This window comes from Lissotriton vulgaris, chromosome 2_1, assembly GCF_964263255.1.
Source record: "Lissotriton vulgaris chromosome 2_1, aLisVul1.2, whole genome shotgun sequence".
NCBI classification, from domain to species: domain Eukaryota; kingdom Metazoa; phylum Chordata; class Amphibia; order Caudata; family Salamandridae; genus Lissotriton; species Lissotriton vulgaris.
The window spans coordinates 1,185,644,514-1,185,716,602 of record NC_141687.1 but is presented as its reverse complement, the minus strand read 5'-3'; positions in this window follow the sequence as shown (position 1 = coordinate 1,185,716,602).

The window sequence follows — 72,089 nt, the reverse complement described above, 5'->3', positions numbered from 1 at the left end:
GAGAGCAGCCCAGCTGATGGTAATAGGGCGCGCAGGGACTCCTGGTCCACGGAGTCCCTGCCTGGTGCTCGCAGCCCTGCCGGTCGGAAAGCAGCAGCCCCTTAAACAGCAGCGGCTCCCTCTGTCACAGCCGCGCTGCGGGACCCGCGAAGCGGGTCCGGCGAGTTGCTGGCGCAGCCTCTGATGATCTCCAACAAGGAATTCCCGCAACTGATGTCCGGTCAGGAAGAATCGCTAAGTGAACAAACCCAAAGTCTTTTACATGGACACTATACACACCAACTCCAAATAGATGTGAGTGAAGGTAAACACACCGCACATCACGGAGCACTGCCTGAAGTACCTGCCCCTGAGACACTGGTAGCACCAGAAACTGGAGTGTGAGACACAGCCACAGCTCTAGTGACTGACACATGAGTCGCAGACCCAGACACACTACCAGCACCAGAACCGGGAGTGTGACACACAGCCACAGATGTAGTGACTGACACATGAGCCATAGACCCAGACACACTGCCAGCACCAGACATAGGAGTGTGCGACACAGCCACAGCTCTAGTGACTGACACATGAGCCATCGACCCAGACAGACTGCCAGCACCAGAACCAGGAGTGTGACACACAGCCACAGCTCTAGTGACTGACACATGTGCCATAGACCAAGACACACTGCCAGCACCAGAAACAGGAGAGAGCACAACTGAGACAGTGCCACAACATGATGCATGACAGCAGACAACAGACACTGTGCCACTATCTGACAACTGAGAATGAACCTCTGATGCGCCACTGAGAACACCGGATTGATGAGCCACAGGGCTGTATGGGCCAGGTGGCAGGGTGGCTCGGGGAGCTGGGGATAGCTGGACTTGAGCCACATCGGTGTGGTCATGTGTCAATGGTGTGTGTCTACGTTTCTTTGGGATATGCGAGGGCACCCTGGACATGACAGGACTGGCAAGTGGAGCAGACTCCAATGAAACATCACCCACCAAAGGTGGAGCATCTGCTGCTGGGGCTCTGCTCTCTGGGGACGTGCTGGACCCTGCATGTGGTTTGCTGTGTGCCTGCCGCCTGGTCTCAGCATCATGTGTAATGGGGGATGCATCAACAGGTGACTCCTTCCTCAGCTTTTGACGGGCCAGGATGGGAGTGGAGGTATGGGGGTACTCCGCCGCGGAGACATCTGCTTTCCGTTCCATCAACAACATCAGCCTCAGTGCAGCCAGGGGTGATGTATGCCTGTCCTTGATTGCGCCAGTGTCCATGTGAGAAGCCTTGTCCCCTGGATGTGCCTTGTCCGTAGGAGGAGTGTTGTCTCTGTACTTTCCCTGTTCCCTGGACGGTGCCCTGTTCTTGGCAGCAGACTTGTCGTCTGTAGTGTACCTGTCTCCAGAACACAGCTTCTCCCTGTGTGTGTCCCTGTCCTTGGGAATGGCCCCTTCCTTAGCACTGTCCCTGCCCTTGGGAGTGGCCCCTACCTTACTAGTGTCCCTGTCCTTGGGAGTGTCCCTGCTCTTTTGCTGTGCCTTTGTCTTAGGACTGTCCTTGTCCCTGCCCTTGGGAGTGGCCCCTTCCTTAGTGCCGTCCCTGCCCTTGGGAGTGGCCCCTTCCTTAGTACTGTCCCTGCCCTTGGGAGTGGCCCCTTCCTTAGTAGTGTCCCTGTCCTTGGGAGTGTCTCTGCTCTTTTGCTGTGCCTTTGTCTTTGGACTGTCCTTGTCCCTGCCCTTGGGAGTGGCCCCTTCCTTAGTAGTGTCCCTGTCCTTGGGAGTGTCCCTGCTCTTTTGCTGTGCCTTTGTCTTTGGACTGTCCTTGCCCCTGCCTTGGGATTGGCCCCTTCCTTAGTACTGTCCCTGTCCTTGGGAGTGTCCCTGCTCTTCAGAGGTGTCTTCGTGTTTGGACTGACCTTGTCCAAGGGAGTGTCCATGGACTTGTGAGTATCACTTGCCTTGGGAGTACCTTTAGTGTTGGATGCCTGGGTAGCATGTGAATGCATTTCCCCGACCACCACTTGTGGATCCTGTGTGTGAACTCCAGTGTATGTGACATTGTCTTTGTGAACAGATTTTGCTGACGTAGGGGATGGTGTCTGTGCCCTCCGTGCCCTGACGTGCTGTCTGTGGCTGCTTCTAGTGTAATAACCTGTATTAGAGTCCTGGTCCGAATATTCACTCCCCCCTGAGACATCCAGTGGTGTAGATGTGGGAACAGAAGTAGCACCCTGTCCATGCGACTGTACAATGGCAGACGACACACTACTTGCCAATGACTGAACTGTCCTGTGTAGACCAGCAACATCGCCATGCATCCCTTCCATGAATGCCACCACCTGCCCCAACTTCCTATCGTGGTCTTGGAAAGCATTGATCATATTGGTCTGACCCACACACAGCTGTCTCAGCAGATCAACAGCCTCAGCACAAAGTGCATTTTGGATCACCGGGGCAGGGGCAGCGGTGCCTGCACCGAAGGCCACTCTGCTCCCCCTACTTCTGCGTGCACGAGCAGTACTTGGTACAGGTGGCGGCAGTGTGGGCCCTGTGTGCTGTGTCCCGACCGAAGGTGTTGATTGCCCACTCCCAGTCTGTGACAACAGTGCTGACTCACCAACACTGTCGGAAGATGAGGACGATGGTGTCTTGACATGCGAGTCGTCAGGGACGGTCCTGTCCCCCTCTCCGGGGCTGCCCTCTTCTGTGTCAGTCTGCGTGTGCGTGTAGTCAGATCCGGATGCATTGCCACCACTTATCTCCGCCGTCTGTGGCTGAGCGCCCTCTGCCAAAGCTGAAATGCACAGAAAAGAGGAGTAAGTCATGGCCACACTCACGTTCAGAAGGACATGAAATCCCTAATTCCATTGGTGACATAGCACATCTATCCATCATCCTGCACACGGCCCACCCCTACCAGTCATCCTTACATGATTTTACCGGTAATGGCCGTGAAACACGCACAGCATGCGGACAGAGCAGGAGCATGTAGTTATGCACACATGTCATCCCATGGGGCCACCGACCTCTACGGCATGTGGTTCAACACTCCACTACTAAGCAAGTGGCGTGTCAACATGCCGGACCTGGATGTCAAATTACACTCCGCCAATGGCACCAACATGCCATTGCTGCGATACATACACACCACGGAAGTCACTACAGTGTCTGAGCACCAATACATGCATTGCACTCCCATGCAACATACACAGACAGTCTGCTTACCGCTAGTTTGCTGTTGATCCACACTCAGCCGGTCGGACAGGTCAGGATGCGTCACAGCAATGATACGGTGCATGAGAGGGGTCATGGAGCGTCGGGCCAGACGTGGCGTCCTTGGAATCATCCCCAGTGTCATCTCCGCTACATTCTTGCTCAGCCTGGAAATGTCGTCCCAGCATTTGTGGCAGTGTGTGTGTCGTCTATTGCACACCCCCACTGCCCGTACATCACGTGCTATGCTCCTCCACACGGCCTTGCGAAGGTGCAGCTTCACCTACCATGATGGGAGACAAGAGGATAACGTTAGTGGACAGTATGACATGCACATACTACATAGATAGACGTATCTACATCCAGCCATGCCCAGCACAACACATGTTAAGGTCCCACAGCACACTGGCAGCCCGACATAAGACAGGAGCCACTGACCACCTCAGGGCCAACGACATGTACACCACTGCACTTACCACCTGTCCGGGTGCACCGTACAGCTGTTCGTAGTGGCTGTGCACACCGCTCACGAGAACATCTAGTTCCGCGGTGGTAAAGGGACGGGACCGCATCTCTCGCACTCTCTGCATGGCAAGGTCCTAGACTGTGGCACTACAGCAGCAGTCGGTGGTCAGCTCAGCAGCGGGAGGACGAGGAGATGGTCACAGGCAGCAGTCGGTTGTCAGCTCAGCAGCAGAAGGTCGAGGAGATGGTCACAGGCAGCAGTCGGTGGTCAGCTCAGCAGCAGAAGGTCGAGGAGATGGTCACAGGCAGCAGTCGGTGGTCAGCTCAGCAGCAGGAGGTCGAGGAGATGGTCACAGGCAGCAGTCGGTGGTCAGCTCAGCAGCAGGAGGTCAAGGAGATGGTCACAGGCAGCAGTCGCTGGTCAGCTCAGCAGCAGGAGGTCGAGGTGATGGTGACAGGCAGCACTGGTTCACAGCGTAGAATTTGTGCTTCTGGTAATCACACATATATAGGGGCCTGTGCCCATGTCAGTGGCATACGTTGGCAGCATTTGGTCACCCCTGGATGCGTGTTTGTAAAAGGGCCAATAACTGGCCCTGGTGTTGCGGTGCACTGCTTCCGCTACTTTCGATTGGGCATACGCAGTCCGCGTTCCCCCTTCCCATTGGTTGCATGTGCACGGGCCGTCACGGTCACACGTCGGCAACCGCATGTGCAAGCTTCCGGGACGGATGCTTCTTTTGCAACAATGTTCAATCACGTATTCCGCGGGGGAGGTGCAGTCCAACACATCCTTCAGATGATGTCAATGGACATGGCAGTTCATGACCCCCCTTACAGTCACATTGCATCATCCACCGTACACCGGCCGGCCAAGCCCGGCCCAGAACCACCGTGCCAGGCCCCGTCCACTACCCCCGGTCCTGGACCGCCGTGCCAGGCCCGGTCCAGGACCGCGGTGCCAAGCATGTCACCCACGGCCTGCACAGCCCCGTCCACAACTGCCGGTCCTGGACGGCCGTGCCAGACCTGTTCCAGGACCGCGGTGCCAAGCATGTCACCCACGGCCTGCACAGCCCCGTCCACAACCGCCGGTCCTGGACCGCCGTGCCAGGCCCGGTCCAGGACCGCGGTGCCAAGCATGTCACCCACGGCCTGCACAGCCCCGTCCACAGCCGCCGGTCCTGGACCGCCGTGCCAGGCCCGGTCCAGGACCAATGTGCCGGCCATGGCAACCACCGCCGTGCCAGGCGAGTTAACACCCGTTGGTGGGTGACATGCTTGGCACCGCGGTCCTGGACCGGGCTTGGCCAGCCGGTGTACGGTGGATGATGCAATGTGACTGTAAGGGGGGTCATGAACTGCCATGTCCATTGACATCATCTGAAGGATGTGTTCGACTGCACCTCCCCCGCGGAATACGTACACCGCCATGGTGGCGCCAGTGATTGAACATTGTTGCAAAAGGAGCATCCGTCCCGGAAGCTTGCACATGCGGTTGCCGATGTCTGACCGTGACGGCCCGTGCACATGCAGACAATGGGAAGAGGGAACGCGGCCCGCGTATGCCCATTCGAAAATAGCAGAAGCAGTGCACCGCCATGGCGGCGCCGATGATTGTATATTTTCAGACGTTGCACCATGGTGTGTAGTCTGCAGTTGCGTCATGAGGGTTGTGAGCGTGATAGCGGTCCTTCATATGTCATGCTCTATTTCATGTGTGTTCATACTATGCCTATCGGTGTGCACACAATGTGCAGCACATGTGCATGTCGCCGTGTTGACGTTGGGTATTTCCATGCAGACGTTTATACTTCGTCACATCTAAACAGTACATCACGGCTGTCTACCCACATTGTGCATCTGTTGTCAGTGTGTGGTTAATGTGTAGTAATAACAATGGTGGGGGTACACATGCATTCCGTGTATGTGTGTAGCCTGTAGTGTCACCATGCATGTAATGTCCGTATACTCACCATTTTTGGTGTTGTCATTGGTGCATGATGACATGGTGTGTGTGTATCATTGTCGTTTGTGTGCTTTCACGTGCATGTGTGTCTGTTATGATGCTTCTACACATGTGGGTCATGACACATGTCTTGTTGGCAGTCATGTTGGCATTAGACTAAGTTTCATTGCACATGTTGACACACATCATGTTGTTAGTGGCTCCACATTGTTCATATGGCACTCCGTGTTGTTGTGACAATCAGAGATGTCACACATATGACAATTGACTGCAACAATTTTCAAGTTGGTAGAGTTGGATGACATGTGATTGAGTTGCTATGCCATGTGTTGTTTGTGAATTGACTTCCATTTCATGTACTCCCACACAGGAGGGCTCCAAATGTCCATAGCCCATACACTGTGCTGGAGGATATGGTTGACGAGGAGGTGATCAGGAAATTCCGGCTGGATCGACGTGGACTGATGGAGCTTGTAGACCAATTGTCTCCTCATCTGCAGCCACGAAGAACCTATCCAGGATCCATTACACCAACAGCAAAGGTGATGGCGGCACTACACTTCTTTGCAACTGGCACCTTTCAGTACACACAGTTGGACATGCCGGGGGGATGTCACAGTCCATGTTCAGCATGGTACTTCGGAATGTTCTAAAAGCCATGATGCTGGACAAGGATGACTACATCCATTTTCCACGGGCGGCAGAGTTGGCAGCTGTCAAAGCAGACTTCTACGCACTGGGCCAGATACCACACGTAGTGGGTTCCATTGATGGCACACATATCGCTCTAATTCCACCACGGGCACGTGAGCAGGTGTATAGGAATCGGAAGCACTTCCATTCCCTCAAAGTGCAGGTGGTGTGCCTGGCCGACAGCATCATATCCCATGTGTGTGCAAGATTTCCAGGCTCTGCACATGACTCCCACATCATGCGGAGCAGCATTGTCCCCCAACTGATGGCAAATCTGCGTCCAGAATGTGCGTGGCTTGTTGGTGAGTATGCTGTGGGGACAGTTGTGATATCTGTGTGGCATAGGGTACCCACCAATTCTGGTTGTGATATTTCTGTCTCTCATCCCCCTACATAGGCGACTCGGCGTACCCAAACAGGCCTTGGCTGCTGAGTCCCATACGTAATCCAACTACAGCGGGTGAAATGCGATACAATGATGCCCATGGAAGGACACGTAGAGTGGTTGAACGTACCTTTGGACTGCTGAAGTCTAGGTTTCAGTGCCTGAATAAGACCGGAGGGGCCCTGCCTTACTCACCAGGCAAAGTATGCAGGATCGTGATTGCCTGCTGCATGCTCCACAACCTGGCCTTGCGCAATAACATTGAACTGCTCTTGGACCCTGAAGACCAACAAGTTCCTCGGCCTCCCATCCCACCCATGTCGACTGATGAGGATAGTGGTGAGGAGGAAGGTATGGACCAGAGGCGCCAGCTCATTGATCGCTACTTCCCTTGAATGTGAGTGACTACCTCTTGTGCCGGGTGACAATGCCTTATGTATGTTTGCTGGTGTTGTGTGGATGTGGTGTGCATCAGCTGGGTGTTGTGCTATGTGATGTTTGCATGTGTGTGTGTTTATTTCTGTACACATGCACGTCTACATGATGTGTGTCCTCTCATCCAATTATTTAGTGATGAGTGTGGTTTGTGTAATGTTGCACTGCAGTGTGTTGTGATGGGTGTGATTCAGTTTGCTGACGTGTATTTGCTGTCTCTGATGTATCCTAGGTCACTCCCACAGCGGCATGATTATGTACGACTTGGATCCATGCACCTGGTAACGTCTGTTTCGGAGACAATCATGTGAATAAACATGGAGGCAACACATCATTGAGTGTGTAAGTGCTATTTATTTACAGGTTGTGCATTGGTGCTGGTGAATATTTACAGGTAAGTGTGGGGTGTGGGAGTGTGAGTTGAAGGTAAAGGCAGATTAAATGTCCGTGCTGACACCACATTGGATGATGTCCGGCTAGTCCAGCAGACCTGTGCCAATGATTGGCTATGTGGGACAGGATAGTTGGCAGGGTGAATGGCTGGCTCAGGCAGTTTCAGAGTCATTGTGGGCCCCTCTTGGAGCGTGTGGGCGGAGCATCCCCACTGCTATCGCCCACTTCCAGCCTCGGACGGCCCCTCCGTCTTGGAGCCGGAACGGAGTCAGCTTGTGGGGCAGGTTGCTCAGGGGCCACATCCGTCGCCAGGGGCACAGGTGGCGGTGGCGGTGGTGTTGCTGCCCATGGCGTCTGGACACTTGGTTGAGGGGGTGTGGGGGTGTTGCGGGCTATCCATTCCCTCCACATTGTTGTCTGCTGGCCCATGATCTCCACTATTTGGGCAAGGCGGCTGTCAATGGCCCGCAACATGTTCGTGTTGTCCACCGAGTCCAGGTGGGCATGATCTGCCTGTTCCTGGCCACGCTCGTAGGAAGTTTGGACCCTGGCTAGGGCTTCCAGCGACTCAGCAACCAGATGGGGTGGGTGTCCTTCACCAGCCCGACGGTGTGTCGAACTCCTGCTTGGCAGATGTGGCCTCGGCACACTCCTGTCACGCCCACTCTCCCTGGTTGGCTGTGATGTCGATGGCCCTGCGTCGCGCGGTGGGTTAGGCAGGGTGGCACAGACAGGAGTGGTGGTACTGGTGGTGGTGGAGGTGGTGGTGGTGGTGGCTCTGCAGCTCACTGTGGCCGGTGTTGCAGGAGTTACACAGGCGACGGTTCTCGGGCCTGGGATTTCCTGTGAGCCAGATGGCCCTGGCTGACTGCTTGGGCCGTCTCCATCCTCCGCACCGGAGCTGGCTGTGGCATCGTCCCCAGAGCGTCCTGGAAGTGTGTGAGGCGAGTCTTGCGGCCGGTTGCTGGTTTCACCAGTCAGATTGCGATCACCTGAGGGACAAGATTGTGCAGATCAGTTCTGTGGACATTACATGTTTATTTCGCACTGATAACATTTCACTGTCCTGTCGCACACACCCCACCCACCTCTCGACACACACCAACACCACCGCCCTCCCTGTGGACATGGGGGCCTGTTGGGAGTTGTAGTAGTGTCCTCCCACCCACCACCACCGCCCTCCCTGTGGACATGGGGGCCTGTTGGGAGTTGTAGTAGTGTCTTCCCACCCACCACCACCGCCCTTCCTGTGAACATGGTGGCCTGTTGGGAGTTGTAGTAGTGTCCTCCCACCCACCACCACTGCCCTCCCTCTGGACATGGGGGCCTGTTGGGAGTTGTAGTAGTGTCCTCCCACCCACCACCACCGCCCTCCCTGTGGACATGGGGGCCTGTTGGGAGTTGTAGTAGTGACCTCCCACCCACCACCACCACCCTCCCTGTGGACATGGGGGCCTGTTGGGAGTTGTAGTAGTGACCTCTCACACACCCCGCCCACCACCACTGCCCTCCCTGTGGACATGGGGGCCTGTTGGGAGTTGTAGTAGTGACCTCCCACACACCCCACACACCACCACTGCCCTCCCTGTGGACATGGGGGCCTGTTGGGAGTTGTAGTAGTGACCTCCCGCCCACCACCACCGCCCTCCCTGTGGACATGGGGGCCTTTTGGGAGTTGTAGTAGTGACCTCCCACCCACCACCTCCGCCCTCCCTGTGGACATGGGGGCCTGTTGGGAGTTGTAGTAGTGACCTCTCACACACCCCACCCACCACCACCGCCCTCCCTGTGGACATGGGGGCCTGTTGGGAGTTGTAATAGTGACCTCTCACACTCCCCACCCACCACCACCACCCTCGGGCCTGCTATGAGTTGTAGTAGTGACCTCCCACCCACCACCACCGCCCTCCCTGTGGACATGGGGGCCTGTTGGGAGTTGTAGTAGTGACCTCTTACACACCCCACCCACCACCACCACCCTCCCTGTGGACATGGGGGCCTGTTGGGAGTTGTAGTAGTGACCTCTCACACACCCCACCCACCACCACCGCCCTCCCTGTGGACATGGGGGCCTGTTTGGAGTTGTAGTAGTGACCTCCCACCCACCACCACCGCCCTCCCTGTGGACATGGGGGCCTGTTGGGAGTTGTAGTAGTGACCTTCCACCCACCACCACTGCCCTCCCTGTGGACATGGGGGCCTGTTGGGAGTTGTAGTAGTGTCCTCCCACCCACCACCACCGCCCTCCCTGTGGACATGGGGGCCTGTTCGGAGTTGTAGTAGTGACCTCTCACACACCCCACCCACCACCACCCTTCCTGTGGACATGGGGGCCTGTTGGGAGTCGTTTACATTTTGGTGAGTATGTGGACCACATGCATGGGTTGGGGCCTGGGAGATGTGTCTTCAGAGTTGTGTGAGGCAGACCATGTCGTTGTGCTGGTGGTGCTTGGTTTGTACTTACCAGCCTCTTCTCCGTCCTCAATTCCTTCCAGGCTCTCTGGGTGCAGTATGCCCAACACCTTTTCCTCCCAATCAGTGTAGAGTATGGGCTCCGGGGGTGTGCCGCCGCAAGTGTGCTGTGCTCGTGGATGGTTTTTTGCACGGATCCCTTTGACACGTGTTTTCAGGTCATGCCACCGCCTCTGTATCTCGTGCTTTGTCCTTGGCACGGTCCCTGACGCATTCACCCTACTTACGATCCTGTCTCACATGTGATTTTTGTGAGCCACGGTGGTCTGCTGGACTAGTGCCCCGAATATGTGGGGTTCAACACGGATGATTTCATCTACCATTACCTTCAACTCAGTCTCCGTGAATTTTGGGTTTTTCTTGGGTGCCATGGTGTGTGGTGCTCAGGGTGTGGGTTGAGTGAGTTGTGAGGTGCAGGAGTGTGGTGTTTAGGAATGGTGTGGTGGGTGTTAGTGTGGTGGGTGTGTTTGGGTGGTGGTTGTATGTCTTCAATTGGTGTGTGCTGTCGGTCGTCTTGGGCCTCTTGCTAGCAGCTATACTGTGATGTAAAGGATTGTGGTAGTGGGTAGGAGTCATTTTATAGTGTGTGTCGTGGTTGTGTCCCAATGGTTGTTGGCAGTCAGGTGCTAGGTGGGTGTGTTGACTAGTGTGCATTGGTAGGTACATGGGGGGGTGTCATTGTGGCTTGTGATTGGTGTTGGTGTTTCAGGTGGGTGGTAGTCCTGTTTCATGTGTTTGCTATTTCCTTCTGCGACACTTTTTGTCATTGGTTTGACGGTAGGGATGTTGTTCGTGTTGGCCTTCCGCTGAGATGCACCGTTTCTCGTTGCATTGTTTCCGCTGCGGCCGTGGATTGCGGTGCGTACCGGGGTACAGGCGGCGTTATCCTAATCGCGGACACGGAGCCTTTGCAGGTATTGCGGTAGATGTGGCTATTCCCGCGGTCAAGTGCGTCCGCGGCGGGCGGTGTTTCATCGGTTCCGTCCGCGTGCGGCGGTCTCAGGTGTACTCCATTCGCCGCGGACGGTGTTTGATGAGGTCCGTCCGCTGCGGTCGTACTTTCGTCCCATTCGTATCCTAATTGCAACAGAGGTTTCTCCGCGGTGCGGTCTGGAGTAACTTGGCCGATTCCTTGGCGGACCGAACACGTTTCCGCCCGCGATCCTAATCGGCTCCTAAATCTGTGAATATGGTATACATTCTATTTCTAATTACATAGCAGGAGGTTTTTGGGAAAAAACTCCTAGTAATTAAAGTTTAAAACACTACGGTTCTGTATTTAGGCTATAAGAAAAAGGACCCTTAGAAAAGAACAGAAAGACTAACGTTGGCCTACAACAAGGAATATTACATTTCAGGAGGCAGGCACAGTGGAAAATGTAAAGAGCCCCTTGCAGTTACGGTACCACTTTCAGAAAGGGCCGATGAGACTACAAGTGAAATAATAGAGTTTGTGCTTTGCCTTGTTTCTCCAATTATAAAAGTTGGTAATCGATTCTGGGAATCTAAATTGACCCCTGCAGTTAAGTGCCACTGCCAGCACTGTCACCGAGGAATGGTAATTAATGGGTACATGAGTGTGCAGCAGAAGAGGAGCCACTCAAGTGTTGACGGTTGCCGAGTGCTGCATATTACCCTTTCATTTTCACTAAGATGTCTATCAGCCTGATTCATGTACAATCCGTTTTGCGTGTCCCTAATAGCGAATCATAGCGACTCGCTATTGAGGACACGCAAAACGGCATTCATGTAGGAATTGCTAATAAAATAGCGATTCCTACATGTTCTTTATTTGCGAGTAGCAATTTGCTACTCGCAAATACTCCCCATTCATTCCTATGGGCCAAGAGGCCCATAGGAATGAATGGGGAGTATCCCTTATTTGCGAGTAGCAATTTGCTACTCGCAAATGAGATAGCGACTGAAAGGGTGCCAGGGGTGTCCAAAGGACGCCCTGTAGCACCCCTAAAATGCACATTTGGACAGGTGTTGCGCACACACATGTCCAAAGGACATGTGTGTGTGCAACATGCAACTTAGAAAAATGCTTTTAAAAGCATTTTTCTGAGTTTCTGCTATTTACCGACAGGTCTGACCTCTCGGTAAATAGCGGCCCCAAAAGTGCTAAATCGCAATTTCAGGATGTGTCATGAATAGCATTTGAGGAATCTCTAATAGAGATTCCTTAAATGCTATTCCTCGCATATTTGCGACTTCTTAAATAGCGATTTTTGCATTTGGTGTCATGAATACCAAATGCAAAAATCGCACTCGCAAAGGGCCAGATTCTCAGAATCTGGCCCTTTTGCGAGCGCTATTGCCTACATGAATCAGGCTGTATGATTTTAGAAAATTGTTACATGAATCACTCATTCAAGACGTGCAATTAATACAATAGCCAAGAGCCTGATGCAAGTTAGTAAAAACACACTACTGCTTAATGGAGAGAACTGGAAATAAATAGCAAGGCACTTTCAACCCCGAGTGGGGGTTATGGGGAAACTTCGCCCACTTGAGGAACTCCGAGGAATCTTTCAGAATTTTCGGGCACTCCGCAGAATTCCAAGGAGTGAAACTTTGCGAGCTCTGCCCAGGCTTACGAAGTTGTCAGACACAAGTCCAGCACAAGTAGCAGAGTTGATTACCATGACTGTTGTTTGGCTGTAGAATTTAGTGTAACAATCTACACAAAAAATGAGTGAGGTTTTGGAGTGGTGCGTGATTTTGGGCAGTTATAGACACAAGGGAACTCCATGACATCTTCTGATAGTACTATCTGAAATGGGTCATATATTCTGGACCTGATGGAGGCTATTCAGCAACCTAGAGAGATACCGGTTATCCAATGCTTTGCTCATCAGCCTGGTGATGAAATGTGTAATAATTTCGCTCACCAAATTGAGAAATACTGTGCTCTTGAAATAGAACCATCAAATAAAATGAGCAGAAGCACACAAAAGAATCAGAACAATGTGACATTGGTGTGAAGACTGAGATGTCAATAATGTGAAATGCTGTTTGTTTAATCCAATAGAGACCACACTAAATGAGCTCTGAGTATTGAAGGAGAAAGTAAAAAAATGGGAATTATCTAGTTGTACAAAATATATTATTGATATATAAATAATTCTAGATAATCACTATCTTTCTCTTGACTCTATGCTTCAGAGTACGGTAGATACCTGCATCGTCAGACTCATTTAGGGACCTATGGAATAGTTAGGTTGTTCAAGAAGTGCTGGCACAACACATAGTTCACAAATGTAGCCAAAGGTGTATGTCAAAGTTGCATTACCTGCCAGAGAGTTCATCAGGTTAGGTGCAGGAAATAGGGTTTTTGTTTGAAATGAATGCTAGCCCTCCTCAAGCAACAACCATAATCACTGTCAGGGTGAACCACAAAAAGCCACTAAATTATCCTGTACTTCACCTTCTAGTAGCCCAGCACAAAATCAGTCAGGTTTACCTTAGAGGCAATTTGTAAAGTATTTATGCAGCACACAAACATTAATATTATGAAACACAAGGCAAGTCCCATATCTATTTACAAAAGCAAAGTTGTCTCTGGTGGTAGCTGTAGCATGAAAAGTCAGGTTCACCACAGCTTTGCATTGGCGGTCGTTGTGGGCAGTGAGATTTTGCAGCGAATGGGTACGTTCACGGTTGTAAAGAGCCCAAAATATGATGATTTCTCCCTATCTCCACAGGAGGAGCTCAACTGATTCTAGTCAAGGATCTAAGACCTCGCGAGACACCTCAGGGGATGGATGACGGAACCCTGCAAGCCATTACCATGCATGGCTTTCCAACATGGACATAACGACTGTGACAGTACCACGCATATCTTTACCAGGCAAGTCTTTACCATGCATTTGCCTTTACAACAACATTTGCGTTCTTAAGGCATGAATGGTAAAGGCATATGTGTGTTAAAAAGTTACCAGGTAAATATAAGCCCCAAATATATATATGTTTGTTAATATATATTTTTACATAGACACGCACAAATGCAAACATCTTTACCACTTAAAAACCCACTACCACTCTAACCCCTAAAAAACTCTTTCCAACCAAAAACCCATACCCACCCTATACCCTAAAATTTCCCTTGTCACCCAAAAACCCATGTCCACCCTAAACCCTAAGCATTGCCTTGCCACCCCAAAACGCATACCCACCCTAAAACCTAAAAACCATACCTATCCTAATCCCTAAAAATACCCTTACAACACAAAAACCCCAAACCACACAAAACCCTAACAATCCTCCAGCCACACAAAACCCATACCCACCCTAAATCCAAACAGTTCCCTTGCCACACAAAAACCCATACCCACCCTCAACCTTGAAAAATACCTTACAACTCAAAAACCCATATCCACCCTAAACATAAAAATCACCTTTGCCACCAAAAACCCATACCCACACTAAACCCTAAAATTTCCCCTGTCACCCAAAAACCCACACCACCCTAACCTTAAGAAATCCCTTACCACTCAAAAACTCATTACGACCCCAATTCCTAAAAATCTTTTTGCCACCCAGAAATTCATACCCACCCTAAACCCTAAGCATTGCCTTGCCACCCAAACATGCATACCCACCCTAAAACCTAAAATAACCCTGCAAACCCATACCTATCCTATTGCCTAAAAATACCCTTGCAACATAAAAACCCATAACCACACTAAACCCAACAATCCTCCAGCCACACAAAAACCCATACCCACCCTAAACCCCAACAATTTCCTTGCCACACAAAAACCCATACTCACCCTCAACCTTGAAAAATCCCTGACAACTCAAAAACCCATATCCACCCTAAACATAAAAATCACCTTTGCCACCAAAAACCCATACCCACACTAAACCCCAAAATTTCCCCTGCCACCCAAAAACCCACACCCACCCTAAACCTGAAAAAATCCCTTACCACTCAAAAACCCATATCGACCCCAATTCCTAAAAAACATCTTGCCACCCAGAAATGCACTCACCCTAAACCCTAATATTTCCCTTTACACCCAAAAACCCATACCCACCCTAACCCTCAAAATCACCCCACCAACCAAAAACCCATACCCACCCTAAACCCTTAACATGTCCTTGTCACCCAAAAACCCATACCCACCCTAAACCCTAAAATTACCCTGGCAACCCAAAAAAACATTACCTACCCTAAACCCTAAAAACTACCCTACCACACAAAAGCCTATACACAACCTAAACCCTAAAAGAGGCTCACCGGCAGTCCCCAATCAAAGCAACTGGGTGCCTTGGGTTGGTACCAGTGAACCCAAAAGAGAGGTCTGGCACTGGGGGATGGTGTCCCCAGGGCAGAAATTGGTCAGGGAGGGGAGCCACCCTGCCCCTTCCCCATATTATTATTATTTTTTTACAAAATAAAACACAAAGGGCGGGCCCTGGGGAAAAAGGGCCCTAAGGCTGAAATCAGTCTGGGAGGGTGTCTGATTGGCCATTAACACTTTAATCCTAAAAATGTAATTTAAAAAAGAAGACAAGACCCCAGGGATGTGGTCTCTGGGTCCGAAATCAACCTGTTGAGGGCGGCCACGTGGCCCCCTCCCCATTTAAAAAAAAGCAAGCCCTGGGAGAGGGGGTCCCTGGGGGGAAAAGGGGGCCACACCAAATATTTCCATACTACATTCCCAAAAAGTCTATAAAAATGCAGGACTGGCAAATCACCAGAGACCTCGCCCCATTCCTCCACCACTCTAAAAATGCGTCTCCTGGCACTCTGTTGGTTGGGGATGAAGTCTCCTTGGCTGCAAAGGGTCCTTGGGGACCAACAAGCCATCCTGTTACCTCCAGTAAGTCCCACACAGAGGGATTGTTGAAAGGTCTTCAGAGGCAACACCCCCTTTCTCCACCACTCTGCAAACATGCCTCCTGGTGCACTGCTGGTTAGGGGATGAAGCCACCTTGGATGCAGAGGGTCCTTGGTGGCCAACAAGCCCTCCTGTTCTCTCCAGTAAGTCCCACAGAGGACAATTTATGAAAGGACTTCAGAGGCCATGCCCGTTTCTCCACCACTCTGCAAACACCCCTCCTGGCACAATGCTGGTTGTGGGATGATGTGCCCTTGGTTCGAGAGGGTCCTTGGGGGCAAACAAGCCCTCCTGTTACCTTCAATAAGTCCCACATAGCAAGATTACTGGGAGGTCTTCAGAGGCCATGCCTACTTTTTCCACCACTCTGCAAACATGCCTCCTGGTGCACTGCTGGTTAGGGGATGAAGCCACCTTGGATGCAGAGGGTCCTTGGTGGCCAACAAGCCCTCCTGTTCTCTCCAGTAAGTCCCACAGAGGACAATTTATGAAAGGACTTCAGAGGCCATGCCCGTTTCTCCACCACTCTGCAAACACCCCTCCTGGCGCAATGCTGGTTGTGGGATGATGTGCCCTTGGTTCGAGAGGGTCCTTGGGGGCAAACAAGCCCTCCTGTTACCTTCAATAAGTCCCACATAGCAAGATTACTGGGAGGTCTTCAGAGGCCATGCCTCCTTTTTCCACCACTCTGCAAACACGCCTCCTGGTGCACTGCTGGTTGGGGATAAATTCCCCTTGACGAGAGTGTCCCTGGGGCCAACAAGCCCTCCTGTTTTCTCCAGTAGGTCCTACACAGTGAAATTGCTTAGAAGTCTTTGGAGGCGAGGGTTATTGGGGACCCAGAAGCCCTTCTGTTAATACCAGTAAGTCCGACACAGCAGGATTCCTAAGAGCTCATCGGAGGCCCGCCCCCTTTCTCCAAAACTCTGTAAATGTGACTGCTAGTTAAAAATCAATAGATATTCACTTATAAAACCTAAGGTTACAGGGACGTTATAGTTAGGAAATAGATTTTTAAAAACCTTTGAAATTCACTTAAAAAACCAAAGGTCACAGTGAGGTTCCGTGAACCCTGAACCCGTTTGATAAAGGTTATCGTATCATGACGATTTTGGTATCAACGAACTGCAAATGACGAGTGCGGTATGTACGAGTGTTTTCGTCATGTTACACCGATGGATTCACTATGCATTTGACGATTTCGTCTCGAACCCTTGGGTTCCATTTTGTGTACGGCATCCATTTTGTGGGTTGCCCTCACATTAGACTGATGACTACAGGATGACTGTGGCCATGCAAGTCTCTAAGGACACGTACACCTTTGCTGACTCCCCTGTGACCTGGGCACGCTGACTCCACTGCCTGAAGCCAAACTTGTTCGGCCAGTTCCTTTCCCAGTGGCCGAATGAGATTAGCATCCAGGTGCACATGTTGTAAACCTTTCATCGCACACAAACTATGCCTAATCTTACACACACCTGTCTCTGTTTCTTTCTTTATGACTTGCTTTACGATGAGGAGGTACCCGCTTTTATTGGGGGTCTGTCGATATCTGATGGAAATACTGGACCTTGCCAGGTAATTGATTATGGGCTGGACAAACTGAAATATGGGCTTGTCATCATGACTCTGCTTTTTCTTTGTAGCGAAAATATGTGAATGATCAACTGTAAAATAAGGAATATTTGCCTGGAGCATGATATTTTGTATAAAAAGGAAAGGCTGGCTTTGTAAGATTGAGCAGTCTCCTGAGAACCTACATGCTGTTGTACTTCTTGGACCTCTGTTACTGGTTGCAGCCAATAAATTTGATCTTTGAAGTCACCAAGAAGTATCCCGTGTCTCTGTACTCTAAGACAGGTGAATCCGGAAGACTAAGGGCGTTTTCCCTGGCGCTGCTGGGTTTAAATACCCGGTTCTTCAACAGGGTCATTACTGCTAGCTAATATAATAATTTTTTTAACTTAGAAATTCACTGAAAAAACCAAAGGTTACAAGGATGTTTTGTTAGGCTCAGATTTCACTCATACAAAACTAATGAAATTCAGCAGTTATAGTTACCTGAGCTATAACTATAACTTACACCATCACAATGTACTGCTCATGACCTCACATACTACAACACTCATGACATGGTCAGTGAGATCACTCGTGACATCTCAATTGACATCACTCATGACATCATCTACAGAACCACTCGCACACTTACTCATACCCCATATAACCTCTTGTATACCCACTCACACCAACACAGCCACTCACATACCATTTCACAGAACCATAGCAGTACTCACACACCCACTAAATCTTCCATAGAGCCACTCACACACCCAGTCACTCACTCATATAGCTGCTCACACAAACATTCATTCACCCATTCATCCTCTCAACACAGCCACTCTCTCCCATGCAAGCACTCATATACTCACTCGCACACCCACAATCACTTTCATACCCATTCACACATCCATATAATCATTCACACATCTGCTCATTCAACCCTATAACCATCTACACAGATACTCACTCTCCAATAGAGTCACTCACACACCAACTTACTTAACCAAACACCCAGTCATACAGCCACTCACTCGCCCATACAGCCCCTTACACACAGTCACTGACTCATACAGCCATTTAGATACTCACTCAACCAGCCATAGTCACTACACACCCAGTTAGCCACCCATAGAGCCACTCATACTGCCACTCACTCACCCATACAGCCACTGACACACACCATCTCACTCATCCACACAGCTACTAACATACCCACTTATATACCCATATAACAACTCACACACCCACACACACATAGATACATACAGTCACACAGCCACTCGCATAATATATATGTTATAAGTAGTATCACTCAGTAGTAGTGCACCTAGTGTACTAATTTATCTTATAGTAGGTTAGCATATATGTTTAACACCCTTAAACTCTTAAAACACTTACACTCACTTGATGATGTCATCATAGATACCATCTGAGATATGATCAGTGATGACACTGGCCATGTCATGAGTGATGTAAATGTACATTCATAAGCAGTGCATTGTGGGGGCATAAGTTTATTTTTTTATTTTATGTAGTTTATAAAGCGCACAGCTACCCCCGAAGGGGTGTCCCGGCGCTAGAACCTGAGTCTCAGAGGAGAGGAAAGGAGCAAGAAGGGGAAGTAGCGCAGTAGATCAGAGTCCAGAGAAGAGCCAAGTTTTGAGTTTGGCCCGGAAGATGGATTCGGAGGGACAGAATCTAAGATCGACTGGCAGCGCGTTCCATAGTTTTGCCGCAATGACACTGAACCCTCTGCCACCCATTCTGGATAGTCTAAAACGGGGAGAGATCAGAAGGCATAGGTCATTGGATCTCAGAGATCTGGTGGAGCGGGATATGGAAACACGTTTTTTCAAGTAGTTTGGTCCGCGATCATTGATGGCTCGATAGGTTAGAGTGAGGATCTTAAACTGGATACGGCTGGCCACAGGTAGCCAGTGCAGTTCCCTACGATATGCGGCAACTGATTGACGATAGGGGATATTGCCAATCAGCCTCGCCGCCGCATTCTGAACAATCTGCAGCCGATCAATCAAGTATTGGGGAGCTCCAGCATAGAGGCTATTAGCATAGTCCAGGTGGGACGTGATGAGGGCATGGGTAACTGTACGGCGGGAGTCCAGAGGGAGATAGGGGAGGATTTTTCTAATCATACGCAACTTCAGGAAGCAGGCAGAGGTCACTTTTTTAATCTGAGTCTTGCATGAGAGGGAGTCGTCAAACTGGAAGCCCAAGTTACGGGCCGAGTGGACGGGAGAGGGAGCGGGATCGAGTGCCGTGGGCCACCACCAGGAGGAAGGGATGGGGTTTTTCTGGTTAAAAAACAGCACCTCTGTTTTGTCTGCATTGAGTCTTAGATGGTTTTCGGACATCCAACCACTGATGTTATTGAGGCACAAGCGGAAGTTGGAGAACGCGGAGTCAGAGTGGTCTCTGAAGGAAAACACTAGCTGGGTATCATCAGCATAGGAGACCACCCTGACTCCGTAGGACTCCACCACGCCGGCCAGTGGGGCAAGATAGATGTTAAAAAACAGAGGGCTGAGGGCCGAGCCCTGAGGCACACCGCAAAACAGGGGTTTTTCCTCCGATTTGAAAGGCCACAACAATACCCTCTGACTTCTTCCTGAGAGGAAGGACTCGATCCAGCTAAAGGCAGTGCCGCCAATGCCAGTCTGTTTTAGCCGGTCAAGGAGGATGGGGTGAGATACCGTATCGAATGCAGCGGACAGGTCGAGGAGGACTAACATGGCCTCCTCGCCCCTGTCCACGCACTCCCGGATAGTCTCCGAGACTTCCAGCAGAGCCGTCTCCGTACTGTATCCCGCCCGAAATCCAGATTGTGAGTCGTGCAGTAGTGAGTTGCTTTCCAAGTACTCCGTGAGCTGCAACTGCACGGCTTTTTCCAGAACCTTTGCAGGTTTGGGGAGAAGGGAAATGGGGCGGTAGTTGGAGAAAACCGTGGGATCGGCATCTGCCTTTTTTAGAATGGGGATCACCAAGGCTTCCTTCCAAGTGGTAGGGAAGAAGCCATGGTGCAGGGAGGCATTCCAGATGGAGAGGAAAGAGTCGGCTAACGAGGGGGCCAGTTCACCCATAATTTTGGCAGGAACAGGGTCAGAGGGTGCACCAGACTTGCAATGGATAAGTAGTCTGATAGCATCCTCCTGATTGAGTTTATTAAAGGCGAGAAGGGACGGTAAGACAGAGGGACTTGTTGACGGAGGCCTGGGAATTGGCCCTTTAGGGAAGGAAATGCAGAGCTTATTGATTTTTTCGAGGAAGAAGTCCGAAAGTCCCTCGCACAGGGTCTGGCTAGCTGAGTTCTGAGTGGTCCTGGCCGGGGGATTAATGAAATCTTTAACGATGGAAAAAAGGGTTTTTGAGGAGTTTTTGGCTTTGGCAATTTGGAGCGAGAAGTGATCTTTCATGGCTATTTTTTTATGTTTGAGAAATATTTTCAGGGCAGCCTTGTAGGCAAGCTTAGCTTCAGGGTCGTAATTTAGTCTCCACTTCCGTTCGAGTGCTTTACAGCTGCTTTTTTCCTCACGGAGAGAAGTGGAGAACCAAGGAGCGGAGGGGCGAGATCTAGTGGAGGCAATGATTTTCTGGGGAGCAATGTGGTCAATAGCATTGATGAGGGCGGTATTAAGCCTGGCGATATTTGCGTCGATATCCGGGGATAAATGATCCGTCTGGAAGTGGAATACCGGGTCCAGGGTTGCGCATGTAACTTTGTGCCACTTCCTTCCCAGCTCTTTCCTGGGCGCCGGAGGGACAGATTTCCGGTCTAAGGCCAAAAAAAAGGGGATGAGGTAGTGGTCGGACCACGTAAGGGGAAGGGAGGGGGAGACGGTGATGGTGGAAAAATTAGCGAAAATAAGATCTAAGGTGTGACCCGCCACATGAGTAGGACCGGTAACTAGTTGAGTGAAGTTAAGACTGTCCATGATTTCCAGCAAATTATTCGCTTTTGCGCAGAGGGGGTTGTCAACGTGAAGGTTAAAATCACCTAAAACTAGAAAGTGTTGATGTTTAAGGGATAGATCTGCCAACTGGTGGGTGAGAGCGGTAAGAGAAAGGGAAGCAGCAGTGGGGGGGTTATAGATTAGTGAACCAGCCAGTATAACAGCCGCAGAATCGGATACGGAGAAGTATAGGGCTTCAATGATACCAATGTTGGTAAGTTTGGTGGTGGTCAGCTGAAGATGAGATTTAAAGATGACTGCTAGTCCGCCTCCCGATTTACCCCCAGCCCGGTTAACACATTTTATGTCATAGCCTGAAGGGATGGCTAGATAAATGTCCGGAGCGGAGGAGTCAGTTATCCAAGACTCGGTGAGAAATAAAATATCCCACTCCTCGGAGGAAATCGACATCCAGATGTCGTTGGCATGACGGGGGAGAGACCGGCAGTTGACCAGGCCTGCTTTCAGCATCCGGTGGTTGGACGCTGGGGGCTGCGGCGTGGGATAAGAAAGCAAATGGGAAGGGTAGGGCGGGAGAGTAAGTTCTAGTTATAACTCAGGTGTAGGTATATATATATATATATATATATATATATATATATATATATATATATATATATATATATATATATATATATATATATTACCTACTGGCGGTCGCCAGTAGGTATATATAGTTAGGATTTTTTCCCTATGGCATTTCTGAAAATTCTATGTCTAATAACTTTAGCGTTTGTGGACGGAATCGGCTGAAATTTTCAGGAAAATGGCACATTTTGTTTCTGAGCAGCCCCTGAAAATTTGGGGGGGGTCGTCAAGGGGGGGCCGAGAAAAAAGGGGGGTCCCAAAACGCGTTTTTCCCATGTTAATTTCCATAGGGCGGTTGGACTCACTTTTAGCTCGAACGGCTGAATGGATTTGCACTAAACTTGGCAAAATTGTAGGGACTGTTAGCCCGATGTGCCTTTGCTAGGTCTCAATATATGTGCTCCAGTAGTTTTTGAGAAATTAACGTTCAAAACAAGATATATATCTGTAACAGCGCTCCGGGCAGCGATCCGGTCCGCTTACTTTTCGCGAAACGGAACTTTGCGCGCAGAAAGCTGATTGGCTCTCCGGTGTCTGTCAACATTCTAAACAGTCCGGAGCGGCCGCCATCTTATCTCTCGGTAGGATCGAGAGAGAAGAGGTGAAAAACGAAGGGGGAATTTAATGAAAGGGTGCAAGGTATACCCCTCTTGACCCCCTAGGATTGTTGTTGGGGTTATTAAAGGGTCCCGTGGGGAAAATAAAAAAAAATTATTTTTCACGGTAGAAGCGTTTACCGGGCCGCGAACTGGGCCGCAAACTGGTAGCGAAACGGGAATTCGCCATTTTGTGCTTCGTTTTAATTGTTTAGAGACAAAAATTATCGCCGCACATCGGCCACAATGCATGAATATCGTTGAAAAGTCAGCGATATTCATGCATTATCCAGCAAATGCTCTTAGCCATGTTATCCACCTTCCATTGGATAACAGAAAGCTGATTGGCTCTCCGGTGTCTGTCAACATTCTAAATAGTCCGGAGCGGCCGCCATCTTATCTCTCGGTAGGATCGAGAGAGAAGAAGAGGTGAAAAACGAAGGGGGAATTTATTGAAAGGGGGCAAGGTATACCCCTCTTGACCCCCTCGGAATGTTGTTGGGGTTATTAAAGGGTCCCGTGGGGAAAATAAAAAAAAAAATGATTTTTCACGGTAGAAGCGCTTCACGGGCCGCGAACTGGGCCGCAAACTGGTAGCGAAACGGGAATTCGCCATTTTTTGCTTCGTTTTAATTGTTTAGAGACAAAAATTATCGCCGCACATCGGCCACAATGCATGAATATCTTTGAAAAGTTAGCGATATTCATGCATTATCCAGCAAATGCTCTTAGCCATGTTATCCACCTTCCATTGGATAACATGGCTAAAAACTGCTCTGTGCGTGAGCTTTTTTTTTTTTTTTTTTTTGCTGCGTGACGTTTGTTAACGTTCGATTCGATGGAAATCAGGAAGTGTTGAACACCATTTTGTCACTGCGAGTAAATATTTTGTTATAAATGAATCCTTATTGATAAACATTGTCTGCGCCATCTTGCGTTTTTGTCCAATGCCACAATTTTGTCGTGCACGGCAGCCATTTTAGATGCCTTGACCAGGGCCACTCTCTGCACGCCGCCGATTCTCAGCAGGGCTCCCCACCCTCGCACTCATCTCCCCCACGCAATGGTCACCCCCGCTCTCTCTCTCATGCATGGGCCATATACTTCCCCCATCTGCGCTGCTCTTCTCTGAGAATCACACCCTGTGCCCGCTCGACACCTCCCTTTCACCCTATTCACTACCGCACCCTCTGACACTCCTCTTCCTCTGTGTCCGATTGTCCAGGCCGGACCTAGGCTATCACCTAGCCCTGCGGATGTAGTTTATGGCCCCAGCTGTAGAGTATCCAGGCATGCCAACCCTCCCGATTCAGGTGTGAGACTACTGATTTCAGTGCTAGTCTTTCGCTTCCCGATTCCTGCAAGGAAAAACCCGGGGGCATATTTCCAACAACTAGCGGTAATTTTTGTCTCTAACTTGTTTAGAGACAATAATTATCGCCGCACTTCGGCGAATTTTATCGCACATAAACCTTGCTATTAGCAAGGTTTATCGCAAATGCGATAAAAAACGGCCGCAATGCATGAATATCGCTGAAAAGTCAGCGATATTCATGCATTAGTCAGCAAATGCTCTTAGCCATGTTATCCACTTCCCATTGAACAAGCGCATGGTCTTTTAAAGATTTGTGAAGTACTCGGGGCGACGGTGTGTGTGTGCCCTCTTTCAGGAGCGGGCGGGGGGGCACTGTCAGCAATTTGCAGGCCAGGCAGTGTTCAACACGTGCATCACCCTTTCTCTGCCTGCTATTGCGCTCCATGCTTCGGAAAGGTAAGAAAAAGAACGTGCATTTGAGTTTGAAATGTCCGATCTTGTAGCAGTACACTTGCAAAGCCCACACATGACAATAACCCGATTCAAGGCCACATTCACCCGATTTTTTAAACATATATAGCACTCCAACAAAGTTAGATTTTAAAACTTTATTAACTTTTAAATATAACGAACGCAACAAAAACTGTAAATATATTTAACTATTTTTTGAAATTAACCAGAACTATAACGATAACAACAACAACAACAATAATATAACTTTTATGCCTAAATTACGCAAACATTTAGCTAATCTGCTAAAGGGGGGAATCGCCATTTCTTTACAATAATCAATAATGAAAAATCCACATCAATGGGGTTGTCCGTTTTCTCGATGCAGCACTATAGTGCAACATACACAGCACCTGGGGTGTCAAGAGTGAACAGGTCCTACCTGCTTAACCAATGACTGACAAATGCTATATTAAACACTTACTATGTATAATGCTTGCGTTCACAATAGTTTTACTTTATAAAACAGAACAAAAGATGTCCCCTGTAAGTAAACCCATATTAGAACATTGGAATGTTGGGAGCTCCATTGAAAGCAATGGAGTGCTCTGGGCTTATAATAGCTGGTATAAGCCTGGAGCTCCAACATTCCAATGTTTCTTTGTTCACAGCTCTGGCTGTGAACAAAGGCTTCAGGGAACCTGGGGGGATTCCAATCTCCTCACGCTCCCAAAAGGCTTTGTTTTTTTTGTTAAAACATTCTGTCCTCTAGTGACAGAATGTTCTAATAGCCTTATAGCCCTTCGTAGATGGGCTATACCGCTAATAAAGTCTCTCTCCCTTGTTAAAGGCCCTCGCCTTCGGCTCGGGGCCTTTAATGCTGGAGAGGGCCTTTAATAGCTGGTATAGCCCTCTACGGCAGGCTATAAGGCTATATTAGCTGTTTCAGTTATTGAACATCCTAAAGTTTTATGACATGGGGAACAGTGGTGATATCCTGGGTGGGTGATGGAAAAACATCTACAAAGAAAACTATTACTATAACGATAACAACAACAATAATATAACTTTATTAACTTTTAAATATAACGAACGCAAAAAAAACTGTAAATATATTTAACCATTTTTTGAAATTAACCAGAACTATAACGATAACAACAACAACAATAATAATATAACTTTTATGCCTAAATTACGCAAACATTTAGCTAATCTGCTAAAGGGGGGAGTCGCCATTTCTTTACAATAATCAATAATGAAAAATCCACATCAATAGGGTTGCCCGTTTTCTCGATGCAGCACTATAGTGCAATATACACAGCACCTGGGGTGTCAAGAGTGAACAGGTCTTTCTTTGTTCCTTAAGATGTTATCTCCGAGAATGCTGATGCATTGGTGTCTGTACACTTCTTTGTCAATTCTGTCAAGATGATAACTGCTTTATAAACAGACGATATCTTTGTTTAGTCATTAGTGTTAAGTGTGTCTGAAACTACAGTGCCCTTCTGTTTTTTTTCTTCAGGCTCTACAGAGTTTTGTGTGTTGTTCTTTTGAGCGACAATTATTCCAGAGGTTTCAGGTTCACTTGTTTTGTTCTGCAGTGAGTTAACAGCTTTAGAGAGTTCATGTTTATTTGCTATGTCCTGCTGTTCGTGAACTGCTTCAGAGACGTCAGCCTCATTTTTTATGTTTCAGTAGATCCTGGACCTGCCCGGCCGCGCCCAAAATGGCGCCGGTGTAAATGGGACTCGTAACTGCTTGTTCTGTACTGGTTGCCCAACCTTGATATCACGAGATACATATGCAGTTTTGAAGTACATGGCGGAGGCTTGTCTGCTGTAGTGGGGCGCCCCTTTATCGTTTCAGTCGCCATTCCGCCCGCTTTTGCTACACTGTGCCTCATCCGCCATTCAGCTGTTTACCGCCCGCTCTTACGGCTACAGCGTCTCGCTCACCATGTAGTTGAGTTGCTCCCACTCTTGCGGTGCAGCGATAGGCGGCTTCCACAGGACTCCTAAAATGGCGGCCGGCTCTTCGGATTTGGGCCTGGTCCAGTAAGATGGCCCTGGGACACCTTGGAACTCGGACGCTTGTCTGCCAGGGCTTGGGTTCCATTCTCGAAAGCGTCCCCTCAACCTTGAAGATTGTACAAAAGTCTTGGGGGCCCTCGACTCCCGCAGGCTTCCGGTGGGGAGCGGCTGCCATGATTGCTTGCGGAATGGCCACGACGGAGCTACGAGATGGTGGTGCTCTCATGGTGACGCCAGCTTCAGTCTGAAACATCCAGAAACAAGGTGGGGCTTTCATCGTTTGGGGAAAAAAAATGTTTTAATCCAATGAAAAGTGTTATTTTTAGGTCACATGACCTAGTCTTACATAATTAGGAAAAGAAAAGTAAAATGAACCAATGAAAAGTTTTATTAACAAGTCACATGACCTGTTATGCTTACGTTACGCGCTGCGCGGCGCGCTCTGGATCGTTTCCGGGAAGCTGCGCCTTGCGCACCGGAGCACTTCCGGGTGCACTAACGCGTCGCGTCATATGACGCATTACGCGACAATGCAGGTGCAGAATATAGTCAAAATGTCTCCACCAACCAGTGGTCGGAATTCCACCGCTTTCAGCAGTCCAAAAAGTTCGGTCAAATCTTAAGAGCGGGAGCAACTCAACTACATGGTGAGCGAGACGTTGTAGTCGCAAGAGCGAGCGGTAAACAGCTGAATGGCGGAAGAGGCACAGAGAACCAAAAGCGGGCGGAATGGCAACTAAAACGGTAAAGGGGCGTCCTACGACAGCGTGTCTTCAGGTGAAACGGATTGTGGGACAAGGTCCAGAATGAAAGATTCTTCAAAAGGGAAAAAATTCCGCCGGACCCCGGGAGCCGGCCGCCTATGCCGGGGGCGATCTCAGGCCTCACCAGGGCAACACGACTTGGGGAGGGGGCAGGAGCCAAGTGCCCCCTCTCAGTCCGCGCCATCTCACCGCCCCTCGGGGGCCTCCGTCAAGCGGTTTAGGGAGGCACCGTATCACATTGTTTTCCAATGCAGTCAGGTGCACAAATGGACCCCACTTACTTTGAATAGTGAAGCTGCAGCAGGTGCAAATAAGGTTTAAACAGTGTTACAAGAACTGCTTAGAACTCTGAAGTATGGCACTCAATAACCAGGACTTATGCCATTTATGTAAGGCAGTGACATGGAAGCAACTCAGGGACAAAAAGCATGAACGAACATTCACGTATGAAAATCTTATTTGGAGAAGGGGTAGAATCCAAACGCCCCCTGCCAGTTCGCGCCACTACACCGTATGTGGAAAATCTGAAGCCATCTTTCTACAAACTCTCAACGCTTGTTATCAGTGCATGACTTTCATGCTCGATCGATTGAGCTAGCCGGATCGGGCAATAAAAAGTATAAAATAGTTATGTAAATAGTTATTTAATAAAATGTTTTATTCTGTTTCTTTGGTGGTGTGTTGTGTATATTTATAATATTTGCATAGGGTTTGCCGTTATTTTGGGCGGTGTGGGTGGCGGAGTCGAGCTGTTTTGCAGCCCTCATGGTGTGGAGCTCAATTCATTTCACTATTTTCGTATTTCTCATGAAGGGTTATTCCTAATGTTTGTATTTTACCGAGGTTAAAAAGAGATCGAATTAGTGGTCTATTGATTTTGCTCGATTACTTTTATTTTTTTACACGATTTTTCACTATCAGCAAAGACTAAACAGAGTATTGCGACTTTGTGCTTGTTTGTAAATAGAGAATAATCCAAAGAGAACCAATTGTAAAACAGTAAATGCTTGGATAATAATCAATCAAATGGAGAGACAAGCAGGTACGACGGATTACAACAGGGGTAAAGGTCTGCGTTAACTACCGTTCACTATCTGCAAAGAGAGAGTACTACTAAGAGAAAAGAGGGGAGTGGGGGGGGGCAGCGTTCAAAGCACATCAGCGTGCATAAACACGAAAACGTTTTTACCTATCACGTACTTGACATTTGACAGCTTTTGATGTTTGCTATTAAAAAACCATTGAAATTCACAGAAAAAACCATAGGTTATACTCCATATATAGTTAGGAATTTGCATTTACAAAACCTTGAAAATTCAATGAAAAAACCATTGGTTTTAGGCCATATATAGTTAGGGATTTGCATTTAGAAAACCTTATTTTACTCGCATAAAACCATTGAAATTCCATATATAGTTATAAGCGCTAACTATATATCGCGCACCCGCAATCCACTGCTGATGATGTCACATATTACATCATTCATGACATGGTTAGTGACATCACTGATGACATCACTGATGACATCTCAAATGACATCACTGATGACATCACTGATAACATTTCATTTGACATGACTGATCACATCACTGATGATATCATTCATGTGATAATACCATGAACCTCTTCAGACTCTAATATAACCTTAGATACAATCAGTGTAAACAGACAGTCACTCATCCATGGAGTTACTCACACACCTAGTCAGTTATGCCAAAAATCAATCACATCTCCATTTTCTCAACTATACAGTTATACACACCTTACTTATTCAAACATATACTAACACATATTTACTTTACTCTCTTATACAATCTCTGATACATGTTCACAATGATCCATACAGCCACCCACACATTCACTGGCTCTTATGCACAGTTATTTATAGATGTCAACTCTCACATGTACTGTGTTTTACATATGTACTTAATTTGACATGTAGCACTGAGATATCCATTCACTCACTAATACACTCATGCACAGTCAACCGCCCATACAGCTGTTTCCACATGCACTTTTGAATCTATACATATAGTGAATCAACTACTCACACATCTATGTACAGAGTCACACACCTCCCAGCCACCCATACACACACACTCAGTTTCCCATACAAATACTTGGACAACCAATCAATAACCCATACAGTTACTCATATAGCTACTGATCAACATATGCAGCAGTTTGTAGAACAACAGATATAATGATGCACAAATTAAAACAGTTTAGTCACTAACCCATGCACTCAGTGAGACACATTTAATCACTCACTCAATCAGTCAGTCATGCACCTAGTAAATCCTTCATCCAGACACTTATATATCCACTCATTCTTCAATATGTAAAAAATATTTTAACTTTACAGAAACATACAGTCACTGGATGTTGTCATCAGTGATGTCATCAGTGATGTCATTTGAGATGTCATCAGTGATGTCATCAGTGATGTCACTAACCATGTCATGAATGATGTAATATGTGACATCATCAGCAGTGGATTGCGGGTGCGCGATATATAGTTAGCGCTTATAACTATATATGGAATTTCAATGGTTTTATGCGAGTAAAATAAGGTTTTCTAAATGCAAATCCCTAACTATATATGGCCTAAAACCAATGGTTTTTTCATTGAATTTTCAAGGTTTTGTAAATGCAAATTCCTAACTATATAGGGAGTATAACCTATGGTTTTTTCTGTGAATATATATATATATATATATATATATATATATATATATATATATATATATATATATATATATATATATATATATATATCACAGCTTCAAACATCCACGAACCGTCTGTTCGTAAGGAAAGCAGCACACGCAGGGGGTAGTTCCACAAAGATTTATTAGGGAACTTTACAGCATACGACGCGTTTCGCCAGAGGGCTTTGTCAAGATATGCACAGAGCGAAGGCGCTCAACTCATTTAAAACAAATCTTACTTCCGCAATTAACAATAGAAAGCAAAAGGGGACTATGTACAAGGTGGATAATGGATCGGCCATCTTTAGATGGTAAAATACAATTGTTTCGCATACATAAACGAAGCATATACAAGGTGAATGTACCCACAAAGCTAATCGCAAGCCCCACAATGATTGACTAGGGGACTGCAAGAGTTATCACGCCCATGATGGGCACCAATAGTCCAATAGTCCTTCTTTTACATAGACGCCCTGAATGGGCATATCCTCGAACAAGTGAACAGTACTGTAACAGGAGTGCAAACACGATAAATCAAACACTGAGCAATGTGAAAAAACCAATATCAGAGCATATAGATACATGATCATGGTATGCAAAACCCGGGTAAGGATACTCCTAATACAAAGGCTTACAGTGTCACATCTCCTAATATAGTGTATGAAAGCACCCGTAATGTAGCTGAACATAGCAACCTCAGATAATGCCCAGGATGGGCTTACAGTACTGCACCTGTACAGAGGAATAAATTAACATGGGATGTAAGAGCTAACAATCAACACAAAAATATATATGATAGAATATCCTGAAACCAGATGTGCTAAATGCATGTACGGACAAGAAAAGATGCTCATCAAGAATACAGTACTAATGCCATCATGGGTGTCCTCTCATAAAGGTAATGCAAAAGAATCAACCCAAATGAACTGAAAGTTCTTCGTGCATGTTGAGGCCATTCGGGTGTTTGCTCTGCAAATCGATTATGTATCTGGACTCAAGCCTTCTGAGCTTGAGAAGGCGGTCACCACCCCTGATGTTAGCTGCTACACTATCGAGACAGATGTATGATAACAGATCCCTGTTACTATTATGTTTCTTTTCGAAGTGCCTCGCTACGGGGTAGGTGACATCTTTTTTGGCAATGGCACGCATGTGCTCTAATATTCTCAATTTTATCGCATTGGTGGTACTGCCGATATATTTCAGGCCACAAGGGCAGGTGAGACAATAGATGACATATGCAGTAGAGCACGTTAGGAATTTTGTGACCTTTTTGGGTGCGGGTAGACCTGAAACTTCATAAGCAAGCGTCCGCTTGCTGTGTTTACAGGCCTTACACCGGCCACAAGGATAAAAACCATTCAACGCAGGAAGTTTGGGTTTACTGTCAGGAGCAGTATAGTGACTAGATACTAACTGGTCTCTGAGTGATCTGGCCTTCCTGAATGTTACAAGAGGATTACTCGGCAAGTCAGCTTTGATGATGTTATCGGACATAAGAATATTCCAATTCTTTTTGAGTATCTTTTTAATTTGCCCAGCATTACGTGAGAAAGTGGTAATAAGGCGGAATGCCCCATTGTTAGATTTGACAGTTTTCTTGGGTTCTAACAAGGCTTTTCTCTGCATCTTGTTAGCTCTGTCAAGGGCGCGAGCTAACACCTTCTCACTGTAGCCTCTTATACGAAATCTCTGAAGACTGGCCTCCGCCGCCTTCTTGAAGTCATCAGGGCTGGAGTTATTGCGCCTGAGCCTCAAAAGTTCGCCATAAGGGATGCTTTCAACCAATGGGCGTGGATGGCTGCTGGTGGCAAAAAGGGTGGAGTTGCCTGCCGTCTCTTTCCTGAATAGTTTGGTTTGCACCATTCCTTTGTCATCTATATATACTGTGAGATCAAGGTAGTTGACTGAAGTCCTACTTATGTGACCTGAGAATTTTAAATTCCTATCATTGTTATTGAGTACGTCTATGAACACACTGGCAGTTTCTGTGGGGCTGTCAAGGATGATGAACAAATCGTCAATGTAACAATGCCATCCTATGATGCTGTTATTCCACTCTGGATTAGTTATTTTCCAAGGGGCCTGCTCCTCCCACCAACCTACAAAGAGGTTGGCAAAACTTGGAGCGGAGCAAGATCCCATGGCAACTCCAGAGATCTGCCTGTATAACTGTTTGCTGAAAAGAAAGATGTTATTTTTCAAACCAAAATTCATAAAGTCAAGCAACATCTTATTGTGTTCATAATAACGTATAGGACGTTTGTCCAGAAAACTAGCCATCGATCTCAAACCATCGTCATGTGCTATACATGTGTATAGACTGGCGATGTCAAGTACCATCATGCAGTAAGTGTCTTTCCAAACAATATTGTCCATAAGAGTCAAAAAATGCTTGGTGTCTCTAAGATAAGAGGGCAATGACATGACCAACAGAGAGAGGAACGAGTCCACATAAATGGAAAGATTTTCAGTGAGGCTGCCATTGGAAGCAACTATGGGCCTTCCCGGAGGATTGAATATGTCTTTATGCACCTTGGGAAGGTGGTAGAAAGTGGGAATCACTGGACTAAGACAGCGCAGAAATAGATATTCATCTGTGCTGAGCATGTTTATATTGTACCATTTGGATATCATGTCGTGGTACTCACCCACGCTACGGTTGTAGTCTTTTTCACCCACGATTGCGTAGGTTTCCGTGTCTCCCAACAGTCGTTTTGCCTCATTATCATATTGTGCAGCAGTGAGGAGCACAATATTCCCCCCTTTATCAGAAGGTTTGCAGACCAAGCCTGAGTCTGAGCACAGAGTCTTTAGAGCCGTTTGCTGTTGCTTGGTGAAGTTATCGTTAGACGAGGTATACTGTTTCACCTTGCGTAGTCTGGTAAGATCTCTCAGGACAGCGTCCGAGAAGATGTCGATAGCGTCAGTGCTCATGATGGGCATAAATGTGGATGCCGGTTTAAATCCACTGCACCCTCCCTTTTGTTGGATGTTGGAAGTGGCCAGTATCTGAGTGTTAGTAACTTCTCCTGCCTGGCCCACGTTGATTTCTTGATCGAGGCTCTCCATAGCTCGAAGACCCCCAAGATCACGGCATCTAAGGCTCTCAGTGGCACTTTCGCTCCCAGACCCAGCGCTCTCAATGTGCGGTTTTAATTTGAAAAATGTGTGTAATTTCAATTTTCTCGTGAACTTAAAAACATCAATCCGAGTCTGCGCAAATTCAAAGTTCCTTTGTGGGCAGAAGGATAAGCCCAATTGAAGGATGGAATTTTCTTCAGTGGTAAGTACTTTGTCAGTTAAGTTGATGATGGTCAGATTATCAGATTTCATGGTGTGTTCCTGGTTCAAACTTAGTTCTTTTTCTTTGGATAGTTCTTCATGCTGCGTGTTACTGGTGGCGAACCTAGTGGATTTCTTCCCGCAGCCCCCGCGCCTCGTCTTCCTCTTGCTCCTTGATTGTCCGGGGGTTTGCCTCTGCTTCCTTCCAGTTGGTTGTTGCGCATGACCTTGTATTCCACCTGAAAAGAAGAAGCCTCTTCACTCCCATCTTCACTAATCACTTCATCCGCGTTAGTGTCGGATTCAGAGGTTGCAGGTTCCACAGTGTTTGGACCGCTTGCCTTTTTCTTCAGTTGTTTCCTGGTATGATCATATTTCTTGGCAAAGGTTAACACTCTTCCCATTTCATAATCATTTTCATCTCTATCAAACTTTTCTTCTTTGCGTTGTTTAATTTTATGTTCATATTTTTTCAGACGTTTTTTGATTAGTTCACGTTTTTCTTCCAAGCCAGTCTGGTCTTCTTCCTTAAGTAACTCATCCTCAATCTCCTTGATCTGTGTCAGAGCTTTATCTCTATCACTCCAGGCGAAGCGAACTAGTATTTCCAGACTACCTTTACAGGATGCCGCTGTGTGTTCTGCCCAGGCATCCAATAATTTAGGGTCCGGGTTCTCGTATGCTGGGATGGTATATATTCTTAGTCCACGGGGGACACGGTCAACATCGATGTAGTTTTGCAATGATGTTGCCTCCCACCACTTTCTGATCTCTCTTTCATAGAGCCGTTCTAAAGTGGCCAATTTGGAGTTTAAAGTGGTGCTACCTCCTCCAGCTTGACTAGTGCATGCCTTTAGTGTCCCATCTGGTTTTTTCTTATTTTTAAACATCCCAAGTTCCGCCTCTCTCCTCTCTGCCTCGCTGAACATGGTGAAAGGTAGTGCAGCTGCAACTACCGATATAGAACTGGCTGTATTCCCCCTTCGCTCAGAGTTAAATGTCAGCGCTCAACAGTGATGGAAGAGTCAGTTTAGCGCTCACCGCGCCTTACCCGAATGATACAGAAGCGCTTGGATGATGCGAGTACAGTCTTCTCTCGCAGCGGTACCTTCGGGATCCGGGCAATGCGGTGCAAATAATGGACAAACTCGGTGCAGCCGGTAATCCAAATGCAGGGCTCGAAACACCAGCCGGTTGCACACGTGAGCGGGTGCACGCCAAACGGGGGTGTACCCGTTGTATTTATCACAGCTTCAAACATCCATGAACCGTCTGTTCGTAAGGAAAGCAGCACACGCAGAGGGTAGTTCCACAAAGATTTATTAGGGAACTTTACAGCATACGACGCGTTTCGCCAGAGGGCTTTGTCAAGATATGCACAGAGCGAAGGCGCTCAACTCATTTAAAACAAATCTTACTTCCGCAATTAACAATAGAAAGCAAAAGGGGACTATGTACAAGGTGGATAATGGATCGGACATCTTTAGATGGTAAAATACAATTGTTTCGCATACATAAACGAAGCATATACAAGCTTTGTGGGTACATTCACCTTGTATATGCTTCGTTTATGTATGCGAAACAATTGTATTTTACCATCTAAAGATGGCCGATCCATTATCCACCTTGTACATAGTCCCCTTTTGCTTTCTATTGTTAATTGCGGAAGTAAGATTTGTTTTAAATGAGTTGAGCGCCTTCGCTCTGTGCATATCTTGACAAAGCCCTCTGGCGAAACGCGTCGTATGCTGTAAAGTTCCCTAATAAATCTTTGTGGAACTACCCCCTGCGTGTGCTGCTTTCCTTACGAACAGACGGTTCATGGATGTTTGAAGCTGTGATAAATACAACGGGTACACCCCCGTTTGGCGTGCACCCGCTCACGTGTGCAACCGGCTGGTGTTTCGAGCCCTGCATTTGGATTACCGGCTGCACCGAGTTTGTCCATTATTTGCACCGCATTGCCCGGATCCCGAAGGTACCGCTGCGAGAGAAGACTGTACTCGCATCATCCAAGCGCTTCTGTATCATTCGGGTAAGGCGCGGTGAGCGCTAAACTGACTCTTCCATCACTGTTGAGCGCTGACATTTAACTCTGAGCGAAGGGGGAATACAGCCAGTTCTATATCGGTAGTTGCGGCTGCACTACCTTTCACCATGTTCAGCGAGGCAGAGAGGAGAGAGGCGGAACTTGGGATGTTTAAAAATAAGAAAAAACCAGATGGGACACTAAAGGCATGCACTAGTCAAGCTGGAGGAGGTAGCACCACTTTAAACTCCAAATTGGCCACTTTAGAACGGCTCTATGAAAGAGAGATCAGAAAGTGGTGGGAGGCAACATCATTGCAAAACTACATCGATGTTGACCGTGTCCCCCGTGGACTAAGAATATATACCATCCCAGCATACGAGAACCCGGACCCTAAATTATTGGATGCCTGGGCAGAACACACAGCGGCATCCTGTAAAGGTAGTCTGGAAATACTAGTTCGCTTCGCCTGGAGTGATAGAGATAAAGCTCTGACACAGATCAAGGAGATTGAGGATGAGTTACTTAAGGAAGAAGACCAGACTGGCTTGGAAGAAAAACGTGAACTAATCAAAAAACGTCTGAAAAAATATGAACATAAAATTAAACAACGCAAAGAAGAAAAGTTTGATAGAGATGAAAATGATTATGAAATGGGAAGAGTGTTAACCTTTGCCAAGAAATATGATCATACCAGGAAACAACTGAAGAAAAAGGCAAGCAGTCCAAACACTGTGGAACCTGCAACCTCTGAATCCGACACTAACGCAGATGAAGTGATTAGTGAAGATGGATGTGAAGAGGCTTCTTCTTTTCAGGTGGAATACAAGGTCATGCGCAACAACCAACTGGAAGGAAGCAGAGGCAAACCCCCGGACAATCAAGGAGCAAGAGGAAGACGAGGCGCGGGGGCTGCGGGAAGAAATCCACTAGGTTCGCCACCAGTAACACGCAGCATGAAGAACTATCCAAAGAAAAAGAACTAAGTTTGAACCAGGAACACACCATGAAATCTGATAATCTGACCATCATCAACTTAACTGACAAAGTACTTACCACTGAAGAAAATTCCATCCTTCAATTGGGCTTATCCTTCTGCCCACAAAGGAACTTTGAATTTGCGCAGACTCGGATTGATGTTTTTAAGTTCACGAGAAAATTGAAATTACACAAATTTTTCAAATTAAAACCGCACATTGAGAGCGCTGGGTCTGGGAGCGAAAGTGCCACTGAGAGCCTTAGATGCCGTGATCTTGGGGGTCTTCGAGCTATGGAGAGCCTCGATCAAGAAATCAACGTGGGCCAGGCAGGAGAAGTTACTAACACTCAGATACTGGCCACTTCCAACATCCAACAAAAGGGAGGGTGCAGTGGATTTAAACCGGCATCCACATTTATGCCCATCATGAGCACTGACGCTATCGACATCTTCTCGGACGCTGTCCTGAGAGATCTTACCAGACTACGCAAGGTGAAACAGTATACCTCGTCTAACGATAACTTCACCAAGCAACAGCAAACGGCTCTAAAGACTCTGTGCTCAGACTCAGGCTTGGTCTGCAAACCTTCTGATAAAGGGGGGAATATTGTGCTCCTCACTGCTGCACAATATGATAATGAGGCGAAACGACTGTTGGGAGACACGGAAACCTACGCAATCGTGGGTAAAAAAGACTACAACCGTAGCGTGGGTGAGTACCACGACATGATATCCAAATGGTACAATATAAACATGCTCAGCACAGATGAATATCTATTTCTGCGCTGTCCTAGTCCAGTGATTCCCACTTTCTACCACCTTCCCAAGGTGCATAAAGACATATTCAATCCTCCGGGAAGGCCCATAGTTGCTTCCAATGGCAGCCTCACTGAAAATCTTTCCATTTATGTGGACTCGTTCCTCTCTCCGTTGGTCATGTCATTGCCCTCTTATCTTAGAGACACCAAGCATTTTTTGACTCCTATGGACAATATTGTTTGGAAAGACACTTACTGCATGATGGTACTTGACATCGCCAGTCTATACACATGTATAGCACATGACGATGGTTTGAGATCGATGGCTAGTTTTCTGGACAAACGTCCTATACGTTATTATGAACACAATAAGATGTTGCTTGACTTTATGAATTTTGGTTTGAAAAATAACATCTTTCTTTTCAGCAAACAGTTATACAGGCAGATCTCTGGAGTTGCCATGGGATCTTGCTCCGCTCCAAGTTTTGCCAACCTCTTTGTAGGTTGGTGGGAGGAGCAGGCCCCTTGGAAAATAACTAATCCAGAGTGGAATAACAGCATCATAGGATGGCATCGTTACATTGACGATTTGTTCATCATCCTTGACAGCCCCACAGAAACTGCCAGTGTGTTCATAGACGTACTCAATAACAATGATAGGAATTTAAAATTCTCAGGTCACATAAGTAGGACTTCAGTCAACTACCTTGATCTCACAGTATATATAGATGACAAAGGAATGGTGCAAACCAAACTATTCAGGAAAGAGACGGCAGGCAACTCCACCCTTTTTGCCACCAGCAGCCATCCACGCCCATTGGTTGAAAGCATCCCTTATGGCGAACTTTTGAGGCTCAGGCGCAATAACTCCAGCCCTGATGACTTCAAGAAGGCGGCGGAGGCCAGTCTTCAGAGATTTCGTATAAGAGGCTACAGTGAGAAGGTGTTAGCTCGCGCCCTTGACAGAGCTAACAAGATGCAGAGAAAAGCCTTGTTAGAACCCAAGAAAACTGTCAAATCTAACAATGGGGCATTCCGCCTTATTACCACTTTCTCACGTAATGCTGGGCAAATTAAAAAGATACTCAAAAAGAATTGGAATATTCTTATGTCCGATAACATCATCAAAGCTGACTTACCGAGTAATCCTCTTGTAACATTCAGGAAGGCCAGATCACTCAGAGACCAGTTAGTATCTAGTCACTATACTGCTCCTGACAGTAAACCCAAACTTCCTGCGTTGAATGGTTTTTATCCTTGTGGCCGGTGTAAGGCCTGTAAACACAGCAAGCGGACGCTTGCTTATAAAGTTTCAGGTCTACCCGCACCCAAAAAGATCACAACATTTCTAACGTGCTCTACTGCATATGTCATCTATTGTCTCACCTGCCCTTGTGGCCTGAATTATATCGGCAGTACCACCAATGCAGTAAAATTGAGAATATTAGAGCACATGCGTGCCATTGCCAAAAAAGATGTCACCTACCCCGTAGCGAGGCACTTCGAAAAGAAACCTAATAGTAACAGGGATCTGTTATCATACATCTGTCTCGATAGTGTAGCAGCTAAAATCAGGGGTGGTGACCGCCTTCTCAAGCTCAGAAGGCTTGAGTCCAGATACATAATCGATTTGCAGAGCAAACACCCGAATGGCCTCAACATGCACGAAGAACTTTCAGTTCATTTGGGTTGATTCTTTTGCATTACCTTTATGAGAGGACACCCATGATGGCATTAGTACTGTATTCTTGATGAGCATCTTTTCTTGTCCGTACATGCATTTAGCACATCTGGTTTCAGGATATTTTATCATATATATTTTTGTGTTGATTGTTAGCTCTTACATCCCATGTTAATTTATTCCTCTGTACAGGTGCAGTACTGTAAGCCCATCCTGGGCATTATCTGAGGTTGCTATGTTCAGCCACATTACGGGTGCTTTCATACACTATATTAGGAGATGTGACACTGTAAGCCTTTGTATTAGGAGTATCCTTACCCGGGTTTTGCATACCATGATCATGTATCTATATGCTCTGATATTGGTTTTTTCACATTGCTCAGTGTTTGATTTATCGTGTTTGCACTCCTGTTACAGTACTGTTCACTTGTTCGAGGATATGCCCATTCAGGGCGTCTATGTAAAAGAAGGACTATTGGACTATTGGTGCCCATCATGGGCGTGATAACTCTTGCAGTCCCCTAGTCAATCATTGTGGGGCTTGCGATTAGCTTTGTGGGTACATTCACCTTGTATATGCTTCGTTTATGTATGCGAAACAATTGTATTTTACCATCTAAAGATGGCCGATCCATTATCCACCTTGTACATAGTCCCCTTTTGCTTTCTATTGTTAATTGCGGAAGTAAGATTTGTTTTAAATGAGTTGAGCGCCTTCGCTCTGTGCATATCTTGACAAAGCCCTCTGGCGAAACGCGTCGTATGCTGTAAAGTTCCCTAATAAATCTTTGTGGAACTACCCCCTGAGTGTGCTGCTTTCCTTACGAACAGACGGTTCGTGGATGTTTGAAGCTGTGATAAATACAACGGGTACACCCCCGTTTGGCGTGCACCCGCTCACGTGTGCAACCGGCTGGTGTTTCGAGCCCTGCATATATATATATATATATATATATATATATATATATATATATATATATATATATATATTACCTCACAAAGCAGTAGAGATGGTTTACTTCAAAAATTAAGAGGCACACGCAGGGTGATGATATAAAGCTAGAAAATGCTTTATTCGGTGCTTTTATTCCCTCTCCCCTCCTTCTCGACAGACGCGTTTCACCTCGCGGCTTTCTCAATGTCGACTACCCTTGTGAATAACAACCATTTTAAACCCACCCTTCTTCTCCATAGCCATGGAGACAGACAAAGGACATAATTCATACCATCCAGACAGCAGTATGGTGGCGGCCATCTTATAGTGGGTTAGAAATGCAATAAATTCATTTAGTATTTAGAAAAGTGCAAGTGCTCTGAAACAAAAATCAATGGCAAATGTAACTAAATAATTCATTCACGTGTTATAAATAAATTCATGTAAGAACAGGTATCATAGTTATATTACGGCAACCCAATTTTTTGCCATAAATGTAACCTGTATTATTATTTACTGTTTCAGCAGACAACATATTTGACACCATTTTGGAGTTCAACACAATTATAGTAGAACAATATACCACAATGTCCATATGTATTTCAGCCTGCTGAAATAACAGAATTGAGCCCTGAATTGGCAATTCATCCTCAAATATACACAAATGTATGTCCAGCAAGAGATATCACTTTCATATCATTACTCATTCAACATAAGAATTCATTCACAGTGATAACCATATCAAAGGCTGTTATGCGAAATAAAGAAAGGAATCGGGCAATGAATGTGTAAACACATCTCTATCTTTTTTGTCACATTAAATAAAAAAAAAAATATATATATATATATATAAACTATTATAATAAAGGAAGAACTTTCAGCCTTTGAGGCGGGTAAACTTGGGAACCACAGCGCCAATCCACACACCCGATACACCGTTGGAATCGTCAGGGTGTGTAGATGGTTATAGGCTATATAAATAAAAGAAAAACGTTATTTAAAAAATGTACAGTAAAAAAAAAGTAGTCCCTCCGAAGTAGCGCCGGCCGCGACGTGCTTGCTCACGTCAGGAGCGCGGGGAGAAGCGGCGTCCAGGAGCGCGACGAGGAGCGGCGGACATGGCGGGGGGGAGGAGCGGTGACGTGAGTAGCAGCGGACAGGCCAGCGGCGGTGCGAGCAGCGGACAGGCTGGAGGAGCGGCGGCTGAGGTAAGGGGACCCATGTCGGGGCAGGCGGGGGTCAAGGCAGGCGGGGGTCAGGGTAGGCGGGGGACGGTCCGCGCGGGGGCCCGGGCTGCTGAACAATGTCGGGGCGGGCGGGGGTCGGGGAAGCCTGTTGCTCCCGGACAAGGTCGGGACGGGCTGCTAGTATATATATATATATATATATATACTACTATTATAAAGAGAGAACTGTGAACCTTTGAGGCGGGTAAACTCCAGAACTACACCACCAATCACAACACCGAATGCAGCGTTGAAAAGGGGAGATCCAGGAGATAGACATAGGCTATACAGCACCACACCATATACATCAGGGGGGAAAGACGTTAGGGGAAAAGTAGTCCTTGGGCGTATGCATACAGTGATATGAACAGCGTCATGGGTGCATACACCGCATGCGAGAGGCGCAATGGCGTGTGGGTGTGGTGTTACATAAATGCGGCGTTCGACGTCCAGGCAGGAGTGCAGGGAGGAGCGCGGAACGGACACCCGGTTCAGTGCAATGTCCGCCATCATCATGGTGAAGAGAGCGGCGGCGACAGTGAAGCGGTGGGGAGGAAAAGCAGTGCAAAAATTCAATGTTACACATGTTAAAATTATAAAAGATTATGCACATGATTACACTTCAATATGTACAAGTATTGGAATAATTAAAATCTTTGATACAAAAACAGAATAAAATGGGTATCATAAACCCATAAACCAACTGCAATTTAAAACCGTCCACAGTGCATTATTAAATAAATAGGTTTGGTTTTAGGCGATTTCACCCTACAAATTGATTCAGCTAGGGGAGTCTCCTTTTATTTAAGCGTGCTGCCGCCACCAAAAAACTGGCTACACTGTAGGTGACCTGGACAGAATCAAGCATTTGTAGGTGTAGGAGGGCAGGCCTCACCTGAACAAATTTTAATTCCCTCAGGATTGGATTTAAATTTTTTTTACGGGCCACCGAGTAATGCTCACAGAACATCACTAGATGGAGTGTGTCCTGTGGGGAAAAACTATCACAGGTACATGGTGGAGTGTCTTCTGGAGTCCTCCATTTAGGATAAATGCCCAACGTAAGGTGAATAAGATTAAATCTAATTCTAACCAGAAGGAAGCGATGGTAGGGCTTGGTCACATACTTCAGGTACGGTTCCATTACTGGGGAGATTGCCAGACCATAAATGTGGGTTTCCTAAGTTCAACCTCCTCCCTCTCTAACTCCAACAGATTGCGAAAGTTGTGCTTGATCCACCCTACATCCTCATTCCTTAAGCCCTGTGGTGATAGATACATTTCCGGACGCCCTAGCCTACTGCATGCCGCTCTAACATACGAAAGCCAGGGTATTCTATCCGCTTTGTCTAGGGCCACACAGTCCTTGAGTATCAGGTGGTTTAACGTAATCTCCTCGTTCAACCAGGTTTCAACCCATCGTAACAACGAAGCCATTTTCAGATGGTCAGAGACATACCCCAAACCCTCTTAACAGTGAATAGAAAATGTGGGGGATGATTGTGGGAGTGACAAGAATGATCTGATAAACTTATTTTCTATGATTTGGATCCCGGGTGATGGCACATAGCCCCAGATGGCAGACCCGTATGAGGCAATTGCCATACACTTTGACTTATAGATCCTAATCATAGCCTCCATGGGTCTTGCTCCCAGTCTCTTTGAGAAGTTCAAGAGAGCTGTGGTAGATCTTGCAACCACATTGCTCTTATGCTTCAACTGGGGACCCCAGTTCCCCCTCTCATCAAATACAACTCCCAAGTAACAGAAAAATGGCACCCTTGAAATGGCCTCAAGCAAAGTATTCCCTTCAGGGTTTGAGGCAAGCACCAGGCAGCAGGGAAGTCATCTGCTAGTAGCAAGACAGACATCGGAGATACAAAGCAGGACTCGAGCAGCACAACAATCCTTTGAAATACAAGGCAGCCCTTTTGGCTGTCCCCCACAGGCCCAAGACTGAAGTGATGAGTTGGTGTGAGGGTCCAATATCTATACCTGGTCCCAGCCTTTGAAGTGGAAGAAAATTCCTAGATTTCACTCCCATATCTGGTCCAGGAATTTCCTTCCACCCATGTTCAGAGTATATGGGGTCGTGGGTGACAATAGGCTGGTGTCAAGTACTTTGTCAGTGTGCAGTGGCAGCGCCGTTGAAATGTAAGGGGAGGTGTAGGAAAGTAGGATCTGCTTCTTATGGTTACCCCCACTTTTTGCTTCATGTGATACTGTTTTTGACTAGTCTGACTGGGATCCTGCTAATCAGGACCCCAGTCTATCTGCTTTCTCCCTAAAATGTTATGCCATGTACGTAGGTAGACTCCAGAGTTTAATTGGATACTAGGGTGCTCTTATCAGTCCCTAGTATATGGTACCCATGTACCCAGGTCATAGGTCCTCCAAAGGCATCCCATGGGCTAAAGCATGTATTATGCCACCCAGGAGAGGTCATGCAAAATGGAACTACGGGACTGCCATTGCAGCCTGTGTAAGATGGTACATGCACCTCTTACTTTAGATATAGGTTTTATATATATAAAGGTCACTGCACTTAAAACCTATAAGTCACCCCTATAGCAAGCCTTATCATTCCTGAAGGCAGGGTGCTTAGTTCTAAGTGAGAGGATGCCTCGCATGAGCAGGACACCCCTACAGCCTACGGTGTCCATTCTCCTGGTCATCAGTGTATCATCCATTTACGACATACAGAGTGGCATTATACAACGCGTGATGACCAACTCTAAAATGGCTGAAAGTAACCCTATCATGTTTGGTATCAAATCATATCCCCATACCGGTAACGGGTGTGGGAGGTATGATTCCACCCCTCAGAAACTAGCTTTGTGAGGTTCCTGGTGTTCCATGTACCAGCCTTCTAGTCCTGGGCAGCCCTAAATGGTTGCTGCCGATCAGAGACACATTTCTGCCCTTCTGCTGCTGAGCCAAACTCGAGCAGGGGAAGGCAGAACAATAGGCATCCTGTCACAGGGAGGTGTGACCACCTCTCAGACAGGATTTAGTGTATTAGGCCTGGGTGGGTGCACTTGCCAGCGACCGAAAGTCTGCATGAGGGCACATTTGGTGTCCCTGTGTATAGTCAAGTTCAAACCAGCCCTGGGAGCTGTTGGCTCCTGCTCTGGCGCGAAACTGGACAAAGGACATGGAAGTAACCTCCCCACTGTCAGACCCTCCCCTGGGAGGGTGCCCTGAATCTGTCCAACCCTCTCCCGTGGGTACAAAAGAGCTTACCTGGCTGTAGGAACCTAGATTTGATGTGGAGAAGATTCTGAACCAGAAACCACTGAACTTAGACCGCCTGGACACTCTGGACTTCGCAGAACTTTGTTTGGGCCCCACTTCATCTCCCTCTCAGTCTGAAGCATCGTCTGTGCCCGTGCACCATATAGGCTCTGTGCAGGACCTGTAGAGCATCAAGGACAACTGAAGATTTCTCCCTTGGAGTGAAGGAGTCACACCCCTGCAACCACAGGCACCAAATCACAATTGACGGACCGCTGCTCCTGAGCTCCTACGGACTCCAAAGGATCCAGCAACACAGGAGGTGGGTTGCAAGTCCCTCAAAGTCTGAGCTGCCCTCTCACCAAGATTGAGGTCAGAATCCCTCGTGGGGGCAGCAATACCCATACCACTGTGCACCGCATACTTTGCATATGCTTGTTGGCATTTCCAAAACAAGTACACTGGGCTCCAAGGAGCCCCCTACCTCTGGCACAATTTCCACCAAAGAACTCCAGCCTCCTCACATCGAGCGCTAAGTGGGATGCTTCTTTGTGAAACTACTCGAGGTCTCCTAGCGACTCCTGTGCCTCTGGCCTGTGGGTCCTCTTGAGGGTCAGCCCTGCCTTATTTTGGGTCCCCCTGGTTGCTCCAGGCTTGTCCTGACTCCACCTGTGGTTGGTGAGTTCTGTGGACCTTGCTGGTCCGAACCGTAACATTTCTTGATCTTCATTGTGGATTGCCGCTGCCAAGGCTTGTTGGTGCTCCAGCCAGACACCGACCTCTCAACACTCAACATCCTTCATGGGACAGCTCATATCCAGTGCCTGGTCATCCTCGAGATCTCCTTGTCCCTGTGGCTGCAGAGTCAAGAACCTTCCTCTTCGCACCTGAAGCACCCAAAATAGGTGGGCATTCGTCTACCGAGCCCCTGGTCACTCCTGAGTGACCCAGACTCTGTCCCCTCAGCTTTCAGGTACTCTTCATCAAGAATACACCTTTGGATTCCAACAGACACTTTCCTTCTTACCTGCAGTGGCTCTTCTTTGAAGTCCTTCATTGGGTTCGGCAGTTTCGGAAACCACTTTGACCCTATGCACCCTGCTTCCCTGGGATAGGTAACTCTGGTACTACACTATCCATGGGTGGGGTGGCTCTCCAACCTACTAAGGTCCACAGGGTTTCTTCAAAGTCCACTCAGAAGGGTTCTTAAACTTTAAAACTGCAACATGACTCTCCTATAGAATTGTACGGAACACATGGTCATGTTCCCACACTGCACCCGTCCTCCGTGGGGTCCCTACTTACTCACCTTTGGTGGTTTCATGGGTTAAGGTGATTCTACATCCTCTAGACACTATCTTGACTGAGTCGTGGTTCTTATACCACTATTTTAGTATATGGTTTGGTCTCCCCCTGGAGCCCACTGTGTATTAGTGCTACTTACCACTGTTTATGTGCTACAGTATTGTGTGCTTTGTGTTTATCTGCGTGTAGCAGATGCTGTGAAGTATTTAGAGTGTGTTATATTAATAAATACATATTTTTATAACTACTGTGTGGTTCGTCTTTCATTTAACCAATACAATAAGGTTGCATTCTGGTAAAACAAGCTGCTACCATTCCTTCAAAACTAAGCCAGAAGGCTGATCTCCATAGCTATCATTGGGATAGCTTTCTAAGGTTATCTTTGACCTCTTAAATCACCATAAGGGCTGTTTGTACTGGTATAGGGTGCCTACTTTAATTAGTGGACAGCATATACCAGGCCAAATTTCCACAGGAGGTATGGAAACAACTCTGCCCCTACTATCCTGGCATGATGACCCATCATGCCAACAGCTAGACCCCATTTGTCTCACTGTCTAGGAAGAACACACAAAGGCCAGCTGCCAACTACACCTGGCCTTGTGGCTCAGGATATACAGCAGGTGCTAAATTGTAAGGACAAGAAAATGGCAACTTTCTCGAAGTGGTATTTCCCACATTATGACTTAAAATTCAACTTTACCATTAAAGAGGGATTTAAATTACAATTAATTTAAGTGGAAATATAACACTCTTACCTGCTTCTAATCCCAAAGCTATCCCTTATTAAATATAATACGATAATTGAATGTTATCCTACGGGAGGAGTAGTCCTTGCAGTATAAAAAAAGGACTTTTCACTACAAGGATATATAAAACTTAAAAAGTATATGCCCAATTTTTTTTAAACACTGCATCCTGCCATAAAATATTTAGGGCCTAACTTATGGGTGACTTATATATACCAAAAAGGAAGGTTTGGGCTTGCAAAAAGGTTTATTTTGCCAACTCAAATCGGAAGTTTTAAACTGCATATAGGCTCCAAAACTTAGTTCCTCTACTAACGGATCTATTTAATGGTATAATTTATACCATGGATATCCCTAGCTCATGGAAGGAAACCAACATCGTGGTATTCCATAAAAAGGGTAAACCTAAGGAGCTTATTGACCGATATCCCTCATAAATTTAGACACAAAGATCTACGCCAAAGTCCTGGCTAATAGACTGGGAAGGGTCATCGCCGGTCTGGTGTCCCCTTGGCAGCATGGGTTTATCCCGGGTCGGGGAACAACACATCATGTGAGATGGTTAATTACTCTATTCGATATCCATGCTGCTCAGGGGGATCGGATGGCGATGGTCCTCCTAGACGCTGAGAAAGCGTTTGATCGCGTCACCTGGCGCTTTTTATGGGGGATATTGGTGCGAATGGGTTTTGGTCCCAAAATAATCAGTGCCATCAAAGCGATGTATCGCGACCCCAGGGCTCGGATCCAGATGATGGGGGGAAGTTAGGAAGAGATTTTAATATCTTGCGGGACACGACAGGGGTGCCCATGCTCCCCAATACTGTTTGCCATATATATAGACCCCATGATTTGCAGAATTTTAGGATGTGAGGCAATCAATCCAGTAGTATGTAGGGGCTATGAGACAAAAATCTTGGCATATGTCGATGATCTGGCTGTCTTAACTCCTAATCTGGAAACTGCTATATTAGCTCTTACAGACATGGATTTTGGTAATTACTCTGGATACCGTCTTAATGAAAACAAGACTCACGTAATATGCACCAACATTATGGTAAGACAGGATACTAGGTGGGTCGACTTGGCAGTCTATCTAGGGATCAGGATAACCCCGGCAGTTAATTCCATAATTGAAGATAATTTTGCTCCATTGGTTGACTCCATTACGCAGGAATTAAAAAGAATAGATACTATTCATCTTTCCCTAATTGGGCGAGTAAATGTTCTAAAGATGACTATGTTACCAAAAATTCTTTATCTCTTTCACTCAATTCCGCTTCTGGTTGGTGAGGGATGGATTAAAAGTATAGAAGCAGTATTCTCAAATTTCTTATGGTCCTATGGCAAAATCAGAAGGTCCCTAACATATTTATCACTTCCGCAAGAGAGGGGTGGCTTGGCAGCACCTAATATCAGATTCTACCAATGGGCATGCCTTATGAGTCACATGACTATATTATTGGATACCTCTCCTAACCACACTCAGCCATTAGAGCCTCCCTCTATTTTTGAACTACTAGTGGGTGATGATGCTCAAGGGTTACTGTTACGTCGAACAGAAAGAGGATATTATAATAGAACAAAATAAAACATTATGGATGGCATATGGAAAATGTGGAAAGCTATCCAGAAAACATTACTAATTCATAAAATAAATTATTATACACCCCTATGGGATTCTAAAATCTTCCCTCAATTAAGCAATGATATGATGGGGGCTATTTGGGAACAACAAGGAATCAGAAGAATGGGGGACATTTTTGATAAGGGCACATGGAAACTACTCGCTCTTACTGATATCCAAACTAAATTTGGCTTCCCCTCTATCCACACTTTTAAGTACCTTCAGATCCACCAAATAATACACGGGACAAGGCTCGCATTCATCCAGGAGGGGAAATTAAAATTGTCGAGCATATGCTCCGAGGCGTAGCCCAGATTTAAATTATATACAAATCCCTAACCGACTCAATATAAGACGATATGGATAAAGTAGAAACATCGTGGGTGACAAAATTGGGGGACCCTGATTTTGACCTAGATAACGCTCTCCAGCTCGCAAATCGATCTACCAACCTAAGGGCACAACAATATAAAGTCCTCTTTAATCTATATTTTACCCCAGCCAAGCTCTTTAAATGGGGTAAAAGGGAGGACGATAAGTGTCCAAGATGCCAGGAGGGACCTGCCGACCAAATCCACATGTTCTCGCAAAGTAAAAAAATTAGGGGAATCTGTGCAGAGATTGAGAAGTTTCTGGGGCTGCTAGATATCCAGGTAAACCTATCCCCTACCCTTATGATATCTGGTATTGGTAACAATCCTGAGTTAGAATGGGATAAGGAGGCTTTCTTATTTATATGCTTAGCAGTCCTTCGGATCCTGGTGGCAGAGTATGGAAGGATAACACTGCACCTACTTTTCAAATGTGGCTCACTAGATTGCTAGGCATCCATTACATTGAAGCCGCTCTGTATAGAAACAGCGGAAAAAAGATGAGGGAATGGGGGCTCTGCATCTGGGCTCCACTTGCCCTGTGGAGACAAACCCCTTGAAAGGTCATTATTGTGTTTACGTATATGTATGATTTTCTTCCCCAAAGCCTAACATATCTATCTCTTATCTTTTGTCCTCTATCTCTTATCTTTTATCCTTATCTTTTATCCCCATGCTAATTCTAACTACTTTAGAACTGTATATTTTGTTTTGTACGATTTGTAAGCTATCTCACTATGATATTCCATGGTTGAAATGCTTGTTTTTCCTTTTAAGAATTTACAGATTTAATGTATTGTACCAGGTAACATGAAAATAAAAATTTTATAAGCAAAAAAAAAAAGGATATATAAAACTTAAAAAGTATATGCCCAATTCTTTTTTAAAACTGCATCCTGCCATATAATATTTAGGGCCTAACTTATGGGTGACTTATATATACCAAAAAGGAAGGTTTGGGCTTGCAAAAAGGTTTATTTTGCCAAGTCAAATCGGAAGTTTTAAACTGCATATAGGCTGCAAAGGCAGGCCATAGGCATGTTTTAATGGACCACTTAAGTGGGTGGTGCAATAGCAAATTTCAGGAACTGGAGATGAGAAGCAAAAACAATTTGAGGGGGAACATCATAAGGGCTGTCCGGTGTAACAGTAGACATACATTAGTGACCATGACGCACATATGCTGATCTGAAGGACCATTTACTAGACTTCAGGTAGACTACCTAAAAATCCTTGTATGCAATGGGGTCTGCCTTTTCTCTAAATGGTAAGAGGCTATCCAACCTGGGGGAAAGACAGCATGACTGTGACCAAACTCTTGTTAAGGAAGTTAATACCCCTATTTTGCCTGCCTACTTCTATCGAAACAGAATGAGAATTTCATTTAAAGGATTAGGTTTAAGAATTATTGTGCACAGCTCTGCAGATAGAGCAAATGTTCCATGGAATTTATCAACCAGAAGCATGAGGTGTAGTAGAGGAAATGATTGACACTGTTAAATCCAAACTTGCAAAGCTGTGTGCTGTACTGTATTGTAAATTAACAATCATGGAACCCTTTTGACTCCTGATGAATTCCGTGGAAATATGATGTAATGACTAGTGTGTATGGTATTGAAGGCTACTTTGGATTGTTAAGTTTGCAGTTACACACAGATAAATAAGAAATATATTACTAAGCTCTATGTGTGTGGTGTAGTAATTGACAGGTACCCCGGCTGGAAAGATGGTACAAATTGAAACAAGATAGGGGATAAGTAATTCGAAGATGGACAGTGTTCTGTCAAAGAATTTGTCGTGGTCCAAGCAAACTGCTTGTGCATGCCACATGTGCAGTTGTCAAAGTACAGAATCGGTGTTGAATGCACTTGGAGTCAAAGGTCAGTTCCAGCTACTGTGAAGCAGTTGAAAATGAAAGTATTTACAGAGAATCTACACATCACTGGTCGAGAACCTGTTTTTCAGGCCATAAATTAAAAGGTACTGTGTTACTAAACAACATATGAGCTATACATAGTACAGAGTGAAAATGCTGTGAATACTAGCGCTGCTAAGCAAAGATCAGCCTTGGGTCAAAAAGTATAAAGTGATAGCCAAGTGCAAGATAATGCTGCCATTACAGTTGCTGCTAGGTAGAGATCAACCAGGTGTCAAGAAAAGTACATAACGACAGCCAAGTGCCCGAGGACACTGTGGTTGGAAGCAGGCAATTACATACTGCCAATGTACTTACCAGAACCTTGAAAAAGGACGATCTCAAAGACCTCAGCAGAGGGTGAGGCGACCCAAGAAGAGACATGGGCGTTGTACATACCGTGTTGTTTAAACCCTGTAGTGGCACACCCTCAAGGCTGTTGGATGGCGGCTCAGAACAACCCCAAAGGGCTCTGAGAAAGTGAAGGGCTAAAATGAAGACCAAGAGAGAGATGGTCATTCCACTTACTACCCATGATGACTTAGAAGCCAGCACATTACAGGACTTCAGAGATGGTGCTGATGATCTAGATCCCAGCGAATGGCAGACAGTATCAGAGAGTAATCTACCCTCAGAGTCAGTCACTCCCACAAATGGTTACAATGCTGCCACTTTCTTTAAACCACCATCATCATTCAATACTATCAAAAAGCAACATATTGGCAATTGATGGTCTACGTGGATAGGGACATTCGCAGATTCCATTGATGCACTTGAGGAGACTGATAAAAAAAAGATGATCAAATACCTCAAAAATCTCGTTGGTGATGGGGTAAAAGAAGTCATAAAAAAATTTGATGAACTGGCAAAGAAATCATATACTGTCAGATTAAAGAAACCTTGAATCTCAAATTCAATCCAATGCCTAGGGTTGTCTATGAAAGATATATCTTTAGTTAAGAATGACAGAACGTTGGCAAACCCAATAATGAATTTGTAGAGAGACTTGACACACTCATCAAACACTGTAAGTTCAATGTATTTAATGATGAAGAGGCCAACCATCTCAGAGTCATTGATGGATGCTTGTCCGATTCATTCAGACAACAAATGCTGAGAGAAACTTTGAGTCTTGAATGAGTGTTAATGGCTGCTAGAGCTGAAGAGCGTGTTGATTGTCAAGCTGTTTGCATGGAGGCCTGAGGTGCCCAGAATGAATCAGTCATGAGTGTGAAAAGCAAGTCAAAGCAAAAGGCTGAAGGATAAAGGGTGATGTCTACACCTAAAGAGTAGGTATGCTTTAGATGTGGATTTTCATTTCCACATGAAGACAAATGACCTGCCATTGGACAGACATGTAAGGGCAGTAGGAAGGAGAACCATTTCATGATGGTGTTTGAAGCAAAGGGAAAAACATGTGCATTACAGTATGAAGACAAAATGGAGATGTGAATGTTCCAGAAGCAATATTCAACACACCCCCACAAGCTCGAGAGGAGGCATCGGATATGATAAATCGACACTGAACAATCTCATCTAAATCACCATCAAACAGTTCATCCTCATCAGTATCACATGAAAGTGAAGAAGATGGTTGTGCCAAGTCGATATTTATCACAGAAAAACATGCGCATTTCAAACTGGCCACATGTGAAGAAACATGTCAAAGAACAGATGATATGACAAAGCATCAAAGTCATTCAAACATTGTCTGAGAATTACACCAAAAAAAGTGGTTGTTCTATACCTTTCATCATCAACAGTGGTACATTGATAAACGTTATGCCTGAGGAGAAATATAATGAATTGCATCCCTTGCCACAACTTATGCAGTTGAAACCAAAGTGTATACATGGACTGCATCTACACCCTTAAAAAGGCAAGGTTCATTTGTAACATCTATGAAACAGAAGAAATTGAAGGTGCAAGCACCCATCCATGTGGTTCAAGGGACTACATCAAGTGCTCAGCTTCAGCACAGCTGCAAATATGGGAACTACAACAAGATTGTTCATCATGAAATAGTAAGTCAGTTTCCTTCATTATTTATGGTTTGGGAAAGCTTAAGTAAAGTTGCATATTAATGAGGATGTGCAAGATGTTGCTCAGAGATATAGGCAAATTGCTTTTAATTTACAAAATGCTGTTGAAAAGAACTTGAATCGTTAAGCATGATATCATTGTTCATTCTGCGCCATGAGTTTCTCCCACTGTGGTAGTGACCAAAAAGGACAGTGAAGGAGAGGTATGCATATGCGTTGATATGTGTCAGGCGAACACATCTAGGTCCACACATTGCTGACATGATGAGGCAACTAAATGGTGGGAAGGTTCTTCTTTCGCCATGATTTAAACAAAAGTTATCATCAGGTGGAACTCTTAGAAGATTGCAGGTACATTACAACCTTTTCGAGATCTGTTGGTCGGTTTTGATACAAAAGACTATGATTTGGTTTCTCATCTGCTGCAGAACTATTTCAGAAGGTCATTCGACGTATTATACAGCCTTTCTTGAATGTTTTCAAATATAGCAATGGCCTATCTGGTTTTGGAGCTACACAAAAGGCACATGATGAAACATTTACACAATTATGTCATCTACTTTCCAAAGTAGGTTTGGCTTTGAATGGGGACAAATGTGAGTTCCATAAGACAAAGCTAATATTCTTAGGCCATAACTTTTCTGATGGGGGTATGGCACCAGCTCCTGCTAAAGTACAAGTGCTGTCAAATTCTGACCCCCCACAAGATGTTTCTATGATTTTTACAAGACTTTTCCACTGTAAGTGCTGCATTGAGAGAGTTGATGAAAAATAATGATTTATTGTTGTGGTCACATGAATGTGAGAACAGTTTTAAGAATATCAAACAAGCCATTGAGAATGCTACTGAAATGGCTTATTTCAATCCAAAACTTCATGCAGAGGTTGTTGTTGATATTGGCCAGTTGGGCTAGGTGCTCTCCTCTCACAGCACAGTGAACACCCAAATGCAAGTAAGAGTTTGGCTCAACCAGAACATGCTTACTCACAACCTGAGAAAGATAGTATTGCCATGGTGTGGGCGTGTGAAGATTTCTACGTATTCCTGTACAGAAAGCCTTTAATGCTGCTGACAGATCATCAAGCTTTACTAACAATATTTGGCAATCCAAAGGCTGAGATACTTTCTCGCATTGAACACTGGAGAATACAGCTACAGGAGTACATTTATACCACTGTGCATCATCTAGGAAAGGCCAGAACCCTGCAGATTACTTTTCCAGTGTGCCCACACACCTCATGGCACTCCATTCAAATCTGCTGAAGCTTATATCAACTTCATCATAAAATCGAACATGAAGCTGCCATTTCATTACCCCAGATTATCACTCCCATGAGCCATCATAGTCACATGCTAAATTTGAAAAATATAACTACACATCATACATGGAACCAGTATGCTCGCCCTCTTACCAGTGAGGATGAATATCAAAAATACAGAAATGTCAAAGTTGAACTGTCCATAACTCAAGAGGGAGTTATATTGCGAGGGTCGAGAATCTTGAATCACAGAGGGTCTGTGTCAGATAATGATTGAAGTGGGCCATGAAGGACATAGTGGAATTATTGCCACAAAATGAGATGTTCGGGACTGAATCTGGTTTTCATATCTCGACAAGCGAGTTGAGAAGGAATTAAAGACCTGTCATCTATGCAACTGTCTTTCTACAAACGTTACTCAACACACCCTAAGCATTTCAGAACTCCCGAAGCATGCCTGGGAGAGAATGGCAATTGATTTTTGCAATAAACTCAACAACCAACATTACCTGATGGTGACTGTGCATGTATATTCACAATTTCCATTAATTGAAGGTCTCTCATCCACCATTCAAGAATGAGTCATTGAGAGACCGGATGTCATCTCTGTGACATTGGGTACTCCAGCTATACCAAAATCTGACACTGCCCACCTATTAATAGTCGGGAGTACAAAGATTTTTTAAAGCAAATCTGTTAGACTTGGCATCTTTTGGCGTGTTTGCCCAGAGTTCTTGCTTTCTGACTTCCCGGTTTTGACTCTGTTTTTGCTGGCGTAGTGTTTCTGCTCACTTTTCTCACTGCTGATCAGTGGTAAAGTGCAGGTTCTACTGTGGTAAATTGGCGTTTCCATGATTGGATATTTGATTTACTTGTTAGTCCCTTTTAAAGTGCACTGAGTGTGGCAGGGCCTGTAAATCAAATGCTACTAGTGGGCCTGCAGCCCTGATTGTGCCACCTACATGATTAGCCCGGAAAAGGTACCTCAGACTCACCATTGTGGAGTCTGTGCGCAGTTTGTAACTGCCATGTCGACATGGCCAGTGCACACTCTTGTAAGTCCCTCACCTTCCCTTTTCCTACATGTCAGTCACCCCTAAGGTGTGCCCAAGGTACCCCTGTGGGCTGGGTACAGTTTATGTGAAAAGTAGGACATGCCCTGGTGTGTGTGGCATGTCCTGATAGTGAATTATGGACAACTTCTTTTTTTGCTATTGCACGGCTATCTGTTCCCCATTGGACAGAATGGGGAGTTTGTTTAAGACATCTTATAAACATAACTGGCCCTGAGAATTAGGTAGGAAAATAAAGTTTAGTAAGCCTTGACTCTAAAGATGCACCTTTTAGTGAAGGTGATTTTTACATTCTGTGTTTGAAAATACCACTTTTAGAAAGTATGTATTTTCCTGCTCAGTCATCCTGTGTGCCTTTGCTGGAATGTGGATTGCCTGTCTGGGCTTTGGTTGACAGAAGGCTGGGGAGCAATAGTGGCTCTAGCTAGTCTAGGTGGGTCAGGAAAGGGCTGAATAGACCTGGGCTGCAATTAAGGGAGGGGGAGATTTCCTTGCACCTCAAAGGGCCTGGTCTGCCTCTGACCATGCAGTCCCCACCTCCTGCCAGGAAGTCACACCAGAGAAGGCAGAACTGGTTCTGCCTGGGACCAGGCACTCTCTGCTTAAGAGATCAAAGGATTTTGGGATATCAATATTTGGCCCAGACCCCTGAACCTTAGAACTCTTTTGGACTAAGAAGACTGCCAAGAAGAAGAGCTGGGGAAGCTGTGAGGAAGTACTACCACATTGCTAGGAGCTTTGCTGTGTTGGCCTGCAGTGGCTGCTTCTATCTTGGGCGCGGAAAGGACTGGACTGAACTTTCTGCAATCTACTTTTGTGAGTTTCTCCAAGGTCTTGCAGTAGAGTTTGCCCCCTGTTCAAGAAGTCTCAGGAACAACAAAGACTTCAAACTCTTCGGCCCTCAGCACTGGGAACTGTGTGTTTTGTGCTGCAACAGAAGAAAAAGCAACCCAACACCGTCTACGACTCCACTGCCGACTCCGTGTCCAGCAGACACCGCAGAGGGCACCGCAACCCTAGTCTCACCGACGAAGCCTGCTGATGCTGCCACCGAGCTGCTGCTCGCACCGCAACCTGTGGGCACCACCTCGCTTCATGACAATGGCTTGGTATCCCCAATGATGCGGCTCCACGCCAAAATCTACGCCACTGCTTGCACCTTGGTTAGAGGGCACCACTCGTAAAGTTACATAATGCACCACCCTCATCCCGCACCGCAGCCTTGGCATACCGAAGCCGGCATTATCCACTCCAGTTCGTCAGCCGATAACAGCGCTTCAGCCACGATGACACCGCTGCTTGCACTGTGACCTGCCAGCACCACGAAGAGCACCGCCTTCACCTCGCACCGCGACTCTGGTCTCACTGACAATGTTATCTGATGCCACCACTGAGCCGCTGCTCGCACGGCGACCTGAGGGCACCGCACGCTGCACTGCTGCACTTGGCACCCCAGCACCCGACGCCTGCCAACGCCAGCACTCTTGACTTCAAGAGAGGTGAGTTCGACCTGCAATGCGACGCGTGTGACTTCAATGGCCCGACGACTCCTGCACCAACCTCCGGAACCGGCGCCTTCGGATGCCATGCTTTCAGACGCTCAACAAGAGGTCGCCGACGCCCTACATTTGTGAAAGGTACTGTTTACCGGTCTTCCCAAAACCGTAGCTGGCATGCGACGCCGCGGTCAGCCAGACCTGTTTGGATTTGTTTGCTCACGGAGCTGTGATACTCCCGGACAGAGTTATCGACATCAAGGAACTGTTTTTCAAGCATATTTTGATAATTGTAGATTTTTAAGCCAAGTATGGTGGATTTGTATCGTTTTGGTCTTGTCTCAAATATATAAAACTATTGGATATTTTTTTAAACCGGTGTGGTGTCCTTTTGTAGTGTGTACACTGTATTACTGGTGGTTATGTGCAAATGCTTTAAACACTGCCTCTGAGAGATGCCTGAATACTCATGCCAAGCTAAAAAGGGGATGAGCTGGGGTTATTTTAGGAGTTTAACTCCCTTATCCTGACTAGGAAGAAGGGTCCCTTTTTGGACAAATGTGCAAGCCCTTGCTAACTAGAGACCCCCATTTCTAACATTGGTTGTCAGCGGTGAGGATAGGTCTTGCATTTGCACTTGACTTACAGTGATTGGTGTGCACTACTACTATATCGCAGACCATTACATACCACATACTTTTGTTTTTGGCCTATTTTTTACCTTGCCAGCTTGAACTTGCTCCTTCATCATGCCTAAATCAAGAGCATCATCTGTTCATTCATGGAAATTGCCTTTGAGGAGGATAGGTTGGAATCCGCCAACGTGAAGGAGTTGAAAGCGATTTGAAAAAACCTAAAAGTCCAAAACAGAGGCCTCACTAGGAAGGAGGAGCTACAAAAGGTGCTGAGGGCCTGGGTAGCAGCCAGACATGCCAGTGAGCAGTCTGGCATTCTCAGTAGGGAGGCGGCCGAGCCTATTCCTAGGGTGGATGTGCTTTTGGGAGGGGGATCCCTCCAGGCCAGGTAGCAGTGATTTGTCCCCAGAGGAGCTGGAGGACAGAAGGAAGCTAGGAGGCACAAGATAGAGCTTGAGAGGCTCAAGATGGAGTCACAGAGGATGGTATTAGACCATGAGCGTGGGCTCAAGGAGCTGGAATTGAAAAGCAAATCCAGCACGGATGGTGGCAGCAACTATTCAGTACAGGCAGATAGAATTGTGCACATTCCCAAGAATGTAGGTTAAGAGTACCAGAAGGGGGATGACATACAAAGGTAGTTTCACGGGTACGAGGCATCTATTTATATGAATGGGGTCCCTGAAAGGAACTAAGGGCAGGATTGTGGCCTTTGTCTCTGGAAGAGGCTAAGGATACCCTGATAGCTTTGGGTACGGGGCAGAACCTCACCTATGCTGACATGAAGGACCCCCTCCTTACCAGGTATGGACTCACTCCTGAGAAGAACAGGGATCAGTTTAGGTCCAGTAAAAAGTCTGATGCCAACACTTAGTTGGAATGTGTAGATTCGTTCTGCAGGTCATTGGATGGCTGGGTGAAGGGCAGTAATGTGACAGATTATCAGGGGCCCTACAATTTGATTTCATGGGAGCACTTGTCTAGTCTATGTTGTGCTATATCTGTGCAGCACCTAGTTGATAGAAAGCTGACTGACCCCAGGAAGCTTGCTATGGAGGTGGACCGCTGGGTGAGTACCAGGGTCCACAAGAAATCATGTGGAGGCAACTAAGCCAAAGGTGGGCAGGGTCCCCAGCAGAAAAGTGGGGGGGACAAGGGTAAAGCACAGGAGTACTCTAAATGGCTCCAAAATAACACCCTGGGTAAAGGTTCTCATTCCCCCGGAGATAAGAAACAAGGGGTCTCGTCAGCAAAGCCTGCTGAGCCCGGCCCACAAGTGTTTTGCATGTGACCAGGTGGGCCACATGAAGGGGGACCCCAGGTGTTCAAAGTGGGCACAGCCACCTCCCGATGGGCAGGACAAGGTGTTGGCTACTGTACCGCTTGAGGAGGAAGAGTACCTCCAGGAGGGTGGGGCCCCTGCAGAAATTACCCTCGTCTCACTAGGGGACAGTGAGATGGTCCCAGGAAACCCGGTGACCCCTAACATCAAGAAATATTACACCTGGGTGACCATCAATGAGAAAAGGGTAGAGGCTCTCAGAGATACTGGAGCCAGTGTGTGTTAGGGTTAGTGCACAACAAAGAGTCTGTCCTCTCTCAACTCAGTAGTGGTTTCCCTGATAGCTATCATTTTGGCAAATAATATTTAGTTTCTTGCACACTTGTTAAAATCTTAAGGCTTTATGTGTTTGATCTTTAAACTGGATGGCATATTTAGTTATTGTTGACATTTTTCATGTATGATCGTATTTTGCTTTTACTAAGGCTTCTTTAGGCACCTCTCCCTTTGTCTCCCCTCGCTATACTATCTCACGATTTTCATCATTTACATAAAAACCGAAGCACTGCACGCTTCCTAAGAACAACGTGCAGCGCGTGGGAACCACACCCAGTTCTCTCTATAAATAGCAGCCCTGAGTTTCATTCTGTGCTTGTGCTCGTCTATCTCCCGCTTACCTGACAACAGATCCCTGAAATCGGCGCATTCCCTTCTTGGCGTCCTCGCTCTCTTCTGGGCCTGCATCGGCTTCGGGGGACACGACTGGCGAGCTTTCGCCTCTTCCTGGTTCCGGTCCCTCTCCTGACCAATTGGAAATTCCTGCAAAAGAGAAAAAGGACAAGGTTAGACAGAATAGTATTCCCTTCGTGCAACAAGTAAGTGAAAAGCCCTTTATTAACCGAAAGACTCTTCTGACTACGATTCCAGGATTTTAATGCAGACTTTGTGAAATAAGAACAGACAAACTCAAAGATACTGTTCCCTGAACGCTGTGAATCGAACTTTGGTTTACAAGAAGAAATATTGTGGAACTTTGTGAATCGAACATTGTTTTACAAGCAGTACTTTTTGAAACTTTGAGAATCAACAATAGAAATCATTAACTGCAAGGCATGCAGTTAATTACAGTGTTTTGATGTAAAAGCACAGTACTTGTTTTATGTGTTAAAAGTGAGTTTGATATTAAGAACATTAGAATTTATTAACAGTAAGGTAAATGCTTGATTCCAGTATACTTGACACTGATATTTTCTCTAGTTTTAGAAAACTTCGCATTAGTGAAAGACTCATTTCTGACAACTACCACACCCAAACCTGGAAGCCAGAGACCAGGACCTGAGAGGTATTTTATGAAGCACAGTTTGATTCAGTCTAGGGAAAGTCAGGTACAAGGGTAGGGATAGGATGTACTTACCTATTCTCTGTTTATCTTTCATTAGGCACCAGTTTCCCGAGAAGTTTATTTGAGCTACAAGGTTCAACAGAGGTGTTGTCTCTCTCTCTATTGCTATTTTATACACTTTCCCCCTTCCCTTGAGCTGCTGGTTCTTTGCTCATTGTGTATATCTAGTGTGCAGGAACAAGCAGTTTCAGGGTGGGTTCGGACTGTCTTCAGACTCCAACAGAACTGACGGGACACTCAGGTGAGCTGGGCTTTGACAGTGTGACCTCAGTCCGGTGTCACCTGGTCTCTGAGAAGCAGGTAGTCCCAGGGCAATTCCACCAAGTAATTGTTGAGGACAATTCAGAGTGCCAGTGTCTGGTGGCGCAGGTTCCATTCGAGTGGGGTGCCTACAGGGGAGCAGGTAGCTGAACTGGGGGACATCTCTGAGCTGACCCGTTGGCAGCAAGAAGGTGGTCCCACCAGGGAGGATTTCTGAAGGAGCAGAAAGATTGTCCTTCCCTAGAGGGTCTGCAGTGGCAGGCTGCACACCAGGCAGCTGGTGATCAGTCCGGATTACATTGGATCTACTGGGAGAATGATCTCCTGTATAATAGGCCTAAGGTCGCTGAGCCTGGGTCAGCCCGTGTGTTGGTGGTACCCCAGCGTTTCAGGACCTTCCTACTGGGTCTGGCTCATGACGTGCCTTTGGCAGGACATTTGGGGCAGGACAAGACCTTTGACAGGTTTATCACCCACCTCTTATGGCCCCAAATGGGAAGGCAGTCGGATGGACATGCAGGTCTTGCCCAACTAGCCAGACACGTGGTAAGTGGTAAGTGTGGGAGGAAGGTCAAAGCTCCTCTCCAACCTTTTCCAGTTGTTGGGACACCCTTTGAAAGGGTAGGGATGGACATTGTGGGGCCACTGGATCCCAAGACAGCCATAGGCAACAAGCACACCCTGGTCTTGGTGGACCATGCCACAGGTAGCCGGGGGAATCCCTCTCCGAACAACGACGGCGCCAGTGGTGGGCCGTGAATTAATGGGGGTCTTTTACTGAGTGTGGTTCCCCAGAGAGGTGGTTTCTGACAGGGGGACTAATTTTATATCCAAGTATATGACATCTCCTGTGGAAGGAGTGTGGAGTAACCTACAAGTTCACTATCCCTTGCCACCCACAAAGAAATGGTCTGGTAGAGAGATTCAACCAGACCTTGAAGGGCATGAATACGGGTCTAACAGAACCCATGAGGCGTAAGTGGGACATCCTCTTTGCTGTGCCTTCTCTTTGCATATGGGGAGGTACCACAGAAGTCTCTTGGGTTCAATCCCTTTGGGCTTCTGTATGGTCACCCTGAGAGAGGACCTCTGAGTTTGGTGAAGGAAGGCTGGGAGGCAGCTCCCAGGAAAACTCCCCTGGATGTGTTTAGTTACATGCTGGCCTTCCAAAACCAAACTGCCTGCTTCAGGAAACTCACCTAGGCGAACGTAGAAGCAAGACAGGAATAAATGAAGAAGTGGTATGACCAGAATGCCACTCTGGCCGAATTCCAACCTGGGCAAAAAGTATGGGTCATGGCCCCAGTGGAACCTTGTGCCTTGCAGGACAAGTGGACTGGGCTGTTTGAGGTGGTGGAGTGGAAAAGTGATGTCACCTACCTGGTGGATTTGCAGGCTCCAAGGATCCCTTTGAGGGTCCTCCACGTGAACCAACTCAAGCCCGTCTTCGAGAGGTCAGAAGAGAGCATGCTCTTGGCGACAGATGATGGGGTGGAAGAGGAGACTGAGCCTCTCCCTGACCGCCTGTCTACCAAGGAGGGTGATGGGTCCGTGGAAGGTGTGATTCTCTCCCCTACCCTGACCACCCAGCAGCAGAGCGACTGTCACCAGTTGGTGGGACAGTTTGCCCCACTGTTCTCCCTGACTCCAGGTGTTACTCACGGGTGTACCCATGACATGGACACCGATGACAGCCCTCCTGTGAAGTACAAGATTTACAGCTTGACTGACTGGGTCAAGGCCAGCATCAAAGAGTTCTTGGGGTAGCCCAGTGGTCTTGGTCCAAAGGCTGCTGCACCCAGTGCCACCCCAGAACTGTAGTTTTGTGTGTACTACCGTGGACTCAATGCCCTCACCAGGCCTGACGCACACCCCATACCAGGAGCTGATGAGCTCATTGATCGATTGGGAGCTGCCAAGTTCATCAGCACGTTTGATTTAACGTCTGGGTACTGGCAGATTGCCTTGCCCAATGGGGCCTAGGAGAGGCCAGCATTCTCGACCCCAGAAGGACATTACCAGTTCCGGGTGACGCCCTTTGGGTTGAAGAATGCCCCTGCCACCTTTCAGAGGTTTGCTGGGCTGGAGGATTTCAGTGCCGCCTACCTGGATGACATCGCAGGGTTCGGTTCCAGCTAGGAAGAACACTTGCAGCATCTCGGTAAAGTGTTGAAGGCGCTGCAGAGGGCAGGCCTCACGTTCAAGACCAGTAAGTGCCAGATCAGGCAGGGTTTGGTTGTTTACTTTGGACACCAGGTAGGAAGTGGCAATGTGGCACCCCTACAACCCAAGATTGACACCACTTTGGCTTGGGAGCCCTCCAAGACCCAGACAGAGGTGAGGGCCTTCTTAGGTCTCACCTTGTTCTACAGGAGGTTTGTTAAGTGCTATGGCATCATTGTTGCCCCCTTGACAGAGCTGACTTCCAGGAAGCAGCCCAAGATGGTGATCTGGACTGAGTCCTGCCAGAAGGCTTTTGATGCCCTGAACACCGCCATGTGCACGGTATCCGTGCTCAAGGCACCCGACTTCTCCAAGGAACTCGTGGTGCAGACTGACGATGGAACGGTGCTCCTACAACTGAACGAAGAGAGCCTAGACCAGCCTGTAGAGCAGGGGTACTCATAGTACGGCCTGGTTGCAGCATCCCAGCCCGACTCTGAGAGACTCTGCTCTGTGGGGGCCAGGCGATTCCAGTGCAGTGATTGTCAGAGTGGAGCTGCAGGGACCTGAGAAGAGGTGAATATAACAATGCGTTATTAACATGTTAATGTTAACATGTTAATGGTATTTTAAAGACCTGTGAAGTACTTGGGTGCGGCTGTGTGAGCGCACGCCGGGGAAGCTGTCTCAGCCAGGGCTGCCACACATGCAGGGTGAGGAGACAGAGGGTGACAGAGGGAGGCAGTCAGGGGGAGACAGAGGGAGGGAGACAGGGTCAGGGAGACAGATGGAGGAAGAGGGAGGGAGACAGAGGTTGACAGAGGGAGGCAGACAAAGAGAGGGAGACAGAGGGAGGCAGTCAGGGGGACACAGAGGGAGGGAGACAGAGTCAGGAAGACAGAGGGAGACAGAGGGAGGGAGATGGAGGGAGACAGAGGGTGACAGAGGGAGGGAGGGGGAGGGAGACAGAGGGTAAGGGAGGAAGGGAGAGGAAGGGAGACAGAGAGAGCTACAGAGAGAGAAACAGAGAGAGAGACAGAGAGGGAGACAGAGAGAGGGAAGGAGAGAGGGAGAGAGACAGGGAGGGAGACAGACAGAAGGAGACAGACAGAGGGGTACAGATAGAGAGGGAGATAGATACAGAGGGAGCCAGAGAGAGAGGGAGACAGAAAGAGAGGGTGACGGAGAGAGAGGGAGACAGAGAGAGAGGGAGACAAAGAGGGAGGGAGACAGAGAGGGAGGGAGAGGAGAGGGAGGAAGACGGAGGGAGGAAGAGGGAGGGAGAGGGAAAGAGGGAGGGAGACGGAGGGTGACAGAGGGAGGGAGAGGAAGGGAGACAGAGAGAGAGAGAGATACAGAGAGAGAAACAGAGAGAGAGCGACAGAGAGAGGGAGACAGAGAGAGGGAAGGAGAGAGGGAGAGGGATACAGAGGGAGAGAGAGACAGGGAGGGAGACAGAGGGAGACAGACAGAGGGAGACAGACAGAGGGAGACAGAGAGGGAGACAGATAGACAGGGAGACAGATAGAGAGGGAGACAGATGGAGAGGGAGACAGATAGAGAGGGAGAAAGAGAGAGAGTGAGACACAGAGAGAGAGGTAGACAGAGAGAGAGGGAGACAGAGAGGGACGGAGACAAAGAGAGGGAGACAGAGAGAGAGAGACAGAGAGAGGGAGACAGAGAGAGGGAGAGAGACAGAGGGAGACAAAGGGAGGGAGGGAGACAGAGGGAGCGAGCGACATAGAGAGAAAAAGAGAGAGAGAGAGAGAAATGTGTGTATGCCGGGTCTGGTGGGTCAGTGGACAAAGGCGTCTACTGCAGAGAAAAAAAATATTGGCATAAAAAATAGTTTTTTTAAATTAAAAAAAATATGTAAAATAAATTAAATAATATTTTAAAATATAATAAACATAGTTAAAAATATTTTATAATATTTGAAATTAACAAGTAATATACGTAATTTAATAAAAAAATTAAATAAATATATACATATAATATATAATATATACACTTACTTAATAATCATTTTGAATAATTATTTAAATAAATTATAAATAATTAAAAATATTATAAATTACAAATTCATCTATACACATAAAGGGGCCGATTCCGATTCAGTAAAATCCCTTACAAATAGCCGTATGGAGCATATTTCCCATACAAATCGTACCCGTAAACTTTCCCGTACGTACGATGACGTATGATTTGTATCCAAAGCAGGTCTCCGTACGAATCGTACTAAACAGCATACAACAAAAAATTATGTGCAAATTGTATCCGGAACACGCAATAGGCTATGTCCGTATGTAATCAAGCAGCAGTTTCCGGCCCAGCAAGTACGATTTGTCTCTGCGACACTCCATACGACCCTTTTTCTACGGGATCCGAAAATGTCCGTAAAAGCAGAACCGCATCCCCGGTACGCGACATACACGCCATGAACCCGATTTTCCGTGTCATCCCAGTCCTGTACGCCTACGACCTGGGGCACAGAAACTGACGACGGCGCATACGGTGAGAACAAAGTACCACAACAACGGAAGTGTACTTGTACGGTGCATCTTACACGCTTGCGTATAGCACCATTACAATAGTCATCCGAGGCAAACACACGCCAGGAATGTTGGGGTATGGTGCGTCTCACACGCTAGCGTACGGCACCATTACAATAGTGATACGAGGTGCACACACGCAAGGAATGTTGGGGTACAGTGCGTCTCATGCGCACGCCTATGGCACCATCTCAATAGTGATACGAGGCGCACACACGCCAGGAATGTTGGGGTATGGTGCGTCTCACGCGCTCGCGTACGGCACCATCACAATAGTGATACGAGGCACACACATGCCATCCACCCCATGTGGCCAACAGTATGGGGGTGGGTGCAGAGGACTCCCAGCAGTGGCCAACAGTATGGGGGTGGGTGCAGAGGACTCCCAGCCGAGGCCAACAGTGTGGGGGTGGGTGGATATGACTACCAGCAGTGCCCTGTCATATGAGGGGTGGAGGGATATGACTCCCAGCCGAGCCCAGACATATGAGGGGTGGGTGGATATGACTACCAGCAGTGCCAAGACATATGAGGGGTGGTTGGATATGACTACCAGCAGTGCCCAGACATATGAGGGGTGGGTGGATATGACTACTAGCAGTGCCCAGAAATATGAGGGTTGGGTGGATATGACTACAAGCAGTAGCCAATAGTATGGGGTGGGTGCAGAGGACTACCAGCAGAGGCCAGACATATCAGGGGTGGCTGGATATGACTACCAGCAGTGGCCAACAGTATGGGGGTGGGTGAAGAGGACTCCCAGCAGAGGCAAACAGTATGGGGGTGGGTGGATATGACTCCCAGCCGAGGCCAGACATATGAGGGGTGGGTGGATATGACTACCAGCAGTGCTCAGATATATGGGGAGTACATCATCATCAGCATACCATAACTACATGGGGGTATGTGCACATCCCTAACTTGGGACTATAATGATAGTGCCATAGGAACACATTATTTACAGCAGTGTCCCACTCCCTGAAGGATGGATTACTTTCACACACTGCGTGACACACCACATGTGGGTATGATGTCAAATTCATATATGAAAAAAACAAGGACCCCCTGGGTACCGATAAGGATTCCTAGGGCAGGGTAAATACCTATGTGTGTATAAAACCTAGGACATCTGCATATTATAGACGACCAAATTAGTTTAAACTAGCAAGAGTGAAAAATAAACAAAGACTAAAAATGAATACAGTATATAAATTTAATATGTAAAAATCATATAGACAGGCAAACTATATGATAGGGCTAAAAAACAGTTCATTAAAACCAAGACACATATATCATATTCCACTATAAATTCTCAAAATCATACATATAGTGACGAAAGCAATACATTCATGAATTTAGATGACAATAACAACATATAATCATAAAGTAACTCGACGCGCGTTTCGGCAGAAAAACCGCCTTCTTCAGGAGTTTCTGCTGATAATCTGGAGAAGCAATTTATAAAAAGAGAAAAAAATATTTGTCATACAAGACTACGTAATTTTCACATATTCACATATTTATATTGACAAATTTAAAAAGGTTTCTTATCAGCTACCTTTAATTTTTATACAAAATGAGTGCATATCATACATTGTGACCTAGTGTCGACTCACACTTACTAGATTAAACCTTATACAATTTTGGTCGTCTTACGTCAGTTGATTGACAAATATTCATAAAAATACATTGTACAGTACTTATCCTCGTTAACAAGCTATTCTCAAACCATATACATTTACACTGCAAGAAACTTCATGAATATATATAGTTTGAGCTACTTAGTCGCTGCTATTGTCTGACCGATGATAGGACCCTAAAGCGCGCACCGGGAGCAGGGAAAGGATTTGAACACCTGATGCCAAAGATAACATTGAATGCGGTATTTGGTCAAGAATGCTTCCTGTGGATATATTTAATTAACTTTAAGGGGACCTCCCTGATGATTTCATCATGTAGGAGAGATTTCAGTATCATGGCATTATTGCGATAGCGCGAGATCTAAGAGATAACTTGCTCATAGTTCTTTCCTATTAGACACATATAATCACCTTGTGTTCTACACATAGCGTCTTATTTTTACACTTAGGGGTCAATTGTTGAAGTATTACCTTATATTCTACAGATAGCGTCCTATTTTTCCTTTGATGTTTGATCCTTGGACCACTGATGCGTAGTTCCAGAATATGGATGATGATCAGTGGGTCCTTTTATATGGTCTTATAGCTCTGGTGATGTAAACAGAACAGACACTGTGGTATAAGATACACATTTAACTATTTCACTCGATTGGATTAACTCACTAGAAGTATCTATCTAAATATAAAGGAATATTAACCGTATGAAGGGAAATTACCTTCGAGAATCTAGACTGCGAGCTTCATATTTTGGCCCGGTTATTGTTGTTGTCAGGAAGGACACCTTATTTTAAATGGCTGAAAAAAAAAACCCGAAAGTAAGGGGCCATAGTAGGTAGTACACAACAGAATTAGCTAGCCTAAGAAAGATATTTTAGTGTTCATTAATCATAGCTATGTGTATAGGCGAGCATATACCTACCTCTCGTTATCATAAGGATGTTCTTAAACGGGGGTTCTTAAATGGAGGTTTTTTTTATATACAGTCCTTGACGGAGCTTGTTATTTTCGAAAATCGCGGAACTCAGAAGCCTGCAACGATAGAGAAAAGCTTCCTATAGTGATGGCATATTGAGGATTAATGATTAATGTAGCATGGTAAATGCCATAAACGATAACTCTCTATTGTAGAAAGGTTTAAAGTAACCGTTAGTTAATGGCGACCGCCACCTTAAACAGATCAGTAGAACATACCTTAAGTATTTATAAACCATTTGTTGACGGGATTCTTGATTGAAGCGGTGAATTCGGTTTTCATTAGACGGCGAAAAAATGATAAAACTAGATGAGGATATAAACATACATGGTATCAGCCAGATGGCCTCCGTTCTTTTCTCGCTATTAATGGTAAGTGAGGGGGGGAAGGGGGGGAAAAAAAGCGGAGGCGGGGGGAGGGGGGGGGGAGGGAGGTTTACGGAGACGGGAGGACAGGGGAAGGGGGGTTGGAAAAGTTTGTTGGGCGGAAATAAACTCCCGTCTGAGCTTGGTGGTTCTTACCTTGGTTAGACGATAGAATAAACGGACAGCAAGATGGTGCTGCTCCAGAAGGACGTGGATCGTAACGTCGGGTCCTTCAGCTGGGAAAGTTACGCTACTTCTGGTGGGCTTATATTTAAAGTTCCGAAATTGGCGCGAAATGTGTGAAAGGGTGGTAACCAAAGAAGAGGGACTGGGAACATTTCGCCTTTCGATGAATTAACCCGTTTCAATATGGCGTTCCAAAAAAATGATGTCATAATGAATAAACTCAAGGATGGTTAGTCCCCGCATTTCTAATAATTATGCAATAACAATACGAGCTGAAGTACTACATAATTAAATGATGCATATAAGTACTCCATAATGGGGGAAAAAACGATGGATCATCTGGATTATGTGGATGCCTATCCAGAAAGAAACCATTCCAAGATGGCACTCCATTTAGCCATCATTGAATGTCACAATGATCGGATTTTTTCTAAAGGGTCGAGATATTGTAGACGGCATAAATAGATACACTAGGCAATAGAAGTACATATCGACCGAGATTTATAATATAAATTGTAGCAATTATAACGTGACAATCAGTCGTGTTTATTTTCCAAAGAGTGGATAAATAACTGTTATGAATTTATCTCCTATTATAAGTCAATAATGTATGGGATATAATCAAGGGATAATTAATTAAATATAGTCCAAATATAATAGATTGACATGTCAAAACGTGCCAGTAAATTAAGACATAAAAAACCAATAGCCATATGAAAAAGTATGAAGAATCATACTTTCAAATAAATATAGAATATACAAGGGGTAATCATTTCTACAGAGTGGATCAAATATAAGAACTGTTTAAGTACCTAAAAGGTAGACAGTTAGGTTGGAGAATACTAAGAACCCTAAGCACTTATTGAAATATTACTGATTGCTAAGTTAGATAATAGCGTTCTCCCATGGTATCTCAGCGTTTAACCCTCGTTTGAAAGTGCCCATGGCAAAAATCCAATAGACTTCCCTTTTACGTCTGACTTTGTCGCCTCCTTTGTTGTCAGGGAGTCTAATCTTTTCTAGAATGCACCACTTAAAATCATCGGGTCCATGTTGTTTCTCTGCAAAATGTTTAACAAGCGGTGCCATAGTTTTGTTTGTACGTATGGCGGATCGATGTTCAGTGAGTCTGGTCTGTATGGGTCTAGAGGTTTCACCCACATAGCCCAGAAGGCAGGGACACCTGATGAAGTAAATGCAATTCGATGTTCTGCAGTTCCACATGTCTTTGGCGCTAAATAGGCAACCATTATGTTCAAAGGATTCTCCTGCAATGATACTATTGCAGGATTTGCAGGATGAGCATTTAACTGTGCCTCTAACCGGAAAATTATTTGTAAGAGATCTTTGGACGAATTCTGAACCAGTTTTGTTCTTGGTAAACCTGGAGTGCACAACTAAATCCTTAAGATTTTTATTCCTACGGTGGGTGAACATAGGCTTGTCTAGTTTACAGTTAGTGGGATTCGAGTTTAGGATGTGCCAATTAGAGTTTACAATATGTCGCACCTTATTGTCAAGAGTTGAATGTTTCGTGACGCACACTAACTGTGTGTTTGCAGTGGGGAGTTTTGGTCTAAGGAGATGGTCTCTATCATAAAATCTAGCTCTCTTGTAAGAGTCCCTGATTAGCCTGTGAGGGTAGCCTCTATTAAGAAACTTTTGTCGCATGCTGCTAGCTTGGATGTCAAAATCGGCTAAAGTTGAACAGTTCCTTCTAACCCGAAGGAACTGGGAGAATGGTATACTTTCCCTCTGGCATCGTGGGTGGAAACTTTTAAAATGGAGAAGAGTATTTCTGGCGGTTGGTTTTACGAAAAGATCCACAATAAGTTTATTATTTCGATGTTTTATGATTATGTCCAAAAATTCAATTTGATTATTATTATATTGTGCTGTGAATTTAAGATTCTCGTCAGCCAGGTTGATCCACTCTAAGAATTCCTTCAGAGTTTCTTCCCCATTGGTCCAGATAAAAAAGATGTCATCAATATATCTGGACCAATGGGAAATGGACTCATAAAAGGGGGCAACTTCATTGTGGATAACTCTAGATTCGAAAGCTGCCATATAGATGTTGGCGATCGATGGGGCAACAGAGGCTCCCATACTAACGCCTCTAATCTGGCGATATAGGGTATTGCCAAATTCCATAATATTCTCGTTGAGAACAATATGTAGGATATTTAAGATGAAGGCTTTTGGACACTCAACGTTAAATGTATCTATGAACCAACTTGTTGCTTGGATAGCTTCCTTTTGAGGTATATTACTATATAATGCCTCTACGTCCATAGTTACCAACAGATCTTTATTGGGATCGAAAGGCAGATATTCAACTTCAGAAATCATAGCACTTGTGTCTTTAATGTATGAGGTAATCCTCGGTATGTGGGGTCGTAGTATTGAATCGATATATTTAGACAGGGGCTCTGTGTTAGTACCTATGGTTGACACAATAGGTCTATAGGGTGGGTCGATTGTACTCTTGTGTATTTTTGGCATGCCATAAATACATGCTGTTTTAGACTGGTGGTGATTTAAAAATTCGAATTCTTTCTGACTGATGTCTCCATTGGCAAGTGCTGAAGTAGTTAAGTGTCTTATTTTGTTGGAAACAGATATTATCGGATTATTTCTAATAGGGGAGTAAGTAGTGAGGTCAGAAAGCATGGACCTCATTTTTTGCTCATATTTCTCCGTATCTATTAGGACAATACCACCTCCTTTGTCACAGCATTTGACAATAATAGTATCGTCCTGCCTTAAATTATTCAGAGAGACTGATTCTTCTCGGCTAAGGTTATATAAAGGCTTAGGTATGAACCGAAGAGCTCTTTCCAGTTGTTGGAGGACCACCAACTCGAAAGTCGCAACTTCTGGGCCTAGTTGATCTAATGATGGAGTGAAAGTCGATGGTAGTGAAAGTTGTCTAGTTTCTTGGGGGTTTTCATTAGCATCTGTCTGCATAGCAAAATATTTCTTTAACCTAATTTTTCGGAAAAAGGAGATGATATCTTTTTGTAGCTCAAAAACATTGGCTTGGGAATGCGGAACATAGGATAACCCTTTAGATAATAATGATTCTGTAGATGGATCAATAGTTTTAGAAGACAAGTTAAAAATAGGAATTATGTCCCTTGTCCCCAGTATTGTCTGTTGCGTGTCTCGCGGATGAACTGGGGTTCTTGTGGCTGTTGCTGCTGGTGGTGATGTTGATATTGTGCTTGTTGTTGGTATTGGGGTTGCTGTTGGTATTGTGGTTGCTGTTGGTATTGTGACTGATTTTGCTGTGGGTGATGGGCCTGTTGGAAGTTGCCCCTGTTCTGGGTTTGAAAATGGACTCTGGGTCTCCCTCTCCTTGGGCCCCTGTGGGACAAAAAAGGCTGTTTAGGTCGAGGGCCATTATATTGGTTTGAATTTCCTTCACCCTCATAGTAGTTATTGGGCCCTTCGTTTTCCGAGTCGGATGAGTCCGTGAAGTTATTAACTCTTTGGGGTATTTGTCTGGTTTCATCCACATAATGATTTTGTTTATAGAAGTCTTGTCTTAAATACGGGTAAGTTCCTTCCAATGTATAGTATCGTTTGTCTTTAGATAATTTATCATTCTTTCGTTTGTTCAGATAAGCACTAAAAGACTCTATCTCCTTATTGGCCTCTTCTATTTTTTTCATTGCATCCTCAATGTTGATTGTACTTTTAAGTTTACTTTCCAGTGTTTCAATTTCTTTTCTGATCTCACTAGCTAGCTCCTTTGATGTTTCAATGATAAGAATCATGAGATCTCTGGAACACCTATTAGCAATAAGGCTCCATCTCTCTAGAAAAGGCCTGTGATTGACAAAGAGACCAGGGATATTTCTAACTTTAAGGCCCATGGGAATGAGACCGTTCTTCAAATAGGCTAACATAAATTCCCCATGGGCTTCCATCCGTGTCAGTCTCTTTTTAAGTTCGGTTAATTTTAGATAGTCCTCATTATTTGATATACTTGTTTGATTCCCAGTAGTGGGTGTAACATTAGTACCAACGAGAGATGCAAAGACTTCATCAGAGAAGCCAAACGTTGGTAATTGGGCCATAGTTGTTAAGGCCGATTAGTGAGACTACATAAACTATGGATAGAGGGAGAAGAGAAGGAAGGGGTAAGTACTGTCAATGTTTGATATCTATTGTAATGATACAGAGACAAAAAACAGCCCTACACAGACAAGCTGTGGGTAAATATATATGAAAAAAACAAGGACCCCCTGGGTACCGATAAGGATTCCTAGGGCAGGGTAAATACCTATGTGTGTATAAAACCTAGGACATCTGCATATTATAGACGACCAAATTAGTTTAAACTAGCAAGAGTGAAAAATAAACAAAGACTAAAAATGAATACAGTATATAAATTTAATATGTATTAATTAAAAATCATATAGACAGGCAAACTATATGATAGGGCTAAAAAACAGTTCATTAAAACCAAGACACATATATCATATTCCACTATAAATTCTCAAAATCATACATATAGTGACGAAAGCAATACATTCATGAATTTAGATGACAATAACAACATATAATCATAAAGTAACTCGACGCGCGTTTCGGCAGAAAAACCGCCTTCTTCAGGAGTTTCTGCTGATAATCTGGAGAAGCAATTTATAAAAAGAGAAAAAAATATTTGTCATACAAGACTACGTAATTTTCACATATTCACATATTGATATTGACAAATTTAAAAAGGTTTCTTATCAGCTACCTTTAATTTTTATACAAAATGAGTGCATATCATACATTGTGACCTAGTGTCGACTCACACTTACTAG